The 63,120-nt window shown below is 44.6% G+C and overlaps 2 protein-coding genes across 2 annotated transcripts; one reads left to right on the top strand and one right to left on the bottom strand.

Annotated features, from left to right (window-relative positions):
* Positions 1–37,681: 37,681 nt before the first annotated feature.
* LOC121648975 (radial spoke head 14 homolog) lies at positions 37,682–43,566 on the top strand. The gene is made up of 6 exons (XM_041999503.1): positions 37,682–37,872; positions 39,621–39,723; positions 40,345–40,463; positions 41,150–41,375; positions 41,455–41,591; positions 43,027–43,566. Exons 1-6 carry the CDS (start codon positions 37,698–37,700, stop codon positions 43,290–43,292), a joined length of 1,026 nt encoding a protein of 341 aa, XP_041855437.1. The 5' UTR covers positions 37,682–37,697; the 3' UTR covers positions 43,293–43,566.
* A 14,500-nt stretch (positions 43,567–58,066) lies between these two features.
* On the bottom strand, positions 58,067–60,818 carry LOC121648981 (putative nuclease HARBI1). Its single transcript, XM_041999510.1, has 4 exons — positions 60,053–60,818; positions 59,578–59,972; positions 59,400–59,507; positions 58,067–58,482 (listed from the first exon to the last, which is right to left on the bottom strand). The coding sequence occupies exons 1-4, from the start codon at positions 60,340–60,342 to the stop codon at positions 58,358–58,360; spliced, it is 918 nt and encodes a 305-aa protein (XP_041855444.1). The 5' UTR covers positions 60,343–60,818; the 3' UTR covers positions 58,067–58,357.
* Positions 60,819–63,120: the final 2,302 nt, after the last annotated feature.

Raw genomic sequence — 63,120 nt, 5'->3', positions numbered from 1 at the left:
GTATATATAAAGAATGACTCGCAAATGAACGGCTCACAGCTGTGAATCGATTCCCATCGTTCATTTAAAAGAGTCGTTCAAAAGAATCGATTCGTTCATGAACGTCACATCTCTACTGTAAACTTCTGAGTGCAAAGTAAGGCTGCTGTGAGTGGGGGAAGGAGGGCTGTGATTAAAACCCACAGCCTCTGGCTACAAATAGGGATTATCTTTTAGTGATAATTCGTATCAACGCCAGTGAAGAAACCAACGGATCCCATTTCACCTTAAGCGGCACCTTTAACTCAGAAACCAGCACAAATGGAGGATCTGGAGCAGAGACGTAGACCAAGGCGTCACTGCTGCTGGACCTACGCGTGAGCTGTGACTGTAGCATGTCTCACCACCTTGTCCTTTGCATTATTCGTTTGCGTGATGATAAATACCACCTGCTGTATCTACATTCCTGATGAAGTTAATGGAGATGTGGCGCAGGCAATGGCTGGCCTGCGGAATCTCAGGGACAGTATGGCTGCAGATCGTGTGCCACCCCCTGAGTGGGGTTTCTGGTCATGGCTTACTAGTGGACCATGGTGGACTGTGATATTAAGGGTGTGTGCTCCATTCCTATCAGTATTGATTCTGTTTTGCATTCTGATTTCTTGTGTGATTCCATGTCTTAAATCCATGATTTCTCGAGCAATTTCACATGCTTATGCGCAGCAACTTATGTTGTCACGGGAGTATGCTCCACTCCCAGTTGATGCTACAGACATAGGTCTGTAATGTTCACTGTTATGATGCCTGTATTGAAAATGTGAAGACAAGAGATACAGTCTGATGCTTTGAAAAGTGGACTTCGTTTTATATTTGCATTTCTTCACATATTTTTGATTTATGTTTTGATTTATGTTTGGTTTATGAATGGAACTGATAACTTTAAATGTCAAACAGGAGGGAAATGTTAGAGTAAGCAAAGTTGACAGTTTAAAGTTAACAGTTTAAACTTTCTCCCTTAAGGATGGGTAATGATTTGTTGTCTCACCCACCCTGCAGAGGACAGGATGTGGTGGTCACAGGTCTGTGTGAAAAGGGTCATAAAGTGTTGTATGCTGATGTGTTTCCCTGTTTGAAGTTTGCGAGAACTTTGCTTGCTTTACTGAAGTGTGATAGCTGCTCAATAAAAAGGCTGCACTGGGGTTGAGACTTCGGAGTTGACACCAGACACTCTCTGAGTACTGAACCACCGTCTCTCCCCATCGCGATGAAGCTGACTTCACTCTGAGTTCTTTGTGTCTTATTTTATGATAGAAAAATACCCATCAGGACTAATGATTTGTCTTGATGTGATCAGCTCACGCTAGTTTATATAAACCAAACTCAAATGTATCTGTTCAGACTTGCACAGCCAAAACTTCTTTGACTGTGTGACTCTCATTGCTGATCGGCTCCTATTAAAATACTTTGTTTGATTCTCACTTAGTGTGTGATCTTTGATAAATAAAATTCCACAACAACATTTTGTTTGATGTCCATCAAGGTGGTCTACATTTCAGATTTTTCCATTACATCACAAACTGACAGTCACACCTACTAATGTTGTCAGACTGGCTTTTGGCCTTTTTTGGGGTCTTAATTATCAGCTGATGGTGGTTAGAACGTATGAAAATGAATACAGCATGTGGACAATAAGATAACGAGATTATCTTAAACTGCTTATAGCAGAACATACAATAGAATAAAAGTTAATGTCTGTGTATGGAGATCGTTTTGTTTGAACCAGCTGCAGATGACTGACGGTAAACTGAAGAACTTCAGCCTCGTTTAAATGTGATGATGGACCTGCTGCTGCTAGGTCAGAGACTGAGGACCATGTGGTTCATGATGTTAATCTTTGTCAGCACTGATGTTACCACGTTAAAGTGGTGCTGAAAGGTTCAGTATATATGATTGTTATGCACTCATAGTCAGACAGTTCCCAGTCAGACTGTTTCCAGTAAGGCAGCGGCTTCAATACAAAACATGACTGCATGAAATATAAATAAAGGCGAGTAAAGTCTGACTATATGACTTTTATTATGCTGGATTTTTAAAGCAAACCTCCAAATTCATGTAAGAAATCATAAGAAATCTATAATCTGATATTCAGATGAGAATGAGCTGAAATAGCATTCCCACAGCCTACTACTACTAGAGTAGTCTACTACTACTCTAGTAGTAGTCTACTACTACTAGAGTAGTAGTAGGCTGTGGGAATGAGCTAGAATAAGAGAAGTGGTGGTTTTTAAACAGAAGCGAAAGTGAGAAAAGGAGGAGAGGGAGGCGTTCTAATTATGAAGTGTATCTTCTATAATGTTGTAGAAGAAATTACCAGGAGTCTGGGATGAGTAAAAGTATATAAGGTTTATTACAGGAGACGTATAAAATACAGGCAATACTTGCAAGTTCCAGAGTTGTCTTGCTGACCCCAGAAGCCGACAAGAGGACTCTGCCTTGCTGCATTTTTTATCAGTTTTATTCAACCTGATCCAAGCTGAAGGCCAGTCTCTGAACCGATAAAAAGGAGAAGAGAGACCAGAAGGCGCCGCTCTCCTACTGTCTCGCCCAAACAGGCTATTTTCTAAACAACTGTTTGTATCTAGCAGCTGCCGATCAGTCTCAACTTTTCCCCACATCACGAGTCTGGAGGGAAAGTGGTCAGCCTGACCTCACACAAGAACACAACAGGAGGATAATAACTTCAATGTTCTATATGAGGAAAATACACATTATGAAATGTATTTGAGGGTAATAAATGAATAAATGTATTATATGAATAAAAGAATGATTACATTTGTGATTATTATATGAGTAAATATGATTGATTACCGTATGCATTAAAACAATAGACACTTTGTTTATCACATCGAGGGAGGAAAATGAGGATGAAGTAAAGAAGACGTGGAAGCTAAGCCGGCTGGTCTGGATCTGGAGGAGGGTTAGCCCTACAACAGAGTCTGAGGCTAGCTACAGCAACAGCGACGTCGACCCGCAGTAGTTTTATCAGGTCTGTGATTCGTGGGGGACAGTCAGTGAAAATGCTGCGCTATCCTTTCACAACAGTAAGCAAATATCCCGCTTCAACCCGTGGTGGGGCTTGGGCGGTAAAGTGTGCTCCTTCACAAATGATCTAATGTGCTGTCATCTTCCAAATGGGGATAAAGTCTCTTGAGACTGGATCACCTATTCACCATTTATAGGTAACAGTTTTTGCTTCCCTTGCATGTTATTTGCATCAAAGAAAAAAACAGTTCATTAGTGGTTTTTCTGACTGGAAACATCCCGAACATGTGCATGACCATAAGAACAGTTTAGAGTACTGCAGCAGTATGCTAGCTTTTCTTCAGCTATCATCAGCCACTGAGAGCGGGAATGTGAAGAAAAACTGGTGCAACAGCTGGAAGGAGAGAAGCGGTGTTGGCGGGAGGTGCTCAGACGGTTGTTACTGCAGAGCTGCCAACTCTCACGCATCGGCTGTGAGATTCACGCATTTGAGTGACTTCTCATGCTCTCACACTAAACCTCTGATTTGTCACACTGAAATACACATCAAGAGCAATGCCGGTGTCGTGTCAAGGCAGTTGTCCCCGGCAGAAATGGTATCCCCTGACATGGTAGCGCGCACTCGTTGCTTTTAGCGTTAATTTCTTTATTGTGCTGGATTTCACCATGTAAACTTGAAATGAACAGCGTTCTTGTTCCTCAAGTTATTGTTTGAGGGTTGTTGTTCTGCCAGCAAGGTTCTTCCCAACACCACATTGTAAAATGTTTGGCTAAGACTGAAAAGCCCTTCTATTAATTGTACGTATAAGGTACCAGGAAGTGGCCTGCATCTTAATGAACGGACAGTCTACCTTTTCCTCTCTATTTAAAGCTCAAACTTTGGTGTTTTATTCTGAATGCAGGGTTGATAATGAAATCAGAACTTTTTTTTCAATCCATAACATCCAAAAAATGTGTAGTTTCAAATTTTTATTCAGCATATATTAAGATAGAGTTTTGGTTCTTTTGTTATTAAAGCATCTTCTATGGTTCCTTTGTTTTCTTTTTACAAAACATAAAAAGTTTGTTTTTATGTTTTTATTGCTTAAAAATAAAATTCAGGTTCTATTAACACCACTTTGTATTTGGAAAACAATTTGTTTGTGTTTAATTTATTCACATGTGTCACATGATTTTTCTACACTGTAAAATCTGAAGATTAATCCGTCTTTTCCGCAGTCCACCAGGATCTGTGTCCCCAGCCAGTAGCACCTATGTCCTACCTGTATGTGTTTGCATCTGTATATTCCTTATATAAAACCTGATTACTGCAGCATACATGAGGAATTTATGTTTGCAATTACAAAAGTTAGACAGGCGATACAGATTCTGGCAGACGCCATTACTCCATAATCTGTATCCCCCACCATAACTGTATATTTATTCACCAGATGATTTTAACTATTTACACTTTAGATCATATCTGCAGTAAACACGAGGAAGTACAATATACTGGTATAAAAATAAATGGTGCCTGCCAGAATCTGTATCCCCTGCCTAACTTTTGTAAATAAAGGCCAAGCTTCCTCAACGCTGTTCCTACCAGGACTGTATGCTGTTTTTCCAACAATAAACCCTGGATTACTCCTGACATAAAGGCTTTCCTGAAGGAGAAAAAGAGGGTCTTTAGGTCAGGAAATAAAGAGGAGCTGAAGATTGTGCAGAGGGAAGCAGCTGCAGCAGAATAACATCAGTGGAGTCTGGTGGAGCCTTAAAACCATCTCTGGCCACAAGGAACCCAGCATGCGGGGGATCGACGATTGGCCAACAATCTCAATCTATTCTTCAATAGATTTGATCAGCCATCTGCCCCTCCCCCTGTCCAGGCCTCCCTCACCACAAACCTCAGTCCACAGCCACCCTGCACATCTCCTACACTTCCTGTCCGGTGTGCCACCCCTCCTCCTACAACGCGTCTGATGAAGACCTTGGAAAGGCTGGTTCTTGTCCATTTCCGGCCTCTGGTGAGCCCAATGGACCCGCTACCATTCAACTACCAGCCTGGTGTTGGGGTGGATGACGCGGTCATCTACCTCCTACAGAGATCCCTCTCTCACCTGGAGAAGGCTGGCAGCACTGTGAGAATCATGTTTTTTATTTCTCCACTGTCTTCAACACCATACAGCCTCGCTTCTGAGAGACAAGTTGGAAATCACAGAGGTAGACCTCCATCTCACAACGTGGATCCTGGACTACCTCACAAACCCACCACAGTATGTGAGGACACGAGACTGTGAGTCCAAGAGGGTGGTCTGCAGCATGGGGGCCCACAGGGACCAGTTCTGGCTCCCTTCCTCTTTACCATCTACACTGCAGACTTCACACACAATTCAGCAAACTGCACCTACAAAAGTTCCTTTTCTGACTCTGTGGTGGCATCAGCCATCTATGATGGTGTGGTCTTCTGGGGCAGCAGCATCTCGACTGCTGACAGGAAGAGACTGAAGAGACTGGAAGAAGGCCAGCTCTGTTCTGGGATGCCCCTCCATCTGGTGGAGGTGGTGACTCAGAGAAAAATGTTAAGCTTTTGTCTCTGATGGAGAAAACGTCCCACCCCATGCAGGACTTTTTAACAACACTGAGCAGCTCCTTCAGCGACAGGCTGCTTCACCGCTGTGTGAAGGAGAGATACGGCAGGTCCTTCCTTCCTGCTGCTGTCAGACTCTACAATCTGCTGCCAGTAGCCACAACGAGAACTAATAACACACACAGACGAGCAATATCAATACTGTGTAATACAGTAAACTCATTTTACTCATTAAACTGAACGACAGACTAAACTGGAATTGTAACACAGAGGAATCTAGAAGGAGAACAGGGCAGACTTTACTTCTGGAGGAAGCTATGATCCTTCAGTGTCTGAACCAAGATGTTTCTTATCTTCTATTAGTCTTTTGTTGAGAGTTTAATCTGCTCCACAGAACGTGTTGGGGCAGCAGAACCAGAAACAGAGACTTAAAGAATCTTATTCAAAAGCTCTAGTTCAGTTCTGAGGACTGATATAGAGCTTCTGGAGCTGATTGTCCAAAGAAGAATGCTGCACAAGCTGCTGGACATGATGGAGGATTCTTTAAATCAGATTCTACACATCATCATATCAGACATCATTCCACATCAGATTTTATTTTTAAAAACAGACTGTCACAGCTGGACCGATTCATTCTTTATAGAATTTTTCACTGAGACCAGGGTGAAAAATGAGAGACATTTCTTTCAGTATTGAATTGATTGTTTAATATGACCCAACAACAAAACATACTCCAAATTTAGAAGAAAAATATCTTTGTGATTAACTAGATTATTTTAACATTACACCATATTTATTAACCATACATGCAGTGTGAGTCCCACAAATAATAACTGAACATAAGTGAAGTTATTATCACTCATGATGTTGTAAGAGAAACAAAAATGAACAGCTGAAGTAACACAGTAGTCTACAATTCCTCAGTTGCCACGGGAACAGACTCTGCATCAACATTTGACTCTGCTTCTTTTTTCATCTGTTTTTTTCTGGACTTTCTGGTTGTTCTTTTATGTAAGAACAAAATAACAAAGAAAACATTAAGAATGAAAAGACCAATGCAGGAGACACAGATAATGATTAATGACAACTGTCTGATGATGAGTTTAAATTGTTTGAAATGACACTCTTCTAGCAGGCCATTCACTGACATCACTTTATCTCTGAAAACCAGCACCAAATGACCACATTCACCACCATCACTGGTCCAGCCTCTCAGTCCAACTTTTACAGCAGTCTGATTGGCTCCAGTGAAAGTCAGGAGGACTCTGTCTGATAAAAGCTGGCAGTCAAACAACGCTGATGACTCCAAGTCCAAGTACAGGACATCTGTGGCTTTGTCTTTAGCACAGTTATCAATGGTAGCTGAGCCGCAGTGGAAAGCCAACACGTAGACATCGTTTCCTTCACCACCAACCAGCTAATCTCCACCTGTGGACACCAAGATGTCGTTACCATCTGAGCCTTGGAGAAGAGCGCTTTCATTTCCGGACACCAAGATGTCAGAGTAGATGGTGCCGACCACAGTTTCCACGTCCTTCAGGCCCGGACTGGCCATAGGGAGAACCGGGAGTATTCCCGGAGCGCCGGTCTAGGATTGGCCTGCTGGCCTGCGTCTCTTTTTTTTTTTTTTTTTTTCCTTTTCTTTCTCTTCCCGCCCAGGAGACAGGCAAGGCCAATCAGAGGCCACTCAGGCCAGTAGAATGTAAGGAGGGCAAGACGATTGGTTTATTACAATTAACACCCGCCCTAATAGTCCGTAGCAACCACACAGACAGCGCGTGTCGAGGGATGAGACGTGTGTCTGGTGCTACGGTGTGGGGGTGTAGCTACTGCTAGCAAACGACGGGATGGACTCCTCCCAACGAGGAAAAAGGAAAGGCGGCGCCGAGAGGGAGAGAGAGAGAAAAAGAAAGGCGCTGGAGGATGATGCGGCGAAATGCCTTAAAGTCACAGACTTATTCAGGCTCCCCATACCATTAAAAAAAAAAGATGCGTCTACAAGTAAGTTATTTAAAAAAAACACACAAAACTTTGATACAAAATACTCTTTTAAACACAGTATGAGGTCCAAGGACCCAAGGGTCCTTGAGGCTGTACACTTTCAGGCTTCACAGTGTAAATATGTAGCCTGTGTAGCCCTTGCCTTGAAATGAAGATAAATAAGACATAGGTTACACCAGGGGTTCTTAACCTTTCATGCACTGGGGCCCAACTTTTCCAGTACAAACTGGTCCGGGGCCCATTCGAACACCGTACTGGTTTAATTGGTCTCATTTTTGGTATAATTTATATTGAATAACTAAACCAGCTCTGCTTCCAGTTTAACAGCTAAAACCTTTTAAAGTATGACATGATGCAATGACACCACCACAATGATACATATATCATTGTATATATGTGTTATATATATGATTGTATGTGACACTTCACATAAAACAAGAGGCCTGATATGTTGATAATTCATAGAATGTAATCAAATCAACTCCTACAAGAACACATTTAAAGGCTCAAGTCAGGCTGACAGACACAATATATGTAGTAGATTTAACTACAGCAAAAAAAGGGACTTGGAAAAATATGCTAATTTGATCAATAAAATGGTGAAGTGATTAAATATATTCGAACAATACTAGGTTTCGAATTAAATACATAAAAGTAAATTAATTTATCAAATATTTAAATGCATATAAAATATTTAATGACACTGATTTATGTATTTCATAAACTTTTCTTACAATTTTAAGTTTTAAGAGACTTACAATTGAAAGTTGATAACCATGACAGATGTTTTTTGCTCTCTAATTTTGATTCTTCTCTTTTTTTTGTTTGTTTGTTAAAACTTCCACCATCTTTCCCTCCAGTATTGATATTTGGTTACTAGATGCTGTTGAAGGCTTCAGTACTTCACTGCTAGTTAGCGTTACCTTTCCCTCTATGTTGGTGTTTGGTTTCTAGATGCTGATATTCTACATGACATGATTATGTTTAGCTCTAACCTTGGCACTACTTATTATGTAAAATATTTATTCTCTTAGTACTATCACAAATACAGCATTAAAGTTACTGTATATTTCAACCTTAAAAATTACAGTAGGTCCCATAGGTGGTCTTTTATCTGGAATTCACTATAAGTGTGAGTGTGTGAACATGCGTGTGTGGTCAAGACCAGGGTGGCCTGATGCATGAATGACTCTTGGCCTGAAAATGTTTCCCAGTCCGGCCCTATCAGCAGCACTTGGTAGGGCCCCTCCCACCGTGGGCTGGACCAGGTTTTGCGCTTAAAGACTTTAATGAAGATCCAGTCTCCTGGTTTCACCAGCTCAGGGAGGTCCTGTAAGGGCATACAATCGGAGGGCAGTAAACTTGCACTGATTACATCTCTTTGCTGCAGAACTTTCCTCATGTAGTCTGCTAAAGTGTTTTCATCATTAGCATGCTGTAAGTCTTTAGAAAACACTGGTAGTCTGTAAGGTCTGCCATGAATGATCTCAAAAGGAGTTAATCCTTTGTCAGAAGGGGTTATTCTCATGTATAGCTTTACTAAATCCAAACATTCTGGCCAAGGCTTTTTAGTTTCTTCCATACACTTTTTCAGTCTGGATTTAACTGTACCGTTTGTCCGTTCTATTAATCCGACACTTTGAGGATGGTATGCACAGTGGTTTTTCAAAGTCATTTTGAGGTGTTCTGCCATGTCTGAGATTAGTTTGTTCACAAAGTGTGGTCCATTGTCACTATAGATTATTTCTGGAATACCATGGTTAGGTATAATGTGTTTACAAATTGCTTTTGCCACAGTCAGTGCATCAGCATGTTTAGCTGGGACTATTTCAACCCATTTAGAATAAGCATCAATCATTACCAGACAGTATTTATGTGGTCCGCTCTGGTTTAGTTCAATAAAGTCCATGTGGAGTGTCTGAAAAGGATATTTTGGTTCAGGGAACCTGCCCCTCTGTGGTCTCATGTTGCCTTGTGGGTTATGTTTAATACAGATCACGCAGGATTTACAAAAGTTTTTTAAGTAAGATTTTAATCCAAAGGCTGTGAACTGCTTCTCTATAATGTCACTCATCCCCCCTGTTGACACATGACATACACCATGTGTCACCAATGCTGCTGCTTTAAATAAAGATTTTGGGAGAACAGGTTTACCATTAAGTTCATAAAGTCCTGTTATCTGATTTGTAGCTGCTCCTTTAGTAAGCCAGAGTTGTTTCTCTGTCTTAGACGCTGCTTCCTGCATGTCACCCAGCACCGTGTGGTCAATAAAGACCCCCTGCTGCTGCTCAGCAGAGTAGAGATCATTGACCCCAAATTGCCCTGCTGCTGCTTGCTTCGCAGTTGCATCTGCAAACCTGTTTCCTGTTGATACATCATCTTGTCGAACAGGGCTGTTTTAAGCTGTTACTGATACGGGCCTTTTTCATCAGTATCATATCAACAAACAAAAACCCACGGCGAGTCCTCCTTTTATTTCTACGGCCCTAGTATGTGGAACAGTCCGCCTGAGGACGTGAGGGGAGCACCTAGTGTGGATATTTTTAAAAACAGACTCAAGACCCACCTTTTTAGTTTAGCATTTTAATCATTACACTCTTCACTTCCGGCTCTCAACCGAGGCAGACGCTTTTTCTTCTCCCTCCCTCCCACTCTGCCCTGCTACTGTCCTGTCATCTATCTGAGCCTCTCTCTGCATCTCCTTCCAAAACTAAATCTTGGATATGGATTTGATCAGCTGGTCCCTAAATGCAATCGACCAAATTTATTCGAACCGGAAAACAGGCGTGGGGGAGCCTGCTTGCCCTGGCGGAACGTTTTCGGCTGGATATGTGATGGATTCCTGGGGAGCGTGGAAAGTCTTGTGTCTGTCGATTCTTTCTGTCGAGGACGTGGAGGACATCTATACATTCGGTTTCATGATAACTGGGTTTCTGCTGTTTGGAGCGGGCGGTTTCCTGGCATATCGCAAAATTCGGACACTGTCGGCAGTCACTGGCAAGCTGCCGGATTTCTGTGCTGGTGTGTGCCGAGCTATGAACAATCAGGCTGTGGCGGTACAGGAGCTGAATCGTAAACTGGAGGCTATTCCAGTTCTGGATGGCAAACTGGTTGCGCTTTCTGGGCTTGTACGTGAGGTGGTCACCAACTTGGAGAAGTTGTCAGCTCGGCTGGATGGAAATTGACCCTAAATTCGGATCATTGGGAGTCGCCAGTGGGACCACTGAGAGACTTAAGGCAGACGAAACAGCTCTGGCCTGAACCAAAACAAATGCTGTTATCAAATTTGGCTCCCTGTGCTGGCCTTGAATGGCTGGCTGAAAGCTCCCTGGAATGTTTTGTTGATGGACGCTCAGTCCCCCACCCTCCCCTCACCCTCTTCACGGGCGATGGACTTCAACCTGGATCAGCCCTCAAGGATGCCCCACTATCATCAGGTGGCAGAGACTGTGAGGGAGAACTGGGGCAAAGTTCATATGCTCTCTTCTACGCACACACACGCACCACACTCAAGTACACCACTACAGATACACCTCCCCGTTATTCACTGCCTTGCTGTCCTTCCACCTCCCTCCACTCCCGGGCAGTGGGTTCATTGGACGCGCTCTGAGAATGTAGCTGCGTCTGCACTTGCTGCGATGGGAGACCCCCCCTCCCCTCCCCGCCACGTGTTTCTGATGTTGTGATTGTCTGAGTTATGTTCTGTATGTACTGAGGAGTGTTTTTGTATCTCAATAATGGGCCCTTAGGCCCAGTGTGGAGATGCCTTTTTTATCCTCTCCAGCTACATCTTACTCCCCCTAATGTTACCTTTCACCTATATCTAAGACAAGGAGCGCTGTAGAAATGGCTGCTCCGTCAGTATGCCTGTTCTGTTTGTGTCATCATATGTTGTTTTGTCTAGTCTTGGATGGGTTGTACTGAAAACATGAATTTCCCTGCAAAGGGATTAATAAAGTATTTTTCATTTCATTTCATTTCATTACTTTTATTATTACTATTGTATTTATTCATTTCTTTATTCTTAACACACAGGCTGTATTCAGCTTCTATTTATCTTATTAATTCTCTTATTTCACGGGTTCTCTTATTTTATGGGTCTTAGCAATATTACTTTTATACCCAGGTTGGTTTTTAGATTGTTTTAGATTTGGTTTTACAGTGTTTTATCTCAGTGTTTCCCCACACCACTAGACCCCAGAATTTACGACAGCGTTTCCTTGGTCCTTTTAACTTGCTTTTACCCTCTGTGATGTTTGTGTGTGTTTGATGGGAAGGGGGGGGGGATGGGGCTTGTTGCTATTGGGTTGGGGTTCTGGGGGATTTTACTATCTGTAAAGCACCTTGAGTTGCTTTTTGTATGTATGAAAGGTGCTATATAAATAAAGTTTGATTTGATTTGATTTGATAGAGAATGCCTCTGTGTATTTTAAATTCTTTCTCAAACCGTATGCGGAAATCATCCACTTCTTCATTTGGCTTCTGTGTTACAGCTGCAAGGTGGCTGTAATTAGCCATTTTCTTGAAGGCAACACGCACACGGTCAACAAGTGCATCTAGCTGAGTTTTATAGGCTCCAGTTATCTCACCATCTGCTGGGTAGGGGCTAACTGCTCCTACCGCATCTCTGCCTGTATAATCTCCTCTCACTCTGCCCCAGTCTTTCCCCAAAGAGGACATCATAGCTTCTCCTGCCTCGTGAGCATTCAGTCTGTAGGAATGTATAATGTCAGTTATGTCCTGGACCCAGTCATCAGGATTCTCACGAGGAGGAGTCACACCTGCTACTGCTTTGGCAGCTTCTTCAAGAGTCCATGGTCTGAACACATACATGTGTCTGTCAGCTGCCTCAGGGTTAGGATTAGCAACCTGAATCATGGGGAAAGTCTCTGTGTATCTGGCTGGTGGGCGCACACTATCTGACGGTCTTAAGTCATATGCAGGTGGCAGCAACGGACATAACGGGGCTGTCGGACCTGGTTTAGGTGAATCTGTTACTGGTGGAGCAGTAAGAGATGCAAGCGGGGACGAGGTCGGGGTCAGAGTAGGTGGTAGTCTGCCTCTTCTGGGAGTACCCTTGGTGGCCGAAGCAGTTCCACCCGAGGGGCCTGGTGCGGGCTGAACAGGTTGGTCCCATCTCCTTGGGTAGATGGGACCGGTCTCGTTATCACCAGGTCTTACAAAAGCTGCCATAGCAGCCTCTTCGCCCTTCTTTCTTTCTTTAGACTTTCTAATATTATCCCTGCGAATCTTAGACTCCTCTAACCACCTGTGCGCACACTCCAGCTCCTTCTTTTTCTTATCTGCCTTCTTACCAGTCTTACCACTTACACTTGCTTCCAGCTTATCTACTACTGTCTGCCACTCATCTACCTTCAACTTCCCTGTCACCCCATATTTGGGGACCCATTTTTCCAGAAACTTGATGTTATCCGGATTCCTCCGATTCATGTACTTCACATCACCCTCTAAGGCGACTGAAGATTCACTGTTTCCCATATTGGGTCTGCGTTGTGTTATGAAATTATGACCTTAATCTCGAGAGGTAAATTGACCTATTTCACCAGACCACTGGCTTGTGTTATCACCGTCAGGTTTCCACCAGTGCGATGCTTCAGTCAAATCTACTTCGAGCACTCACTCTCACAGTCACTCACTCACACACACTTCTGCCTAGGCTCTGTCCCTGTGACTTCTTTCAGACGCTTTACCTTTAACACTGCTCCCAAGGGTTCTCTGGCGTGCGTATTTACACTGCTCCCAGAAAATTTCTGGCGTGTTCTATAGTGCTGCTCCCAGACTTAGTCTGGCGCACTAAGTGACTGCTCCCAAGAAAAAACTTGGCGTCTATAGCACTGCTCCCAGGAACCACTTGGCGTGTTTTACCAACACTGCCCCAGATTTAATCTGGCGTGTTATAACAAAGACTGCTCCCAGGTTAAACCTGGCGTCTATTATTTCTTTCCCTAGCGTCACTCTCTTGCTTATACTCACTCCGGGTTCGGTGTCCTCCTCAGTCACGGATCCCGTCAATCCACCGCTGGCAGGATGAGCATGAAGTAAATCACCGGCCTGTTGGACAATTCAGTCGTCAGGTCTTTCCTCTCAGCCGTCCTGATGATGGCTGCCCGCGCGGGTTTCGGTGTTCAGGCCTCCTCCTGTCAACGAATGGGTATGTTGGGATCCGGGTCACGGCACCAAAAATGATGGATATTTTTCTATCATAAAATAAGACACAAAGAACTCAGAGTGAAGTCAGCTTCATCGCGATGGGGAGAGACTGAGGTTCAGCACTCAGAGAGTGTCTGGTGTCAACTCCGAAGTCTCAACCCCAGTGCAGCCTCTTTATTGAGCAGCTATCACACTTCAGTAAAGCAAGCAAAGTTCTCGCAAACTTCAAACAGGGAAACACATCAGCATACAACACTTTATGACCCTTTTCACACAGAGCTGTGACCACCACATCCTGTCCTCTGCAGGGTGGGTGAGACAACAAATCATTACCCATCCTTAAGGGAGAAAGTTTAAACTGTTAACTTTAAACTGTCAACTTTGCTTACTCTAACAAGTCCTCTGTTTCAAAGGAATGTTACAAGAAGATTGGAAGGGGAGGTAAATGAAGCTCACTCAATTCTTATCTGGGTAGAAGTCATCCTCCTTCCTCAGTAAAACACAAGACAAGGTTTTGTAACAATACAAAGTGCATGTGTATAAAATTTTCCATTACAATGTACATAAGCCAGTGAGTTACACCACAATGTGTAGTGTGTTGCTATTGGCAAATGTTAGCTATGTAGTTTTATATTGTGTCATGCACTTTTAATCTGGCCCTTCAGGTCTCTGTGCAGTAGCTAAAGTCAGATGTGTAGAGGGTGAAAAGAAAGGGGGAGAGGTTAGTCCCTTGTGGAGCTCCAGTGTTGCTGACAACTGTGTCCGACACACAGTGCTGCAGGCGCACATACTGTGGTCTTCCGGTCAGGTAGTCCACAATTCAGAACACAAGAGAATCATCCACCTGCATCTCTGTCAGTTTCTCACCCAGGAGGGTCGGCCTGATGGTACTGAGTGCACTGGAAAAGTCAGAAACGTGACCCTCACTGTGCTCGCTGGCTGGTCCAGCTGGGTGTAGACATGATTGAGCAGGTAGATGATGGTGTCCTCAACTCCGAGACGAGGCTTGTATGCGAATTGAAGGGGGTCCATATGTGGTCTAACCATGGGCCTGAGTTGATCCAGTATGAGTCTCTCTAGGGTCTCAAGGGAGGGAGAGAGGGTGGTGTGGTAGGGGTTTTCAGGCTTGTTCCTGACCAGTTAGAAGGGTAGAGCAGTAGTCGCAGAGTCGAATCTGTTAAAAAAAAACAAACTCAGCTCGTTGGCCCTGTCCACATTGCCCTCAGCTCCTCCGCTGTTGGATGGCCTGAAACCAGTGATGGTCTTCATTCCACTTCAAACCTCTCATGTTGTTTTCTTGGAGTTTCCACTCTAGTTTTCTCCTGTAATTGTCCTTAGGCCTGGTGCACACATAATGATTTTTGGGCTGTTTTTGTCCCGATTTTGCCTCTTCCCGACCAGGACAGCAAACGCTCGATCATTGTGAGATTTCCCTGTACAATCATTGTTTGGTCTGAGGTTAAGAGTCAATTTGTCCTGATAATCCACTTCGAAACGGGTCATAGCCAACAACTGGGAATATTGAACATGTTCAATATTTCAGAGCCAATTTATGAGGAACGCCGACAACTCGGGCATTCATTTTTTTTTTTTTTTTAACTTGTCCTGTTCAGCATCATAGCAGCAAAATGATGATCTGGTTGCTGTATCGTGTTGAACAAATTTGCTCTACCAAGGGGAGGCCTATGGGTAAGGCTCCTCTTGATAATCTGATTCATTTATTTATTTATTTACTTTGAATCACGGAATCTATGTAATCTTGCTGGACCTGACCAGAGGGGACAGAAAAAGAAGAAAGGAGACAAAAAGATCACAGACAGAAGAAAACGACCCTTCAATCCACACCATCACCAGACAACAAACTGTTACACCTGTACATGAACACACCAGAAAATTTCCTACAACTTTTACAAAAGCAGAAACACACACACAGAAAAAACACTAGTCATTAAGAGTTTTTAAATAATAACCAAATCAAAAAGACATAACAGCAAAAAAAAAAAAATTAAAAAAAAATTATCGCTTAGTATTAAAACCCACTGGACAACTCAGTGACTGTGTCAGCATGCAGAACATGAGAAACAAGGAGTGATCAGTGATGAAGAGTGGCGAGTGAGATCATGCAAATGCGACCACGCCTCCACGGAGGTCAGAGGCAGACCAGGGACAGAGGCCCGGGCCCCCAGCAGCAGACCCAGAGCACCAACCCAAGCCACCCCACCACGAAGACGATTCCAGCCCCACCCGAAGGGCGGCAGAGGAGAGCCCCAGCAAGAGCCCCCCACGGTCCCGGGGCACAGCTCCCAGTGGGCCAAGATCAGCAGCCGCCGGCCCCATCAGGGACCGGCTACCCAGGGCAGCCCAAGCGAAGGGCCCAGGGCCCCAGGAGCCCAGAGGCGGCCGCCCCACCCCCCAAAGGCAGAGGGCCCGCAACATGCCTAGGAGGACCAGGCCCCCCCAGACAGCCACCCGGCGCAGGCCAGCACACACCCCGATGTTCCAGCCGCAAGCCCCGGGAACCAGGGTGCTATCGGCCCCCTCCCCCCACTCCCCACCTGCACCCTATATAACGCCACACTCACACCCTCCCCCACGCTGCACCCACAATCACTCACCACCACACAGTCACACCACACACAACCCACCCACCATGCCCCGTGGGGGACCAGAGGACAGCGAGCCCCAAGCACCCCCCACTTGACTAAACACCCACAGAGCCAGCAGCCCACCAGCACAGCCACAACGGGACCCGGCCCCAGGGCAACCACCTCCCCCCACCCGCCCCCGGCCACACAAGGGGAACAGGGGTGTGAGAGGTCCCCAATACCCTCTCCCTCCCCGCTCCTGACTGTTTAGGTAGTGTGTGTTGTGTGTATTTAAAATTGAGGGGCATTGACCGCAATGAGCCGGGAGCCGGGCCACCTAAGTGGCCCCGCCCGCCATGCACCGCATGCCATGCCCCCCAGGTGTTGTTTGTGTATTGTGTTTCTTGTGTTTTGGTGTCTTGGTGCAATTAAAACTGAGAGGCGAGTCGCCACGGGGTGCATCCAAGGAGACCACTGAATGGTCTCCTCCGTTCCACCCCGCATGGCTCCACACCTCCCAACTCCCTACGTGTGTGTGTGTGCGTGTGAGACAGAGAGAGCAGGAAGTAAGAGGGGTCCGGTGATGTACGCTTGCTTCCCTCATCATCCAGAAGGAAGTTTGCGTCCCTCTGGATGATGAGCCTCTAGTGGCATTAGGCACCCCCGCTCCCCAGGAGGACCCCCAGGGCAAGACAGGCCAGGAGAGGCCGCCCCCCACGACTGGGCCACCGAGGGACCACAGCCAGTGAGCCGTCACCAACCATAGAAAGTATCCACCCTCCCACACACCTAACGGGGAATGAGAGAATGGGGACAGCAGCAGACCCACGGCCCACCACCCCCAGGCCCACCCAGGCTGCCCCCCCCCCCCCACCCACACACACACACACACACACACACACAAGTGCACTTAACCCCGCCCAGACCACACACAGAAACACATGCACACACCTGTTCATCCTAACTCACAGTATGCCCTCTCGGCCCCACCCACACAATATAAACACTCACACATCCAACCCTCCCACTCTCACTCCCCAGACACACCCCCACTCATCCTATACCCCACACACCCCAGCACCTCCCCCTATAATCCCCCGAATCCCACTCAGCCCTCCTTCAAACCCCTGCACCCCTCTTGCCCCCGGGCCATACCCTGGGTCCCAGGGTGTCAACCAGACACCAGGGCATGCACCAACCCACACCACAGCAGCACAATCGGGCAGGCCCAGACCCCAGGCACATAAGGAGCCCACCACCCCGGAGGGAGGAGGACCACCACTGGGCACCAGAGCCCAGAACCCCTGGCCAGCCCGCCACGGAATAGCCCGGCCGCCTGGCCCAGGACCGACGCCCACCAACCCAGGCACCACCAGTGGCCCAACCGCTGGCCCCCACAGCCCCGACCAGGCCAGACCCAGAGCCACCCCCACCGCAGCGCAGCCCGGTCCCGCACCACAGGCAACCACAAAGAACCCGCAACCACCAATCACTCCCGGCCATTTCCCAAACCCCCATAGCAACGAGGTCTCAGTCCTCCACCTACACTAAGTGATGGAACTAAGCACAGGGGACCAGAGGGAATGAGATTCAGCTAAATAGTTCTTTGAGGAGGCAGACATTGTCTCACTACTGATGTGGTCAACTAAGAGATTCCTAAACTGCTGAATACACAGATTATTTTTGTTTTTCCAGTTCACATGGATAGTTTTCTTTGCAATGCATAATGCTGTGCATTCGGGCATTCGACTCGGGCATTCTGACTGGATGGTTACGTGGTACGGAATGCAGCCAATCAGAGACCGAGCTGGCTGGGGAACAAGGAAGTAAATAAAGTCTGTGTTCACGCCGCCTCCAGTCTGTTATTCTTTTTAGTTCTGGCTTTTTCTGTTTTTGATTTATTTACTTCTCCATGTCATTTTTGGTTCAATTTATTTATTTGATGTTATTTTTTTTAAAAAAATATATCTTTCATTATTTTTATGCCTGTAATAATTTCTGTATTATTTTCCTTTTGTAATCCCCCAAATGATTTATTTTTGTCTTTTATTTTCATCTAACATTTTATTTATTTATTTATTGATCCATCTAACTCAACTGAATTAAAATTACTCAGTTACTCTGTTAGGCAACTCACAACGTGTTAACCCTAACCCTGCATTTTTATGGTCTACATGGTCACTGAAACTATTTCTGTTCATTATTTTCAGGGAAGGTTCTTCGAATTTTAGTTGTGACCTTCAGCAATTGTGTGATTTTTCAGCTAAAAGAGAAGATCCTGTATGATCTGCTGTTGAAAGTCAGCCATTTCTGCTGAAGATGTACCAGCTTAAACCTTAATTTCCCTCCCAAGGCCACAGAGCCAGGCAGGCTGCACAGCTCTCCCTGCACAAACAACCTGTGACCTGCTCAGTGTTGACAGAACAAGAAGCCAGAATCTGCTCCAAGGACATGCCTTGAATGACCACCCCCTCATTTACATAATGACATCTGCTGACACCTGCTGACACTTACTGACACCAGCTGACACCTGCCGACACATACTGACACCAGCTGACACCTGCCGACACATACTGACACCTGCTGACACTTACTGACACCAGGTGACACCTGCTAACACCTGTTGACACCTACTGACACCTGCCAACAGCTGCTGACACCTATTAACACCGGCTGACACCTGCTGACACCTGCCGACACCAGGTGACACCTACTGACACCTACTGACACCTGCTGACACCGGGTGACACCTACTGACACCTGCTGACACCTACTGATACCTACTGACACCTGCTGACACCCACTAACACCTACTGACACCTCCCTACATCTACTGACACCTACTGACACCTACTGACACCTGCTGACACCCGCTGACACGGGGTAACCCCTGCTAACACTTGCTGACACCTGTTCACATCTTCTGACACCTACTGACATCTGCGGACACCTGCTGACATTAACTGAAACCAGCTGACATCTGCTGACACTTAATGACATCTGCGGACACCTGCTGACACTTACTGACACCAGCTGACATCTGCTGAGACTTAATGACATCTGCTGACACCTAGTGACACTTACTGACATCTGAGGACACCTGCTGACACTTACTGACATCAGCCAACACCTACTGACACCTGCTGACACTTACTGACACCTGCTGACACTTACTGACACCAGCTGACACATACTGACACCTGCAAACACCTGTTGACACCTACTGACACATGCTGACACCTATTAACACCTGCTGACACCGACTTACACCTGCTGACACCTGCCGACACCAGGTGACACCTACTAACACCTGCCGACACCTGCCGACACCAGGTGACGCCTACTGACACTTGCTGACACCTACCGATACCTACTGACACCTGCCTGAAACCGGGTGACAACTACTGACACCTACAGACACCTACTGATACCTACTGACACCTGCTGACACTTACTGACATCAGCCAACACCTACTGACACCTGTTGACACCTGCTGACACTTACTGACACCTGCTGACACTTACTGACACCAGCTGACACCTACTGACACCTGCTAACACCTGTTGACACCTACTGACACCTGCCAACACCTGCTGACACCTATTAACGCCTGCTGACACCTACTTACACCTGCTGACACCTGCCGACACCAGGTGACACCTACTAACACCTGCTGACACCTGCCGACACCAGGTGACACCTACTGACACTTGCTGGCACCTACCGATACCTACTGACACCTGCCGACACCGGGTGACAACTACTGACACCTGCTGACACCTACTGATACCTACTGACACCTGCTGACACCAGCTGACACCTACTGACACCTGCTAACACCTGTTGACACCTACTGACACCTGCCAACACCTGCTGACACCTATTAACGCCTGCTGACACCTACTTACACCTGCTGACACCTGCCGACACCAGGTGACACCTACTAACACCTGCTGACACCTGCCGACACCAGGTGACACCTACTGACACTTGCTGGCACCTACGGATACCTACTGACACCTGCCGACACCGGGTGACAACTACTGACACCTGCTGACACCTACTGATACCTACTGACACCTGCTGACACCCACTAACACCTACTGACACCTGCCAATATCTTCTGACACCTACTGACACCTACTGACATCTGAGGACACTTAATGACATCTGCAGACACCTGCTGACACTTAATGACATCTGCTGACACCTACCTACACCTGCCAACACCTGCTAACACCTACTGACATCTGCTGACACCTACTGACACCTGTTGACACCTGCTAACACCTGCTGACACCTGATAAGACCTACTGACACCTACTAACATCTGCTGACACCAGCTGACAACTTCCGACACCTACTGACACCTGCTGACACCTTCTGACATCTCCTGACAACTGCTGACACTTACTGACAACAGCTGACACCTACTGACAACTGCTAACGCCTGCTAACACCTACTGACACTTGCTGACACCTACCGATACCTACTGACACCTGCTGACACCCACTAACACCTACTGACACCTCCCAAAACCTACTAACACCTGCTATCACCTGCTGACACTTACCGACACCTGCTAACACCTACTGACACCTGCTGAAAATTGCTAACACCTACTGACATCTGCTGACACCTGCTGACACCGGGTGACACCTACTGACAGCAGCTGACACCTGCAGACACCTGCTGACACCTACTGACTCCTACTGACGCCAGCTGACACCTACTGACATCTGCGGACACCTGCTGACACCTACTGACATCTGCGGACACCTGCTGACACTTGCTCACACCAGCTGACATCTCCTGACACTTAATGACATCTACTGACACCTACTGACACCTGCCAACACCTGCTAACACCTACTGACATCTGATGACACCTGCTGACACTTACTGACACCAGCTGACACCTGCTGACAATTACTGACATCAGCCAACACCTACTGACACCTGTGTACACCTGCTAACACCTGCTAACACCTGCTGACACCTACTAACATCTGCTGACACCTTCGGACACCTACTGACACCTGCCGACACCTGCTGACACCTGCTCACACAAGCTAACACCTGCTGACATCTGAAGACACTTCCTGACACCAGTTGACACCTGCTGACACCTATTAACACCTGCTGACACCGACTTACACCTGCCGACACCAGGTGACACCTACTAACACCTACTGACACCTGCTGACACCTACTGACACCTGCTAACACCTGTTGACACCTACTGACACCTGCTGACACCTATTAACACCTGCTGACACCGACTTACACCTGCTGACACCTGCCGACACCAGGTGACACCTGCTGACACCTACTGACACCTGCTGACACCTGCTGACACCAGGTGACGCCTACTCACAACTGCTGACACTTACTGACAACAGCTGACACCTACTGACAACTGCTGACGCCTGCTAACACCTACTGACACCTGCTGACACTTGCTGACACCTGCTGACACCTACTGACACCTGCTGACAGCTGCCGACACCAGGTGACACCTACTGACACCTGCTCACACCTGCTGACACCTACTGACACTTGCTGACACCTACCGATACCTACTGACACCTGCTGACACCCACTAACACCTACTGACACCTCCCAAAACCTACTAACACCTGCTATCACCTGCTGACCCCTACCAACACCTACTGACATCTGCTGACACCTGCTGACACTTGCTCACACCAGCTGACATCTGCTGACACTTTATGACATCTACTGACACCTACTGACACCTGCCAACACCTGCTAACACCTACTGACATCTGTTGACACCTGCTGACACTTACTGACACCAGCTGACACCTGCTGACAATTACTGACATCAGCCAACACCTACTGATACCTGTGTACACCTGCTAACACCTGCTGACACGTGCTAACACCTGCTGACACCTACTAACATCTGCTGACACCTTCTGACTCTTACTGACACCAGCTGACACCTTCGGACACCTACCGACACCTGCCGACACCTGCTGACACCTGCTCACACAAGCTAACACCTGCTGACATCTGAAGACACTTCCTGACACCAGTTGACACCTACTGACACCTGCCGACACCTGCTGACAGCTGCCAACTCCTACTGACACCTGCTAACACCTACTGACACCTGCCAAAATCTTCTGACACTTACTGACACCAGCTGACACCTACTGACACCTGCTAACACCTGTTGACACCTACTGACACCTGCTGACACCTATTAACACCTGCTGACACCGACTTACACCTGCTGACACCTGCAGACACCAGGATGACACCTGCTAACACCTGCTGACACCTGCCGACACCTACTGACACCTGCTGACACCTATTAACACCTGCTGACACCGACTTACACCTGCTGACACCTGCCGACACCAGGTGACACCTACTAACACCTGCTGACACCTGCCGACACCAGGTGACACCTACTGACACTTGCTGGCACCTACCGATACCTACTGACACCTGCTGACACCTACTGATACCTACTGACACCAGGTGACACCCACTAACACCTGCTGACACCTGCCGACACCAGGTGACACCTACTGACACTTGCTGACACCTACCGATACCTACTGACACCTGCTGACACCCACTAACACCTACTGACACCTCCCAAAACCTACTAACACCTGCTATCACCTGCTGACCCCTACCGACACCTGCTAACACCTACTGACACCTGCTGAAAATTGCTAACACCTACTGACATCTGCGGACACCTGCTGACACTTGCTCACACCAGCTGACATCTGCTGACACTTAATGACATCTACTGACACCTACTGACACCTGCCAACACCTGCTAACACCTACTGACATCTGATGACACCTGCTGACACTTACTGACACCAGCTGACACCTGCTGACAATTACTGACATCAGCCAACACCTACTGACACCTGTGTACACCTGCTAACACCTGCTTACACGTGCTAACACCTGCTAACACCTGCTTACACGTGCTAACACCTGCTGACACCTACTAACATCTGCTGACACCTTCTGACTCTTACTGACACCAGCTGAAACCTTCCGACACCTACTGACACCTGCCGACACCTGCCAACACCTGCTAACACCTGCTCACACAAGCTAACACCTGCTGACATCTGAAGACACTTCCTGACACCAGTTGACACCTACTGACACCTGCTGACACCTGCCAACACCTGCTGACAGCTGCCAACTCCTACTGACACCTGCTAACACCTGCTAACACCAGCCAACATCTGCTGACAGCTACTGACATCTGCTGACACCTGCTGACACTTACTGACATCTGCTGACACTTACTGACACCAGCTGACACCTACTGACACCTGCTGACACCTATTAACACCTGCTGACACTGACTTACACCTGCTGACACCTATTAACACCTGCTGACACCGACTTACACCTGCTGACACCTGCCGGCACCAGGTGACACCTACTAACACCTGCTGACACCTGCCGACACCAGGTGACGCCCACTGACACTTGCTGACACCTACCGATACCTACTGACACCTGCCGACACCTGCTGACACCTGCCGACACCAGGTGACACCTACTGACACCTGCTCACACCTGCTGACACCTACTGACACCTACTGACACTTGCTGGCACCTTCCGATACCTACTGACACCTGCTGACACTCACTAACACCTACTGACACCTCCCAAAATCTACTAACACCTGCTATCACCTACTGACCCCTACCGACACCTGCTAACACCTACTGACACCTGCTGAAAATTGCTAACACCTACTGACATCTGCTGACACTTACTGACATCTACTGACACCTGCCGACACCGGGTGACACCTACTGACACCAGCTGACACCTGCAGACACCTGCTGACACCTACTGACTCCTACTGACACCAGCTGACACCTACTTACACCTGCTGACACCTGCTGACACTTGCTCACACCAGCTGACATCTGCTGACACTTAATGACATCTACTGACACCTACTGACACCTTCCAACACCTGCTAACACCTACTGACATCTGATGACACCTTCTGACTCTTACTGACACCAGCTGACACCTTCCGACGCCTACTGACACCTGCCGACACCTGCCGACACCTGCTGACACCTGCTGACACCTGCTCACACAAGCTAACACCTGCTAACATCTGCAGACACTTCCTGACACCAGTTGACACCTACTGACACCTGCTGACACCTGCCGACACCTGCTGACAGCTGCCAACTCCTACTGACACCTGCTAACACCTGCTAACACCAGCCAACATCTGCTGACACCTGCTAACATCTACTGACACCTGCTAACACCCACTGACTCCTGCTAAAAACCTGCTGACACTGGGTAACACCTGCCAACACCTGCTGACACCTGCTAACACCAACTGAAAGCTACTAACATCTGCTGAGACCTTCTGACCCTTACTGACACCAGCTGACACCTTCCGACTCCTGCTGACACCCACTAACACCTACTGACACCTGCCAAAATCTACTGACACCTACTGACACCTGCTGACACCAGGCAACACCTGCTGACACCTGCTGACACCGGGCAACCCTTGCCAACATTTGTTGACACCTGCTGACACCTGCCGACACCAGGTGACACCTACTGACACCTACTAACATCTGCTGACACCTTCTGACTCTCACTTACACCAGCTGACACCTTCCGACACCTACTGACACCTGCTGACACCTGCTGATAGCTACCAACACCTACTGACACCTGCTAATACCTGCTAACACCTGTTGACACTTTCCAACACCTACTGACACCTGCTGAAACCTGCCGACACCTGCTAACACCTGCTAACACCTCCTAACATCTGCTGACACCTGCTGACACTTCCCGACACCAGTTGACACCTACTGACACCTGCTGACACCTGCCGACACTTACTGACACCTGCTGACACTTACTGACACCTGCTAACACCTGTTGACACCTACTGACACATGCCAACACCTGCTGACACCTACTGACACCTGCTGACACCTGCCGACACCAGGTGACACCTACTGTCACCTGCTGACACCTGCCGACTCCAAGTAACACCTACTAACACCTGCCAAAACCTACTAACACCTGCTAACACCTGCTGACACCTACTGACACCTGCTAATGCCTGCTAACACCTGCTGACACCTGCTAACACCTACTGACACTTGCTGGCATCTACTGATACCTTCCGACACCGGGTGACACCTACTGATACCAGCTGACACCTACTGACACCTGCTGACACCTACTGACTCCTGCTAAAACCTACTGGCACCTGCCGACAATGGGTGACACATACTGACACCTACTGATACCTACTGACACCTGCTGACACCCACTAACACCTACTGACACCTACCAAAACCTACTGACACCTACTGACACCTGCTGACACCTGCCGACATCAGGTGATTCCTACTGACACCAGTTGACACCTACTGACACCTGCTGACACCTGCCGACACCTGCTGACAGCTGCCAACACCTACTGACACCTGCTAACACCAGCTAACATCTGCTGACACCTGCTAACATCTACTGACACCTCCTAACACCTACTGACTCCTGCTAAAAACCTGCTGACACTGGGTAACACCTGCTAACACCTACTGACACCTGCTGAAACTTACTGACACCAGCTGACATCTGCTGACACTTAATGACATCTGCTGACACCTACTGACATCTGCCAACACCTGCTAACACCTACTGATATCTGCTGACACCTGCTGACACTTACTGACATCAGCCAACACCTACTGACACCTGTTGACACCTGCTAACAACTGCTGACACCTGCTAACACCAACTGAAACCTACTAACATCTGCTTACACCTTCTGACTCTTACTGACACCAGCTGACACCTTCCGACACCTGCTGACACCCACTAACACCTACTGACACCTGCCAAAATCTACTGACACCTGCTGACACCAGGCAACACCTGCTGACACCGGGCAACCCTTGCTAACACTTGTTGACACCTGCTGACACCTGCTGACACCTGCTGACACCAGGTGACACCTACTGACACCTGCCAACACCTGCTAACACGTACTGACATCTGCGGACACCTGCTGACACTTACTGACACCAGCTGACATCTCCTGACACTTACTGACATCTGCTGACATCTACAGACATCTGCAGACACCTGCTGACACTTACTGACACCAGCTGACATCTGCTGACACCAGCTGACATCTGCTGACACTTAATGACATCTGCGGACACCTGCTGACACTTAATGACATCGGCTGACACGTACTGACACCTGCCAACACCTGCTAACACCTACTGACATCTGCTGACACCTGCTGACACTTACTGACACCAGCTGACACCTACTGACACTTACTGACATCAGCCAACACCTACTGACACATGCTAACACCTGCTGACACCTACTAACATCTGCTGACACCTTCTGACTCTTACTGACACCAGCTGACACCTTCTGACACCTACTGACACCTGCTGACACCTGCCGACACCTGCTGACACCTGCTAACACCTGCTAACACCTGCTAACACCTGCTAACACCTGCTAACATCTGCTGACACGTGCTGACACTTCCTGACACCAGTTGACGCCTACTGACACCTGCTGACACCTGCCGACACCTGCTGACACCTGCTGATAGCTGCCAACACCTGCCGACACCTGCTGACACCTGCTAACACCTGCTGACACCTGCTGACACTTAATGACATCTGCTGACGCCTACTAACACCTACTGACACTTGCCAACACCTGCTAACACCTGCTGACACCTGCTAACACCTGCTGACACCTACAAACATCTGCTGACACCTTCTGACTCTTACTGACACCAGCTGGCACCTTCCGACACCTACTGACACCTGCTGACACCTGCCGACGCCTGCTAACATCTGCTAACATCTGCTGACACCTGCTGACACTTCCTGACACCAGTTGACACCTACTGACACCTGCTGACACCTGCCGACACCTGCTGACACCTACTGACACCTACTGACTCCTGCTTACCCCAGCTGACACTTAATAACACCTGCTAACACCTGCCGACACCTGTTGACATCTACTGTCACCTGCTAACACCTGCTATCACCTGTTGACACCTGCTAACACCTCCTGAGAGTCTAAGCAGCATTCAGAATTTTCAGCTCAGCTTGACAACAATGGAAACACAACTGGGTGTTCATGCTCATTTTCACTGAGGATGATGCAGCTCCTTCTTTTTCTCTTGTGCTTTAAGAGAACCTGTTAGTTTTAGAGCCAGCTATGGTCTAATATATCTTTAATCTGAGTTTCATCCCAGTGGGCTCAATGGAAATGCTCTCCATGACAGGGTGGTGAAATTGGACAAACTTTCTGTCTGACTAATATCCTGTATTTCCATTCACACTCACAGACCACATATATATTTATGTGGCTGATGTGTATTGAATCCGATACTAACATGTGGCTCTCCATCCATCAGGTTGGTAGGTGACTATGTGAGTTTTCTGGGTGGATTTCAGGAATGTGGAAACTTCCCAGCTGGTGTGAAGAAGGAACAGGTTGGTGATTGAGATGTCTCATATATATTAGGGCTGGGCATGTTAACGCGTTAATCATGCGCTAACACAATGATTAATTAACGAACTAAAGAGCTGTAATTGGAGTAAGGTATAGGTGGATGATGTTAATGAAGCTTACCAGGCTTTTATAACAGTAATAATTGATCTTTATCATAAATGTAGAGGAACCGACGTTTCTCTTTGTCAAAATGCAGATGGCAGAACATCATGATTCTTGGACGGGAAACTGCTCCCAAAAGTCAACGAGAAACTTTTTATTATTATTTTTTAAATAAATGTGGTTTTAATTTATGCAAGACAGCAAAGGTAAGACATGTTTTTCCGACTTTTACAAACGTGCAGCATAAATCGGGTCTTCTTCTGTCTCTGGTTCGGTGAATCTTGGTCATAGCGAGATGAAACTTCCAGCTGTGGAATCTATGAGATGTGAGCTTTCAGTAGAGGAGTCGTTTGTTTGTGTTCATGGGGAGACATTATCTCTGTTTACATGTTTTTCAGACTTTGTGTACTTGGTCTTTGAATTATTTGTTGTCTTAACTGTGTTTGCTGGTGATAGAAATGGTTTTACTGAGCTGGTAGCTGAGATTCTGGACTTTCTGTGGATACCACACATGTTTAGAGTTACATCTACAAACCTGACGCTACATCTGGAAACGAGATGTTAACCCTTAACTCCTGGTAGCGGAGGCTGCAGGTGCAGAGGTGAAGCTAAACAGTCAAGCTAAGAATGAAAGTTTAGAGAATTTATATCCAGAAATCTGGATAATGAAGCAGTGAAGCTGCATGGATGGACGTTATTGTGCATATTGTGAATATTTCTCTCTCCTCACCATCTAGAAGCTGTGAGATTCTCATCCTGCTTTCTGTCTGTTCACCTGATGCTGATATTCATCACATATTGTTCCTTCTGTGTTTAGAAGGAAGCAGCTTCACAGCTTTAAATTCATCCTGCTGACTTTTTACCTTTTAGTTAGTAAATCCTGAACATTTCATCCTTCTTTCTCATAAATATTTGATTTTATATGAAGAAATATTTTAACTGTTGCTGTTTAAAGAGAAAATTGCTGTTAAACCTGTTTATGTGTTTAGTGCAGGGGTCTGCAGCCTTTCCAATCCAAAGAGACATTTTTCCCTCAGCCAGCTAAATAAAACTCCTTTAGAGACGCAAATGTTACGAGACTTTTCAAAAAGGAAACCTAATATAAATTTTAATGAAGAGCCACCATAGGATGTTTGTTCTTTTTGAAGAACCACATTTTTATTTCCATTTTTAGGTTTTAAAAGAAAGAAAAATATAAAACCTTTATATAAAGAGGATAGACAGACTTTCTTCTAAGGGATGTAGATATTTGTGGAAAAAAAGAAGTCCCTGGTTTCCAACCTAATGACAAGAAAGATAGATTTAAAAAATATTTTAGGCACGTATTTAGAGGCATTGTGGAAGGTCCAGAGAAAGACTTGCAGCTCCAGAGTCGCAGTTTGGAGACCTTTAAAGGAAAGAGACAAATCTTTCTAACTCATTCTGAGTAGAAGAGTTAAGCTAAATGTGGAAATGCTCCTTAAACAACTGAGTCTTTAGCTTGCTTTTAAAAGTGGATAAGGACTCTGTGGATCGGACGGAGTTTGGTAGATGGTTCCACCACCGGGGAACAACAGAGGAGAAGAGTCTAGCTACTGATGTGGCGCCACCTTGTGGTGGGAGCACTGGGTCTGCTGGCTCTGCTGCATGAACTGGGTCTGCTGCATGAACTGGCTCTGCTGCATGAACTAGGTCTGCTGGCTCTGCTGCATGAACTGGCTCTGCTGCATGAACTGGGTCTGCTGCATGAACTGGGTCTGCTGGCTCTGCTGCATGAACTGGGTCTGCTGCATGAACTGGCTCTGCTGCATGAACTGGGTCTGCTGCATGAACTGGGTCTGCTGGCTCTGCTGCATGAACTGGGTCTGCTGCATGAACTGGGTCTGCTGCATGAACTGGGTCTTCTGGCTCTGCTGCATGAACTGGATCTGCTGCATGAACTGGGTCTGCTGGCTCTGCTGCATGAACTGGGTCTGCTGCATGAACTGGGTCTGCTGCATGAACTGGCTCTGCTGCATGAACTGGGTCTGCTGCATGAACTGGGTCTGCTGCATGAACTGGGTCTGCTGGCTCTGCTGCATGAACTGGGTCTGCTGCATGAACTGGCTCTGCTGCATGAACTGGGTCTGCTGCATGAACTGGGTCTGCTGCATGAACTGGGTCTGCTGGCTCTGCTGCATGAACTGGGTCTGCTGCATGAACTGGCTCTGCTGCATGAACTGGGTCTGCTGCATGAACTGGGTCTGCTGGCTCTGCTGCATGAACTGGGTCTGCTGCATGAACTGGCTCTGCTGCATGAACTGGGTCTGCTGCATGAACTGGGTCTGCTGGCTCTGCTGCATGAACTGGGTCTGCTGCATGAACTGGGTCTGCTGCATGAACTGGGTCTGCTGGCTCTGCTGCATGAACTGGGTCTGCTGCATGAACTGGCTCTGCTGCATGAACTGGGTCTGCTGCATGAACTGGGTCTGCTGCATGAACTGGGTCTGCTGGCTCTGCTGCATGAACTGGCTCTGCTGCATGAACTGGGTCTGCTGCATGAACTGGGTCTGCTGGCTCTGCTGCATGAACTGGGTCTGCTGCATGAACTGGCTCTGCTGCATGAACTGGGTCTGCTGCATGAACTGGGTCTGCTGCATGAACTGGGTCTGCTGGCTCTGCTGCATGAACTGGCTCTGCTGCATGAACTGGGTCTGCTGGCTCTGCTGCATGAACTGGCTCTGCTGCATGAACTGGGTCTGCTGCATGAACTGGGTCTGCTTATGACGATCACGTTGTTGTCATGGTTACAAAATTAACCCAAACGTGCAGCCTGTAGGTCCTAGATCAGGGATCACAAGGGTCCTGCAGGTCCTAGATGCTTGCCTGCTGCAACACATGCTTCAAACTAAATGGTTCTGCAACAGCTTGTTGTCTCGTTGTTCCACAGGTAACTACGCTCAGTGGAAGCTCACTGGATTCTTCTGGGATTAAGAGAGACACTGAGACACTGCTGCCACTTCTGAACCCGATTTCTTGCTGCCCCGCTGGCGTCCACATGCTGCAACCATGTATGTTTGCTGAATGCTGAGCAGCCAGGACATACTTACAATGACAAAAGAAGGATGTTACACAATTTAACAACATGACAACTTAGTCCACAGATGGAAAGCCTCTGGGATCTTGGGGTCCTGCACTCTGGCCGCCCTGGATGGACGGTGCCTGGAAGAGTCGGCAGCTGCCCCGTGACCGTGGGGGGGCTCTGGCTGGGGCCTTCCCAGGTGTTTTACACACATTTTACTATCACTGAAGTTCATATGCAAGAGGCTACTGAAGAAATGATTCAGTGCTATATAAACATAAACAAAAGGATTTTTTCCCCTTTAAAGTGAGATTAAATTAAATTAAATTAAATTAAATTAACCTCTGCTCAACCTATGTTACAAACAAGGAACCTACGTGATGAATATTATCATCTGATGGACCTCAAGGCTGATCCAGATAAATCCAGGACCTACGTTCACCTGGCGCCACGCGGCTGCCTTTTATTTACATCTCTATAATCTCTACCTGAAGCATAGTAAAATCTGGGGAAGGTCAGACACAGCTAGAATGATCTGATCAGAGCCTTACATAAACTCAGAGCTGCGACACTCTCATTGACTCCTTGTACAAAAAATGGCGGCGAACTTCCTGGTTACTGTAGATGTTGAATAGCTCCAACCACCAGATCAGACTGCTTCTATCGCCAATGCTTCCGTTCGTTTTCAGAGGGAAGTCGATGCAACATCAGTCTTATAAGTCACGGAAATGTACATTCTGTCAGATGTCCTGTAATAAAATAATTATTTCTGTTCAGTGTGATAAGTTTTTGTTTAAATGTATTTTTCCTTTGTATGTTGTAGATATTGTCCAGCTTTCTTGTTTTAGTTTGAAAGAGTTCTTATATTATTTATTTCAGTGTTCTGATCAAGTGTTATCCATAGATTGATAGAATGTGATGCTCGGTGTGACTTCGGTTAGTGGAAACGTTTTATCTCTGTGTTCTCATAGTGCTGCTTATGTTTAGGTCGGAGCCGGTGACATTTCAGGGTCCTGTGTCGTATTTTAAGGTGAACAGTTGTTTCATGTGCTGGGGATTTTAACGTGTAGTAGCAGGAACAGCTCGGGAGTTTGTAATGCTTTTCATGATGTCTGTTTTTTTTTTTTTATTTAGTGGAAATACTTAAAATCGATTCTTTGTTGTTTTAAATAGTAAATGGCCTGTATTTATACAGCGCTTTACCTGGAATGATACCCAAATCACTTTACGTTATACATCACATTCATTCATTCACACACACACACACACACACACACACACACACTGATGGCAGAAGCTGCCATGCAGGGCGCTCACCCACGACCAATCAGGAGCAGTCTTAGAGTTCGTGTCTTGCTCAGGGACACGTCGACATGAGCTCAACAGGTGGAGGATCGAACCAGCAACCCTCAGACTACAAGACGACCACTCTACCCACTGAGCCACCCGGCCCAGAGTTCTATCCATTTTAAGAGTTTTATCCAATCTGTTATAACTCTGTTTTGATGATTATTTGAGAGATTTGTGTCATTTTACACAATGTGTATTATTATTACTCCTGAGTTGTTAACATTCATGTTGGTCAACGTTGAATCTGCTGCGTCACTAATGACGTTATTAACACGCGTTATCTGTTTACAACATGTGTTCAGTTTCATCAAACCAGAATGTGGTTTGCAGTATGAATGATCATCAGGTAGGTGATAAACCCTACGAGATGTGTCCTCCTTGCTGGGCTGTTCTTCCTCCTTGGCGCTGGACGATGCTGGAAGATGGTTGGAACGGCATCAGGTCTCAGCTTTGGTCCACCTCTGAACCGGTTACAGGAACAGGTGTTCCTGTTCAGAGGCTTATTGATTTGAGATGAAGCCCCTGGAGCTGATAACAAGTTATTGTTCTATCACCTCTGTAGACATAACAAACCTCACACAGTTTCTTATTGTTGCTCGTTTCTGCAGCTGTATTAAAATCCTTCCTGTCGACCGTTACAAGCCGCCTCTTCCTCCGTTCTGGGTTCCTCTGGAATCCATTCATTGGGAAGCTCCTCTCAGACCGGTTGCAGCATCCAAATTCTGCAGAGTTTTAGGTTTTCAAAGTGAGATTCTCACCATGAATACTGGATTCTGGTTGAATCCTGATCTTTGATAAAGCCAAAGTTAAAGGAACAACATACAGCCTCACTTTTATTCCTTAAAATAAGGACGATTTGCGGACATTAATCACAATGGCTCTATTGTTCAAAGCCTCAGGGACCCCCTGTGCTCTTTGGGGGACCCCTTTGAGGGGTCCCAGACCCCAGGTTGGGAATCACTCTGTTTGGTAATTATCCAGAGCCTACTCCATTAAATTTGATTTAAAGTGCTTGAATATTTATTAAAACTGCCTTGTCCCCTGTTCCATGCACCAATAACTGACTAATAATCACCTAAATTTGAGTCCTAATCAGGGACGAAGTTTTGATTTCAGAGGTGGGGACAGAAGTATTTTTATAAAACTAATCTTTCAGCTCGCTGTGTTTTCTACTAGTTCTTCTAGTTTCTGTTGCTACTTTTAAGCTTAATGTTCCTTTTTTGGTTTGACTGGTTGTAAAGCATGTAGTAAAACATCATCACCCAATTCTGTGTTTCACCTTGTTGGTCAACTTCACACCAACTCAGAACCTCCAGTTTTACTTATTTATAGAACACCATCATTTACAGAGCTCCACCCGACGGTGGGCAGGTCACACTGGCATCACAGGTGAGAAGAAACTGAATAAATGTTCATTATTCAGTGTAAGTAGTGAAGTATTACTATTTATTTTAAATAAGTAATAAATAATTTAACCCAGAACCACAGAAGGGTCAACATAATGACCTCAAGCAACGTTTCCAAACATGTTGTCTGCCATCATTGGCAGAAATAAATTCCTGGCAGGTTCTTCGTGTTCAAGGCGTCAGATTTCATGTCGGTGACAAACATGAAGGTGTTTCTGCTTCATGAAGGTGTGAAGCCAGAACTTTAACCTTCTCAGTGCTGGAGCTCCACCTGGTCAACAAGGACCTCCACCTGGTCAACAAGGACCTCCACCTGCTCAACAAGGACCTCCACCTGGTCAACAAGAACCTCCCCCCTGATCAACAAGAACCTCCACCTGGTCAACAAGAACCTCCCCCTGATCAACAAGGACCTCCACCTGGTCAACAAGGACCTCCACCGGCTCAACAAGGACCTCCACCTGGTCAACAAGGACCTCCACCTGATCAACAAGGACCTCCCCCTGATCAACAAGGACGTCCTCCTGGTCAACAAGAACCTCCACCTGGTCAACAAGAACCTCCCCCTGATCAACAAGGACTTCCACCTGGTCAACAAGAACCTCCACCTGGTCAACAAGAACCTCCACCTGATCAACAAGGACCTCCTCCTGAACAAGGACCTCCACCGGATCAACAAGGACCTCCTCCTGGTCAACAAGAACCTCCACCGGATCAACAAGGACCTCCTCCTGAACAAGGACCTCCACCTGATCAACAAGAACATCCACCTGATCAACAAGGACCTCCACCTGATCAACAAGGACCTCCACCTGGTCAACAAGGACCTCCACCTGATCAACAAGGACCTCCACCTGGTCAACAAGGACCTCCACCTGGTCAACAAGGACCTCCACCTGATCAACAAGGACCTCCACCTGGTCAACAAGGACCTCCACCTGATCAACAAGGACCTCCACCTGGTCAACAAGGACCTCCACCGGATCAACAAGGACCTCCACCTGGTCAACAAGGACCTCCTCCTGAACAAGGACCTCCACCTGGTCAACAAGAACATCCACCTGATCAACAAGGACCTCCACCTGATCAACAAGGACCTCCACCTGGTCAACAAGGACCTCCACCTGATCAACAAGGACCTCCACCTGGTCAACAAGGACCTCCACCTGGTCAACAAGGACCTCCACCTGATCATCTGATCACCTGACCTCTGACGTCAGGCAGCATGCCTCAGGATGTCTGGTGTTTGAACTTTAGAAGCTCTGATCCACATTATCATCACTAACACATGTCACAATGCTTCATGTCATGACTAACATGTTTATTCTTTCAACCTCACCTCTGAGCCTCCAGCCTCTTCTCCATCTCAAGCCTCTACTCCTCCATCTCCTCCAGATTCTCCTACTCTCCCTCCTCCATCTCCAGCTTCTTCTCCTCCATCTCCTCCAGCTTCTCCTACTCTCCCTCCTCCATCTCCAGCTTCTTCTCCTCCATCTCCTCCAGATTCTTCTACTCTCCCTCCTCCAGCGTTTCCTCCTGCATCTCTACTATCCGTCACCAGATAAAAATATATTGTTGCCTGATATGAACAGTGGGACAGTTTGGGGAGCAACAATCACCCATTTTGATGATACAGTTATAGAGGAAAAACCTCACAATTATCATTAGTTTGGACGTATAAAAACACATTTGTATATGTTGTGTTGTTCCCTTGGTCGCTGGTTGGAGGGGAGGTTTGAACCTGGTGGCCTTTCTGTGTGGAGTTTGCATGTTCTTTATGTGTGGGTTCTCTCCGGCTTCCTCCCACTGTCCAAAAGTCATGCATGTTAGTTTAACTGGTGACTCTAGATTCTCCTAGCAGTGAATGTGTGTGTGAATGGTTGTTTGTCTCATTCTGTGTTGGCCCTGCGATGGATTGGTGACCTGTCCATGTGTACCTGCCTCTCACCTGATAAAATGCTGGGATACGCTCCAGCTTCCCCGCGACCCATAATGGACTAAGCAGTAGATAATGAATGAATGAATGTTTAGCAGCACTTCCAATAAAAGAATATACTTCACAAGACTATTGTGAGCTTTGTAAATGATGAGGAGGATCTTAGAGTGGACCTGCTGCTTTAAGGAGCCAGTGAAGGTGTTGCATAATGGGTGTAACGCATTTCTCTGAGTAACTTATACTTTGACTTTTTCTTTTTTTAGACATCAAGGGTGCACATAATTACCAAACGCACATACGCACACAAGCACATGCGCACATGGACTCAGATTCAAACGTTAATGTAAACGAAACTAGAGATGTGACATTCATAAACGAATCGGTTCTTTTGAACGACTCTTTTAAATGAACGATGGGAACTGATTCACAACTGTGAGCCATTCATATGTGAGTCATTCTTTTTATATACAGTTTTTTTACACTGCCTTCATCAACTCAAATCAAATTAAACTTTATTTATAAAGCGCTTTTCATGCCATAGGCAACACAGAGTTCTTTACATGATTAAAAACATAAGAATAAAAACACTCAATGAAATCTTTCACACAGTCACACGCACACACGTATACACACACAAACCAAGCCCAACAACCCCCACCCTCCTTCCAGCTAAAAATGATTGAATGAATAAATAAGTAAATAAGAAGTAGTACAGTTGAGTAAAATGAAAATAAAATAAATAACATGTGTGACATCATAGAAGTCTGATGTCCAACACGCTCCATTCATGTGAAGCATCTATGGACAGAGAGTATTGTTTGGAAACAAATACTGTGAGTTCTATCCAAAACATTTACTAGAATTTGCACTGATTGGTCAGGTTTATCCTTTTTAATCTATTTTTTCCTATAGTTTTTTCTATCTTGTATAGTAGATTTTATGTAGGTACATATTTTTATTGTTTGTCATTCATATATTGTGAAATTTTGTAAGATATTGTGAGAACGAGTCAGTCTTTTGAATGGCTCTTTGAAAGGAACGGCTCCTTAAGATCCGGCTCCCTTCAAAGAGCCAAAAATCCCATCTCTAAACGAAACTTCTGATATTACAATCCTTCCAACTGACGTGACCCACGGCCAGCAGCGCATCAACAAGGACTCCTGACCACAGACTAGCTTACTGGCAAAGCAAGGTGGAGTGAGGGCGGGGACAGCCAATCACACAGAAACAGCAGAGCCAATAGAAGAGCTTGTGGGCGGTCTAAACTAAGCCGTTTTCTGCTTGGTCCTAGCGCTGGTCGGGTCTCTGTTCACTATAACAAAACATTGTTTTTGGAAAGTAACCCCCCCCCCCCCCCGTCCATGTTCCTAATTAACTTATATTTCACCAATTCCCCGTGCATCGCTATTCACTATCACTGTTTTATCTTCCCTCTTTACTCTTGCTTTACTTTTTCACACATACTTGTCGACTCATTTGGTAACACCCATTGATATTAGCTCATGTTACAGCTGCTCTACATTCATGTTCTGTAGCTAGTTTAACCATTACTGTCATTTAAAAAAAAATCGCTATTCAGGAGCAGCAGACAGGAACACTGACATCCATCAGTTTGTTATTTTTCTTTCCCCAAAGTTTTTATAATTTCATTATGCAAACTGAAACTGATTTATTTAGTTTATCGTCTTGCCCTGTTGTCTAATGTCAATAAAAAGTTTGTTTTTTTCAAAGGTTCTTGTGTCGCGTCGCAAGCCCCCGTGTGCACGTAAGGTCTGCCATGAGAAAAGCTCAGATGACTGGACGTAACTGATGAAGCAGGCTGGTTCTGTGGGGAAGTCCGATTTTCTTCCAGTTCTTGAACGCAGCAGTGATGTTTGCAGGTGGTTACTAGGCGACAGCAACGGACTTCAGTTAGATCCCGGATAAAAGTGGACTGAACTCTGTGATGGCAGCTGCAGTGACAGACCTGGACCGGGCTCCGGTGGCCTTCGGACGGTGGGCCGTCCCGCAGCTGTTCTCGGAGCTGCAGCAGCCGGAGGCCGCGCGCAGGCTGCCGGCTCTGGCCTCACTCTGCGACCTGATGCACGACCCGGAGCGGCTCTACGAGACCGTTAACGGAGGTAGGTCCACGAGAAAATACGGTTCACTGTCAGGTCTGAAGCTGATTCTGGGTTTGGGAATCAAACTGTCTGAAGCTGCTCGGAGCGCAAATGTGAAGGTCAGAAGTAAAATATATTTTTATTTATACAAACACAATATTATTATGGCAAATTAAAAGAAACCCCCAATTAAGACATATTCTAACCGTTAAATGCATAAAGACTAAAGACCATGAACGCCTCACCCCGTCCTGGCTTCACTACATCTGCTGCCTGGACTTTTTAGAATTCATTTCCAGGTTTTACTGTTTGTTTTTAAAGGGTTAAGTAGACCTGCTCTACCATCCAGGTCTGCAGATCAGATCCTCCTGGTCCTTCTTAAATCCAGACTGACCAGCTTTTTCAGTGCTGGCACCCAATCTTTAGAATGAGCTCACATAACTGGCCCCCTCCAGGCCAAACTGGCCCCCTCTTTATCCTGGATCTGTTTATATAGATATTGTAACTAATTTTTCTTTATTCTATTCTATTCTATTCTACAGTCATTTAGCAGACGCTTTTATCCAAAACAAGCGACTTACATTTGAGAGGAAGAACAACACAAGCATGAATTCAAACAAGATGGGACGTCATAATTAAGTGATAGTCAGACCGCTTTTGAGTCCAGTTGGACCAGGTGCTGTCATGTAGTGCTAGTGCAGTGCATATAATTGTTTTTTTTTTTTTTTTTTTTTAGTCATTTTATTTAAATACAGGATCACGATTTCATCACACAATATCAAGTAGGTCATAAGTGCATGATTTCATCACATAATATCAACTTGGGCATAAGTGCATGATTTCATCACACAATATCATCTTGGGCATAAGTGCACACAGCTTCTTCAGTACTTGGTTGAGCCAAAAAGCTGGACAAATCTTTCTGACTCATTTAGTTAAGCTAAATGTGGAAATGCTCCTTAAACAACTGAGTCTTTAGCTTGGTCTTAAAAGTGGATAAGGACTCTGCGGATCAGACGGAGTTTGGTAGATGGTTCCACCACCGGGGAACAACAGAGGAGAAGAGTCTAGCTACGGATGTGGCGCCACCTTGTGGTGGGAGCACTAGGCGTCTTTCACTGGTAGAGCGTAACTGTGGAGAGGGAGTGTAGCCCTGGATTAAGGAGTGGAGGTAGAGGGAGTGTAGCTCTGGATTAAGGAGTGGAGGTAGACCGGAGCCGTTTGGGTTATTGTTTTGTAAGCCAGAAGCAGAGCTTTGAATTTGATGCGTGCTGCAACTGGAAGCCAGTTCTTATTGAGATTTTTATCTTTAACTTATTCTTTATTTATGATCAACCTCTGTGTGGAAACACTGTTCCTACCAGGACTGTACGCTGTTTTTCCAACAATAAACCCTGGTTTGCTCCTGACATAAAGGCTCTCCTGAAGGAAAAAAACATGGCCTTTAGGTCAGGAAATAAGGAGGAGCTGAAGATTGTGCAGAGGGAACTTTTTTTCTGATTCTGATTCAAACTTGCAGTGAAGTTAGTGGAGCAGCATGTGGGACATGCCAAAATCACATAGACCCAAAGAAAACAGGGAAATTCATTTCAGCAATCCTGAATAAAATCAAATGGATCCAAACAGCTTCAACTTTTTCACAATAACCCATTAATTTCAGACAGGTGTGTTAGATCAGGGAAACAATGAAAACCTGCAGGATACCGGCCCTCAAGGACTGGACTGTGACACCCCTGCCTTACAGGGACTTCTTCACTTTTCTTCTGCAGGTTTTCTGGAGCAGCTGAAGGTTTTGTTACAGGATGAAGATCCATCAGTCAGACGAAAAACCTGCGAGCTGCTTCACCTGCTGACGGCCCACAGCATCGGCAGGTAAAGCTGTAGTTTTAACAGCCTGGCATTACTCTCTTTATCAACTTCACCGAGACACAGATGTTTCCAGGAAGGTAGAAGGTTGGAGGTACTCGGGACTGGGGGCCCCTGAACCTGCTTTCATAGGAGGGTTATTAAAATAACTTCAAAGATTAGGATGTTGGAAACTACATTCAGTCCAGCAAGGAACTTTAAGACCCTAGACTCAGACAAAGCCCATCCTCTGGACAACACAGTTAAAGATCTTTATAATTACATCAGCTGGACTCCAGCTGTGGACTGTTTCTGATAAAACATACAAAAACCTGTTAGTAGATCCATCTGACCCCTGGATGGAGAGATGTCAGTGAGATTTAGAGGTTTCCTGAAGCGGTGAGGTTTCTCTTGGCTGTACCTCAGACTGACCAGCAGGTGGCGGTGTGACAGAGCAGGAAGTCAAAGCTTTACCTCCTCTGGCAACAGCTGCAAATGACTGACAGCATGGAGGAGTTAAAAACTAAAAAACTAAACTGACTGACGATGATTTTAGTAGAAATGATCATTTTATTTATCTTCTGAGCACCAAATGGACGAGATGAAGCTGAAACTTCATCACTGTGAGTGTGTGGTCTCCTCCTGCAGACGGGCCCTGCTCGCCTCCTCCCTCCTCCCTCCTCTGTCTGAGCTTCTGGACGACTCCTCATCCTCCTGCAGGAGAAACGTCCTCCAGGTTCTGAACCGCCTCGCTGAGCTGCCTGCAGGTACTTTGACACATCTGAACCTGCTGCCAGGGCTGTTTCTAGAGTCTGCCACCCTGGTTTAGATGATCCATGAACTACATTTCACAAGAAGCAGGCTGAAGACATGATGAATTCATGTTTTTCTATATGATAAAATAATGAAATAGATGTTTGTCCTTTTATTAACTTTTATTTTGATAAAGGACAAATAGGACGAATAAAAATAATTTCTAAAATCATCACACCTCATCTCTAAATCTCCCACCTTCACATCACAAACAAAATGTCTTTTTATCCTTTGAGTGTCTTTCTGCCTGTTTTCTTCTTCCCACATTTTCCCGTCCCACTAGGAAAACTTCTTGATACCATAACGCTGTTTTTCATCCATATCCTCACTAACAGGAATGATGGCTACCTGTCAATCATTCCAGCCTATTCATGCATCTAACTGCGTTCCACTGGAGTCCAAACTTTAAAAACACCAGCCACAGCTGATCATCGCAACTTATTTTATTCTCATATCCCACATTTATTCTAAATATATAAAATATAAAGACAAGTCTTTTCAGTTCTCCTCAGATGGAGCTGGACATTCAGTCTTTGGCCTCCTGGTGGCTTGTAGGACCTCAGCAAGCAACGTGTCTGCTGCTGATGTCTGGATCTGCATCTTCTAACCTGAGCCGACGTCCTTCTGTGTCCTTCTGCAGGTGCAGCAGCTCTCCTCACGCTGGTTCCTAAACTGATGCTGACGCTCAGACAGGAGGAGGAAGATGAGGAGGAGGAGGAGCTGCTCCTCTCCACCCTCAGCTGCTGTTCAAAGCTCAACGCTCTGCCGGCTCTGGCCTCAGACGGAGTCTCACTGCTGGGCCACAAACTCTCCCACAGCTCCCCGAACATCCGCAGAGAGGCAGCGGCGGCCATGATGGAGCTCAGGTTGGAGCAGGCTGAGTTTGGCTGGTGTGTGTGTGTGTGTGTGTGTGTGTGCGTGTTTATGACGGCCATCTTGTTCCAGTGTTCCTTTGGACGGGAAGCGACAGGTCTGTGAGCTGCAGGTCCTTCCGGTCCTGGTGGGTCTGCTGCAGGACGAAGACGCTGAGGTTCAGACCAACGCTGCAGGAGTCATCATGAACACTGTGATCATCACCGCAGGTACAAACACACACTGACCTCTGCTTCCTCAGAAACTCAGAGCTTTACTGGTTTCTTCTGCAGCTGAGGAGCAGGAAGGAAAAATGTCCACTGATGGATGCAGTCCAGAAATCCACATAAAAAATATCTTCATTTCTTTGTAAATGAGGTGACGAACATTAGAGCTCCTCTCTGATCCATCAGTCTCTCTTCCTTGTTCTGCTGTTTTCCTCCAGTTTGAGGATGTAACCTGAAATTAACATAATCTGAAGCCCTCAGGTTCCCCTACAGATGCTGTCCTACCTCACTTATTTAAAGAGGATATTTCCACTCTGGGGCCACATGTTCTGGTCCCAACAGTATACAAACATGCTGCTAGTAGTAGCATTAATCAAAAAGCCTAGATCCAACTATACCGTCCAAGCTTTTATTTAGAGGTTTTTCAGTCTGGTTTTAAGTCCCTACAGAGTCTGAATCACTAAAGGTTTTTAAATTGTTGGTACAGGCGTCCAGCGGGCTGGACGTGATAAATAAATCATTCTCATTCTCTCTTCCAAGTAACTGTACATGCTGTAAACCACTGGAAAGCTCAGATTCTTTCCACACCAATCATCAGAGCTCAGGCTACATACCAGCTCCTTCACTGAGGTCGGTCCTCAGCATGAAAACAAAAGAAGCTCTTACTACTATATAACTTTTATTTTACAAAAAAAATCAACGTTTTAAACTCTTGTAAAATCCTCCAATATTATAATAACAATCTTTTCTATCATTAAATGTTAAATTTCCAAGTATTAAAAAGGTTAATGATATTAGCTACAGACAGCAGGGATCATGTGACCCGAGTTTTGTTAGATTTAACCGCTGATTTGAAACAATGGGTCATGAGACATGTAGGTATTCAAGGCTCTTCTCTGGTTCAAGTCCTGGCTGGCTGAGGACATTTTTTTTATCTCTCGTAATCATCTTCTGTCTTATGGCATCCCCCAGGGCTCAATCCAGGGCCGCTGCCTTTTTCTTTAAATCTGCTTCCCCTGGGTTCTGTGTTTGAAACCCGCTCTTTCCCATCTGCATGTCTGTGACGAGTACATGGAGGAGACAGAAGGTTTCTCCTGGTTTAGCTGCGTTTCAGGTTCATTTTAAAATAATTTACTTTGCTTTTAGGCCGTTGTTAAACACATGCCACCGCTCTGAGCGGCTGCATGCCGACTCATCTTCCCGGTGACCCCGGCTGAAAACTCCGAGCAGGTGGATCTTTAGTGGTGAAACTTCCTGCTGCTGCATGTTAACCAGGCTGGACGTCTTCACCGAGCGTTTTAAACCAGCCGCTTCTCACTGACCTTTGACCCAGCTTCGAGTTGATTTTATAGAATTTTTTTCATCACTTTGGTCAGTAGCTGCTGTTTTTAAAGTGCTTTAGAAATAAAGTTGCCTTGACTTGAAACTCCTCCTGCAGGTAAACTTCAGTGCCTGGACCTCCACGTCATCCCTGTTCTCCTCCAGCTGCTGTCTGAGAAGCAAGAGAAGGAGGAGGAGAGGAGGAGGAGGAAGGCTCTGGTCCTCTACTCCTTGCGGGCTCTGACTGCGCTGGCCGAAGCTCCGGTGGGCCGCCGCCTCCTGCTGGAGCAGCTCCCCGTGCTGGTGAGGAGGAGCGAGGAGGAGGACCAGGACATCCAGCAGGCCGCTCAGACTGCTATCGGGGTCATCACCTGGACCCCCTGAGACCTTCAGGACCTCTGACCTCCAGGGTTCATGTCAGAGTCAATAAATCTGTTTCCACAAAAAGCTTTGACGCTGAAATCTGAAAAACATTTGAACCTCAAACTTGAGAAATTTTCTCACCTTGACTTTGATGGAAGTTTCTTTGTCATTGGGACAGAATAAAGTTTTCAGCTCTCCCGGTGAGATCAGGGACTGAGACCAGCTGCTGTGGTCTCTGTTGTTCACTTTTAAGTTTCTTTTGTCATATTTTGTTGAAATAAACAGTAAAAAATCAGCCGTGAAAAAGTGGGAAAGAAAACAAAATCTCATGATTAATCTCATTAATCTGATCTGTGTGAACATTTTATCATATATGTTTAAAAAAGGAAAAATCTGTCTGTCTCAGTAGGTAACAAGCTGCCTTGGTGACAGCTGGAAGTCAGATCCGAGTCTGTTAACTAGTTCGGTTTAATCTCCTCCTCCTTCATCTCCTCCTGATGATGATGATGATGGTGTTAGCTTCTTCATAAACGAACATTTTCTCTTCCTTTTTTCTTCATGTGAACTTTAAAGTTTCACATAAAGAGTTTTCAGCAGCTGAAAATCCTGGTTTTTACTGCAGTTTTCCGTCTCAGGGAGTCAGAGAAAGAGGCCACGAGTTTCTCTTGGTTAGATTTCCACCACTAACATCCCCGTGATAGAGGACTGTGGGGTAAGAGACTCTGGGGAGGAGTCTGGCATGGATGTGGGACGGAAGCCTGGAAGGAACAAGTCGAGTTTGGGGATCAGACATGTTGGTGTGGTGAGGCCTGAGGGGGGTCACAGACCTGTCCTGATGACCGGAGCAGATGCAGAGGTTGATGAAGATGGGTCAGGAGGATGATCAGCACCAGAGGCTGAGGCAGGACAGGGATTCATGACTGCTGGGTTGGTGGGTGGAGGACAGAGCGGTGAGGAGGTGGGCAGGAAGCTGAGGTATCAGCAGCAGACGGGAACAGGAAGCATCGGTCATCCTCCTCCAGCCATCAGGCCTCCATTAAGCTCTGAAGAAAGGACCAACAGTCTGGCTTCAGTCCAGCTGTGACCCTTCATCACCTTTTAGGATGTAAAGTTAATATCTATGCTTCCCTGGCTTATAACAACGGTCTGATGATGAGGTCGTGTCACATGATATTCAAAGACAAAGTTAGCTGTGTCTCTCCACCTCCACTCTCCTCTCTGGTGGGAGGAACACGAAGAGACGACTATGAACCAAACAGGGTGAAGAAATACTTTCTCACAATCTTGGAACCTGTTGCAGCACTGGTACGTTTCCACGGAGACGGCATTTTTAAGATTTCGCTGATCTACTAAAGAAAGATGGAAGAATAGAAAAAGATTTTTAACTTAAAGGTCCCATATTATGCAAAATTCACTTTTTAATGGTTTTGGAACAGTCATACTGGTCCCCCCGCATGTGTAGGAGACCCGTAAGTGTGAAACTCTTTCAGGCGCTCTCTCTCCCCCCTGCTCCACCTCTAGGGAAGTAAGCGCTGAAATGAGCTTGTTTGAAAGCGTGTACGTTAAGACGTCATAAGGGACAATAACCACTCCCCACAGAGCGATGGACCCGTCGACCGGCTCTCAAAGCCCGCCCTCTAAAAATCACCTAGCGCCCAGTGTTTATCCTTTTCGGCAACCCTCGTTAGCGGACATGGCTAAGCGACAGAAGCACTGTTTTGTTTGTGGCTGCATAAATGAACACGAAAACGTTTTTTTACTTCCATCCACTGAACCCACGAGGACTGAGTGGATTAATTTTATTTTTGGAGGAAATGTACCCGGAAAACTTCCAAAGGTTTTGCATGTCTGTGGCCAGCATTTCAAAGAGGACTGTTTCCACAACATGGGGGCATGGAAAGCAGGCTTCGCCAACCGTTTGAAGCTGAAGCCAGGTTCAATACCAACTGTCCGTGACACAGCTGGAGAGGTAAGAGCTGGCAGTTATTTTATCGTTTCGGCCTTATTAGTCTGATAGCTTGAAAATATATTAACCTGTCAATCACCTCATGACGGGCGATGCGATGGGCGGAGCCAACAGCTGAGCTGCTCCACCAGGGTTCCGCCCACCATAAACGGCACATTTCTGAAGCTGCTAAAAAGAGGGAGGTGAAGAGAAGCCGCTGCACTCAAACTGAGGGTCGATTTGTCCATACCATGGCGGAAATATTTCATTTAGATATTAATGAATGGTCTCAGATTGGGAATAAAGTGTATAATATGGGACCTTTAATAGTTTTTATTAAACTTTACGACTTGACAGCAGCAGCATTTGATGTCTCATCTCCTCTGATTGGTTCTTCCGAGTCCATTTTAAGGATCGTTAAATCCTCAGTGACGCTACAGCTGCTTCAGTCTGATGGAGACACATGAAGTGGTTTAATAGAGAACATGTTCATTTCTCACAGCTCAACAATAATTAGTTGTCTCTATAGAAGCTGAGGTCCCACCAGCTCCTAGACAACATCTCAGAGTTAACAAATTCAATAAGTAAATGAAAAAATAGATGAAAAGAGAATACTTAAAAATGACCATAAAATGTCCTTTAGGACCTTTCAACCTGACCTTCAGGTGAAGGAGGACGATCAACATTAACTCTGATAAAAACGGGGTCTTAAATGTCTGCTGAGGTGAATCTAAACTAGTAGTTGGCACCATCAATCAGACCTGCTGTCGGTAAAATTAACCTCTATTTTCCTGTCTGACACACCTAAAATAAGTTTTCTTCAACCAGGGGCCTCATTTATAAAACGGGGCCTGAAAGTGGCGTACCTCACTTTCTGTGCCAAGGTTGTGATTTATAAGTAAGTTTACCTGGAATAACTCCATCTTTTCTCAGCAGTCCAGAGCTGACATGTAATGTGTGTGTGTGTGTGTGTGTGTGTGTGAACAGGTTAAAGAAGCTGCTACTGATCTTATCCGACCACAAGACCATTTCTATAAAACTGAGTTTGAGTCATTTTTGTTCTGAAAGAATAACCAACAACTGCTGGAGATGAAACAAATGTCTGTTAGCAGATAAAAATTTCACTAAGGAAGCAGGTGAACGTTATTACAAAATCTTGGAGACAAGTGTGTGTGTGTGTAAATGGGAATGCTGGACTTAGCTGGGAATGAATGAAATTTGAAATTAGGAATTTGGCTATACATAAAAATGAAACAAAAATATGAACTTGAAATATTCTGAACCTTTGTAAAAGGTCAGACCTTTTATCTCAGGAAATGACTGAATTATAAAAACTAAAGATACAATTAGACAATTTCTATGAAGACAAGCTGGAGGTGCTTCATAAGATCTGGAATAAAGAGGATGAAACACGGAGAAAAGAACTTTAAATACTTCTTCAGTCTAGAAAAAAGAAGAAATGTCAAAGATTAACAAACTAAACACAACAACCGATGATCCTTCAACTGTTTCTAAACACATGGTGGAATTTTATAAAAACTTGTACTCATCATTTAACCCAAATGTAGGAATATTCAAACTTTCCTTCACACAGTCTTTAATAAAATTCATAAAGTAGAAAACACATTTAAAAATACATGTGAAGACCCATTTAATGTTACTGGAGTTAAAAAATGTGTCGGAAATGTTAAAGACAACCAGGCTCACAAGTCAGTTTTATAAATGTTTTATCCATTTATTAGCACCATTCATCCTCCTTTTATTTGGAGAATCATTAAACAAACAGGAATTCCCTGCATCACTTAAGCAAGAAATAATTATACGTATTCCCAAACCCAACAAAAATAAGTCATATATCGACAGCTGGAGACCCATTACGTTATTAAATGATTATTGTAAAATATTTTCTTAAATATGTGCCAGAAGGTTAAAAACTGAACTAGACGATTTAATAGATGAAGAACAATCCAGCTTAATGCAAAGTAGGAATATCTGGACATGGTTGACTATAATCATTCAATGTTAGATGAAGCTTTATGTTATTCATTGATTTCTATAAAGCTTTTGACATGGTTGAACATCTTTATTTAAGTAATCGTGGTCTAAAACAAGGGTTTCGAGTAAAGGGTGTGTCACAGACAAAAGACCGAAGAAACCATCAGGTGTCCAGAAAGAGAAGGAGAAGAAGAAGAGAAACACTGAGAAGATAAATACGCAGGTAAAGAAAAGGTACGCAGGTAAAGAAAAGGTACGCAGGTAAAGAAAAGGTACACAGGTAAAGAAAAGGTACGCAGGTAAAGAAAAGGTACGCAGGTAAAGAAAAGGTACGCAGGTAAAGAAAAGGTACACAGGTAAAGAAAAGGTACGCAGGTAAAGAAAAGGTACCCAGGTAAAGAAAAGGTACACAGGTAAAGAAAAGGTACCCAGGTAAAGAAAAGGTACACAGGTAAAGAAAAGGTACGCAGGTAAAGAAAAGGTACCCAGGTAAAGAAAAGGTACGCAGGTAAAGAAAAGGTACACAGGTAAAGAAAAGGTACCCAGGTAAAGAAAAGGTACGCAGGTAAAGAAAAGGTACGCAGGTAAAGAAAAGGTACGCAGGTAAAGAAAAGGTACCCAGGTAAAGAAAAGGTACGCAGGTAAAGAAAAGGTACGCAGGTAAAGAAAAGGTACGCAGGTAAAGAAAAGGTACGCAGGTAAAGAAAAGGTACCCAGGTAAAGAAAAGGTACGCAGGTAAAGAAAAGGTACACAGGTAAAGAAAAGGTACGCAGGTAAAGAAAAGGTACCCAGGTAAAGAAAAGGTACGCAGGTCTCTATGAGTGACGTTGTAATGACACTATTTATCTGTAGACACAGAGAGACTGTGTTTGGTTTTTAGCTTTACTTAAGCAGCTATTAAACTTTGAGGCATGAAGTCATGTAGTTAATTTCACCAGTAGGTTAGTTTGTGTTTGTAACACGAGTACAAGTTGACACGGACCTGTTAGTCTGAGAGGATGGTAAACAACAGGACTGGAAGTTTTAACGCTGTACGTGGGTCTATGCTAACTTAATAACTTATATAACATTCATGTCAACATACACTGACATGACATTTTATAAGCTTTATGTAATAAAGTTTTTTTTAATAACTTTTAGTGTGTTATATTTAGTTAATAGGATGTTAACAAATGATAATCATTTGTACATTATTATGGTTTATTTTAATTGGGTAACTGATGCATGTTGAGTGGGATCTAACGTACGTTTTGTATCTTGATTGTAAATTCGGGCTCTTCTGGAATATTTTGGAGCAGCTCCCACTGGCCAGAATGAAGAACCACCTCCCTCTGCAGCCACACAGGCCTTTGAGATGCTCCCTTGTCAGGTGTGTGTGTGTGTGTGTGTGTGTGTGTATGTGTGTGTGTGTGTGTGTGTGTGTGTGTGTGCCAGGTGTAAACAGGGTGAAAGACCCAGGTTGAAAAATCTGCTACAGTCTGAGCACTGAATTCAGATTATGTTAAGTATTGTTACTATTTTTATTTATTTTATTTTATTCATTTCTATTTGTGTGATGAACTCTATTTATTTTATCTATCTGTTTGTTTTATCTATTCTTGTTAACTTTTGTATTTAATAATAAATAAATAATAATAATTTTCGGTCGGTCGGTGGGGGGTGGGTCGGGGCGTTGATGGGGTTAGTTAGTTGTGGTTGGTCGGGTGTGGGGGGCGCCGATGGGCGGTTCGCCCTGGGCTCAAAACTAGCCAGGACCGCCTCTGAGTGTTACTATCTAAGACTGAAGGTATATCTAGATCTGTATACACCTCACTGTCACTGGAGATGCCTACTCATATATCTAAGTCACTTAATTCACACTTATAGAACTTTATTTGGAGAAATAAACCCCATCAGGAAAGATATTTTACTAAACAGTAAACAAAATGGTGGATTAGAAGTTTTGGATTATGAGTCTTTAAACTATAGCTTTAAAGTCAATTGGCTTGTTAAACTTTTAAAACATAAGAAAAAAATTTCACCACACAGAAATTACATCTGGAATAACCAAGTTCTTCAGTTTAAACATAAAACTCTGTTCATTCAAAGGTGGTTTGATTGCATCATTTTTCTGGTAAAACAACTGATGAATGAAAATGGACTGTTATTATCTTCTGGTGAAGTTTGGACTACCTGTTACATCTACAGAGTATGAAGTGGTGTTCGATCTCTGCAGCTCCTGAAAAACTGTCCTGACGACATAAACATTCTTAACAAAAAATGCAGCAACAAGTTCAAACGGAACATCATCCTTGGAAACACAATCCTGGACGTCCGTATATGGCTTCACCAACAAGACAAAAGAGGTGTCATTTAAAATCCTTCACAGAATTTATCCTGCAAAACATGTTCTGGAACGATTTAAGCTGAATATCAACTATTCCTGTGACTTCTGAGCATCTTCTGAGTTTTTTGACGCATATATTGTAAATTATAAAACGGGTGTTTCTCATCCTTAATTGTGATTGGCTGAGCAGCGTTCCATGCCGTGATAAATTGAGTGTAACCCACACATAGACCCGGTAAGACCTCATCACAAAATATTCCTGCGCCAGTGTCAACGGGCGTAGCGTTGCCTAGCAACCAAGAGCTCTGAGCGCAACTTACCTGTTCCGTTGTAAATTGTTTTTACAATTGCTAAAAAAGAAAAGAAATGTCAGACTTTGTGGTAAATTTCGATTTGCTGGATGGCCTGAGCCTTGATGAGTGGTTGGAGGAAATGGACAAGGGAGAAAAAGAAGATAGGAGACACGCTGACATCACTGAAGAGGATATTGACTATTTGGAGAAGTCGAGAAATGAAAAAGCAACGGTAAAACAGACAATGTGGTCTGTTCGTTGCTTTCAGAGCTGGTGTGCGGAAAAGAAACAGACAATTGACTTTCAGTCAATCACAGAAACAGATTTTAATGTGATTCTCCGTCAGTTTTATGCGAGTGTAAAAAACGGAAAAGGTGAACTCTACGGTTTTAGCAGTTATGTCGGACTACGTGCGGGGCTGAACCGTTACATCAATGATCCACCGATCTCCCGATCCTGGTGTCTCTTAAAAGATGCTGAATTCACCACCAGCAACAATGTTTTCGCTGGTGTATATATATATATATATATATATATATAGATAGATAGATAGATAGATAGATAGATACAGTCAAGGTCAGTGGCTCAGATAAAGTATTCAGACACCTTCACTTTGTTCACAGTTTGTCCCATTTTGTTTCACAAACCAGAGTGATCATCTTGTATGTAGGTGAAAGAGATGTGTAGACTTGATGAACATATCACCTGACAGGATGTTTTAAAATAAGAGTATTTTGAACCATCCAATAGCTCCATGTAGATCCATGTGTGGAGGAATTGCTGTGAATATATGCATTTGTATTAACGTGATATTATTTTGTAAGCTGCCAAGGTGGGTTTGGGGTGAGGTGGTGAATGGTGTAAAAAGAAAATAATGGGATAGAGGTAATCTTAATCTGTATTCACGTTCCTTTATTAATTGTTTTTTTTTTTAAGTAGAATGTGCATCTCCTGATGGAGATGATGGATGCTGCTGTGTTCTTGCTCTCTGTAGAAGATGTTGCTAGCTGTTAAATGGTGGCTGTTAAAAAGAAAGCCAAATTGTCACATTTAATGAAGCCTAATAGACTTTAAATAAGCTGGGCCCAACTACAGAAGAGGATACAAAGTGGTCAAATATTTTAGTCCGCATGGCTAAATCATCTTTCATAGTTAGAGATAATATTTTGATAGACTAAATCAGTGTTTCCCACACTTTTTTCTTAGAACACACTTTTTAAAAGCGACAATCATCGCTACCCAATTCACTTTAATTCAGCTTTATTTATAAAGCGCATTTCAGGCAACATGATAAAAACTATCATGTCATCTTCAGTACATACACACTTACTAACACACCCACTCACTGCACCCACTCACACAACCACATATGGACACATGCACACACACAGAATGTTGTTGAGAAAAGATGGCTTCATTCTAAAGATGGCTACTAATGTGGCATGTCTGTGTCAGGCAAGGTGTTCCATTTTCATGGGACATATGGTGTAAGGAATTAGTAAGTTGCCTCTGCTTGTTGACCAAAGTGTTCTTGCTGGGGTGTAAGTGATGAGCATATTTATCATGTACTGAGGTGCAGGGCCATGTAGTGCTTTGTAAACCATGAATACTATTTTTAAATCGATTTGTGTACTGGTAACAGGTAACCAGTGCAAAGATTTAAGAACAATACTATACATAATGTATTGAATGTATTGTTATACATTCATGGATTCATTTTTCTGAGTCTGATTTTGACAGAAAACCCCTCAATTTGGAAATATTTTTGAGATGATAGATGATCTTTTAATGTGGATGATATGACTTCTGAAATTTAGATTGCTGTCCAACACTTATTCCTTGCTTCAGTTGTGCTGTCTTGAGAGAGAGAGAGAAAGTGAGAGAGAGATATGAGATATGATGACATATTAGATATGAGGAGATATGATATATGAGATATGATAAGATGAGATAAGATGAGATATGATGAAATATGGTGAGATATGATGATATATTATGAGATATGATGAGATATTAGATATGAGGAGATATGAGATATGAGATACGAGATATGAGATATGATGAGATATGATTAGATATGAGATATTATGAGATGAGCTGCAATTTTCTGTCTCTGAGCCTGTGCATCAAAGATGAGTATTTCTGTTATGTATTTGTTTAGTTGTAAAATCATGCAATCATGAAGGTAGGTTCTGAACCAATTTAGAACTGACAAGTCAACCCACCTTTCAAACCTTTCCAGTAAGATGTGGTCAACAATGGGCCTGATGTATAACTGTGAGAAGAATGAATTTGTCTGACCATTGTTTTTACTGCTATTTCTGGATCACCTTAACTTGAATAAATAAACCAGCCATTTCAAAGAAATATTGATGAATCATAACTATAATGCAGATGTTGAAAACAAACATTAAATACTTTATAAATGGATTTATGCAGATGTAACAGACTATCTCATTATTTTTTCCCCTCTCATCAGTAAAACAATATACACATTCTAAATACTTTATAAAACGTTTGAAATAATACTTGTTTAAAGCTGAAATTTTGATCTGGTGACACTTCATGAATCTGGTTTAGTTTTGAAAGGACTGAGCGCAACTGCCCCTCCCCCACCCATGCAGTGCAGTCTCCAGGTAAAGTCGTGAGGCAAACTCTTCATGAACTTCAGCTGCTTCAGCAAGAACGGACGGACGTGTCGAGTCGGCTTTGTGCATTGCTCAGCGTGGCGAAAACGGTGGGTAACGTAAAACCTTGCAGCTTATTATCATGTGGAATTGTATGTTTGGTGACTGAGTAAATATTGAAACACTGGTTTTACCACGCACACTTTGTGCTGGTCAGTAACTTTAAGGTTAGCATCCATTCAAACTAGCTAAAAACAGCGCGGCTACTCGTGGTGTCTGCATGTAAATTATATTTGACGCATACACAGTTGTTGGTGTAATGTAAAATGTCTAAGGTCTTTTCATGCCGCTTCTGTAGCCTTTCCTTAAAATCAGTCAAAGGTTATGTAGATCACCAAATACTACATAGACATGAAGCTAATGGCCAGTTCCCATGTTGTGTTGCTGACTGCAAATGTGTGTTTTTCAAGTACAGTGCTTTTAAAACACATTGTTACAGACACCATAAGAATCTTTCTGTGCTAGAATTGGAAATTATGCAAGGACCACATACATGTGAGAACACAAGTCCTTTTCTTTAATTTGAGATTGATTAGATTGTTGTGAATTTTTAGTTAATATTGTGTTGCTTTCTAACAGTGTTTGTATTTTTTACCACTCCTATTTGTCCAGGTGCATCTTTAAGATCAATCCTGACAAGGGCTCCAAAGTAGAGCGCCAGGAAAAGAAGAAGAGTGTTGCAGTGAACCCCAAAGTGCTGAGCCTTATCAACCGCATTGCAGAGTTTGAATGGAGTACTTAATGGGCAAGTTGCTTATGGTCACTTTGCATGTATTAAAGGTGTTGTGTGCAGACAGTGTGTTCTATGAGGGGCCGTATAGGCCATAATATATTCTCACACTCATACATGCATTCATTCTTTCTCTCACATACATATACACTTATTCTCACATACATATATTCTCACTCCCACATATATATATATATATTCTCTCTTTGACATACACATATTCTCACTCTCACATACATATATTCTTCCTCTCACATACATTCTCACTCTCACATACATTCTTTCTCTCACATACATTTATCCTTAAGCTTGTGTGAGGAAAAGTATAGTGGAAACAGAAGGAGTTGGGGGAATCGGAAGGCAGGGAATTTATCGTCCTGTGATTGGCTGAGAAGCAGGGACAGCGCTGTGTCTTGGTCCGCTCAAAATTATGAAGAAATGAGACAGAAGAAGGGTAGCAAGACATCGATACTTCTGTCAGTAACTAGTAATACTCAATCGCTTTACTCTTCAAATAAACTAACTCAGTTACCGTTACCAAATGGTGTTACTAGCTTAATTAATAAATTTTAGCAAGCAGCTGTGCGCTCCTTCCTGTTTACAGTGGCGATGCATTAAGGGCGGTATCATGTCGTCCGCTTGTCAAAAACCATGTTGGGTTTGCTTTCCTGTGAAGTCGCTAATATCGTCATTTGCGGGTGGCAGGTTTTTTGGCTCATTTTATTAGAGTGTAGTTTCTTATTTCCTCTGCTCCCGCTGTGAAACCCTCCTGATTTTGTCACTACTGTCCACAATAAAGCCCCAATCTCTGGATGCAGAATAGGAAACGTGAACGCATCAGTCTTTTCCCCCACTACGAACTAGTGTGTGCAGAATGAGACATGCATGGGAGGGGTTTTTAGTTCCAGTTCTCATCCAAGAATATATCTATTTGAGAGTAAGAATGTATGTATGTGAGAGTGAGAATATATATATGTGAGAGTAAGAATGTATGTGTGTATATATGAGTGTGTGAATATATTATGGCCTGTACGGCCCCTCATAGTGCCGTGCCTGCATTGCTGAAAGTCTCTGTTTTTATTACAGCGTTGTGTTGGGGTGAGAGCAGTCACACAGCCAGTGTGAGCAGAACGTCATGTAGAGATTCGGAGTTTCGCCTTCTTTTTCCACAAGTCCACTGTTCTCAGTGGAAATCTACATAGTTCTACTTTTTCAGTTTTTTAATATGTAGAATAGGTCAGATATGAAAAATAACACCTGCTGTTTCACATGAATAAGGATGGGAATCAAGAAATTGTTTCAAAAGTGTGAGCAGAATGTCATCTAGAGATTCAGAGTTTAATCTTTTTCCACGAGTGCACTGTTCTCAGCAGAAATGGTCAGTTCTACTGTTTCAGCATTTTTAATATGCACAATATGTCAGACAAGAAAAAATAACACCTGCTGTATGATGTTAAAGTTATTTCAGATTTAATAATAAAAATGCTATAAAAGTGCAGCTTGTCTCATTTTTCCTGTTCTGTTGTTGCAGATGATATCTTCTGAAGAAACACGGTGTCACAGTAGTGCAGCTCACCTCACAGCTAGAAGGTCCTGGGTTCAATTCCTGCCGGGGACGCTATGGGTGCTGGGGTGTGTTTGCTCCTCCACATCATCAGCATCCACAGCCTGGGTGGGGTTGGCTAAAGGGCCTTCTCTGTGGAGTTTGCATGTTCTCCCTGTGTTCCTTTGTGTAAGTGAACTCCTCTCAAAAAAAACATGCACCAGTACACTGCCTCCTCCTGGCCGTCCGGGGCACCTGAGGGGGTGAGTGGAGTCTGGCTGCATAATGTAATCCTTCCACCGCCCCATCGAGTGAAAAGAAGGGCCTACTCACTCCTCAAGCAAAGAAGGAGACTTGAGCTCCAGTGCAGGGCCCTCCCCGGATTGGCAGAGGGAGAGCAATGCCCAGTACTGTAACTTAGTAGGAGCACAGGGTGATGAAAAATGGGGAAATACTTGAAATTGCACCTTATCAGAGTACTTAGCGGGGGCTTTTAATTTGAAAGTAGCAACCGTTAGTTTGCACCATGATCATCTCCTGTCCTGATGTCCGCGGATGAAGTGATGGACTGACTGCTGTGATCAGCTGTTTCCTGGTTTTAAAAGTCCTCGGCTGTGGGTCACACAACAGTGCAGGTCATCCATCCAGCAGTGGAGGCGGAAATAAGTGTTCCCTCTGAGGCGGCAAATCGGCGGACCAAAACAGAGCTCCAATTTGCCGCCTTCTGTCTAAAACCACGGACTGAGCCGCCAAAAGGACGGGCAGATTGGAGGCTTGGTGCTCAGTGTAAAAACGGCAAGTGCTCTCAGAATTAATGAATGAAGAATTTTTTATTAGTGTCCTGTCCAGTCCCCATAGGCTCACATGACAACAGAGAATAAAAAAATCCAAGACCAAGAGGGTTTTTCCAAATACTTTCCAGCGACAAGTCCAGATTTATGAAGAAAAAAGGAAACTTGTATGTTAAATCTTAAGGTTTTCACTAGTAATGGCGGCTTCAAAAATAATCTCATACTTTTTGGAAAATATATTTTTTTTACAGTCGTTTTCAGTCAATTACTATTATGTATGTTTACCCTTCAAAAAAACATGATTCCCTGAAACTTTAAGACAACAATTTGAATGACTGCTTATTTCTGTAATGAAAATTTGAATATGAACATGTTAAATTGACTATGATAATATATTAATAATGTAATCATATATTATGGTTACTTTTATGGGTAAATCTTAAAAATACTGCTAATATCTTCTAATACATGTAATGTCTTATTGAAAACGGTAATGAACCTGTAAAAAAAAATGCAACATTACATTGGAATGTACTAATACCAGGTAACAATTGAAATTCTCCCAATATCTCCAAATCTACAGGCATTTTATGTTATGAAAAATACATGTAAGAATTTATTCTGTAAAATGACATTACTTAAAGTGCACTTTTTGTAAATTGATGTTTTGAATGGTCTTTATACAGTAATGTGTAGTAAATTACTTTTTTGTCTGTACAAATACTACGTATTGCCTCTAAAAATACATAAAATCACGTTAATGATGCATACTTAATGACCTGTAATTTTGTCGAAAACCCCGAAGATTTCTGGAATTTTACATATTTCTTCATTATTATTATTAGGAAAGATCTGTGAAATTACATCACATTTTATGTAAAATTACATTTGAATATGAAAAATATATTGAATTACCTTTAAAAAACATAATAAAAATGTAATATCATATTATGGTTAATTACTTGTAATTCTAAAGGTACATCTTTAAATTACTGCAGTATCTGTTAATTTACAGTTATTACATTGTCTTATGGAAAATGGTAATATACCTGTAAAAAAAAAAAATACAGAATCTTTATGTAAAAGTACAGGTAAAGATGTACAAATACAACAAATCGTCATTAAAAAACATAATATTAATGTAATCTTACATTATGGTTGATTAACTGTAATTTTAAATCTAAAATCTAAAATTACTGAAAATATCTGTAAATCTACTAGCATTCCATTGTTTTATTGGAAAACAGGAAAAATCTGTTAAAATTTACAGAACATTTCCTGTAAAATTACATTTTTTTTTACAGTGTAGATTTGTCCTGACTCTCTGCTCTTTCTATATATTTTTACGAGTACATCTGAGCCTTTTATATTTGGAAACAGGTTAGATTTTCCTGCATGAGATGTTAACAACTAAACAATAAATTCAGATGATTCAGGAGTTTTTTGTTTTAATAGATTTAATAATGAAGTTGTATTAACAGAGTTCAAGCGTCAACAGCAACAAAACCTTTACAATGATACAAGTTACTAAATAAGTTTCATATTGACTTTAGGATTTGATGTTTAGGGACGTGGATGTTCTTCCCAACATCTGACTAAATGCCTCTCTGTCTTATGAAAATGCCTCACTATGCTCCCCATCATGTTTGTTGGTTGTATAGTTTCTTTTTCCAGGTTCCCCTCTTTTTTTTGTTTCTGTAGCTCCTCTATAAAGGCTCAACTCCTTAAAATTATCAAACACTTTACATATTTGAATCCACAAGCCTGAGAAACCATGTCTTTGGTGCGTTCACAGAGCAACTGGTGATTGGTGAAGGAGCCGCTCATATGCCTCAGACTGGGCCGTTTTACTCTGACTTCCAACATCTATCTACAGCTTAAAAATTAAGCTTGAAATTAGTGTGTTAGATTTAAAATCTGTCCGGAATATTTCCCACTTTTGAAACTCTAAAAGTAGAAAGATGGACCCCAGGAGAGTTTGGGAATTACCATTTAAATTTTCCCAGATTAATGAACAGCAACACTACTTCTCTAAAATCACTGATGTCTGTCCTCTTTGGCATCATGTTAACAACACAACAGATAGAAAAAAACAATTTAAAAGGTGAAAAGGAAAAGAGCAGATGCCTTAAAATAGACGCCACACTGGCCCTCCTGTCCCCTCGTTTGTGGCATTTTACGTGATTGGATGTGACCTTCTTCGTGTTCAAGAAATGTGTAGTTTGTCCTGATTCATAAAACCTTCTAATATTTTCATGACTTTATTTAACTGAGTAAGAAAAAGACCAAAGTTCAGATAAACAGCTGAAGCTCTGAGTGATGGTCAGAACATTTGATCAGCTTTCTTAAACAGAGGGAAAAACTCATTTTAACAGGGAGAGAAGAAAAAGGTATTCATTTGATTTTCCAGCCCAAAGGATGGTTTTCCCCCCAGCAATAACCACTCAATGTAGTCGGGTTGAGAAATCCCCCTTCCCCCCAGACCAGGGTGCTCATTTATAAAACTCTGCGTAGGATTCCTACTAAAAGTGGACGTCCGCCAAGAATCCAGAGTTTGCGTAAGCAACAAAATATTCTGATTTATAAAACCGTGCGTGCGCACAGGTGCAAGCAATCTTCCCTTTATAAATCACACTCTGCCTGAAAGCTTGCGCAAGTGAATTCTGCTGCTAGCCCGCCCCCTACACGCCCACATTCTACCATAAATGGTCAATGCAAAGCACCTCATGGACATTTCTGCATATAAATGAACCAGCTGATCTCTGCTATTTAAACCTAAATCATGGCAACCGAAAAGACGAGGAAGCGTAATTTTACGGAGACGGAGGTGGAGGTACTTGTTGGTGAGGTGGAGGCTCGCAAAAACATATTATTTGGCGGCCTCGGTAGTGGCATCAGCAACAAACGGAAAACAGAAGAGTGGCAACACGTTGTTGCAGCTGTCAATAGTGTGGGGGTGACGGAGAGGTCCGTGCCAGACATTAAGAAAAAGTGGTCGGATCTCAAGGTGGAGGCAAAGAGGAGGATGCCACGCCACCGCCAGGGAATGTGTGCCACAGGCGGGGGTCCTGCCACACCAAACCCCACGCCGCTGGAGCGGAAAATAGCCTCCATTCTTGGGCCCGCAAGCATCTACGGCATAGTGCCAGAGAATGAGGGGGACACAGACCAGGCGGACGCCACAGCAGAGACCGGTAAATTATTGTTTATTTAATTTAACAGCCATGTAAAAAGCAGCGAATAACATTTCTTATTTATCTCCAGTCACTCTACAGATGGAGGCAGTGGGTGAGGAGATCCCCGGTACATCCACAGAGGAGATGGTCAGACCCACCACGAGTGCGCCCCGGGCGCACGGCACAGCTGGAGGTGGCCGCGTGCTGACAGATGCGGTCCTCCAAACACAAAGGGACACCATCGACGCTGTGAAGGAAATTCGTGATGAATTACATCAAATCCGTCATGTAATTAGCGGAATGTGTGCTGTACTGTCTGAAATTTCCACGTCATTAAAAGAACTTGTTAAAAAATGAGATTTGCCTACTGTATTCCTTTCACAAACGCTGCATGACTTGCTGACGTAGCCTGGCTCCCCGTTGGTGGTCTTCATGCCGGGGAGGGGGCTGTGCGTCAGGATCCTCATGGTGAATGGGAGGGAGGCCAGGTGGGAGGGGAACACCATTCCTCAGTGCCACGTTGTGCAGGACACCACACGACATGATGATCCTGCACACCTTATTGGGCTGGTAGAGAAGTCTCCCCCCCGACGCATCAAGACACCGCCACCGGTTTTTAAGGAGGCCGATGGCTCGCTCCACAACAGAGCGCGCACGAACGTGGACGGAATTGAAGCGCGCCTCCTCTGCGCTTTGCGGGTTCGCAAAAGGCGTGAGGAGCCAGCGTCTCAGGGGATAGCCACTGTCACCTGCAGGTTATGGAGATTAATTCAGAACAGAGACTTTGTTGAGATTTCCACAGTGTATGTTGATACTTACCGAGAAGCCACCCATCCCGCGAAGCACCTGCCTGCAGTCTATTCCCTACACTGCTGTGTGCCAGGATGAATGAATCATGGGTTGACCCAGGCCACCGTGCCACTAAATTTGTCAGAAGCAAGTTTGAGTCGGAAATGACTTGCACGTTAACTGAATGCACATTTTTTCGGTTAACGTAGACAAACTCATTCTGACTTGGAGCCCTTATAGCAACGTGAGTGCAGTCAATCGCGCCGATTACATTTGGGAAACCGGTTGATGCTGCAAATTGCCTTTTAATGTTGGCCTGTTCCCCTACAGTGTATGGAAACTTTATGTATCGACTGCTCATTTTTATAATGCCATCCAAAACGGCAGGCATTACATTACTCAGCGATGGCTGAGATATTCCAGACCTAAAATGGAATGTAACAACTTATTGAAACCCACTGAGTGTTGGGCTGGAACATGTCAGCTTAGATTAAATTAAAATTACCTGTCGGCTAATTCCCGCTGGAAAGAGCCGGTTGCCAGAATCCCGAGAGTTGTCAGCACCTGCATATGCGCGGGTATGGCATGGTTCCGGCGGGTTGATCGCTCCAACACTGGGCCCAACTCAGCACATAGATTTAAGAGCACTGCTCTAGGAAATCTAAATCGGCATATCAGCCAGTCATCATCGTTGGCCAGGAAATCTTGATGGTCTCTAAAAACTCTCTCCATCCTGATCCTGCCGTTTGCGTAATCTTCAAGGAGTGCCAGCGCATCCATTGTGAAGTTCTGCATTACGCACGGTCGTAATTCACCTATTTATGTTTACTCAGTAATTACACTCATTACTACACACCTTGTCACAATTCGGCTTCTGTGAACAAATGAGTGCATTTGCTTTACGATCAAAACAAGTAAGACCATACTGCACTGACAACATTAAATTCCTATGGGGTGCCTATAAGTCGGCTACAGGTATGATTTCAGGAACGCATCTATATTTCAGGCTTCTGTGTTTATGATTCTATGGCACTAGTGTCGGATATGATGGCATGATGGCATGCATGAATGAAGGTGAAGTTCATCACCTCACCAGCAGCACCGCCAGTTTCCCGTCTCCAAAATGTTCGTAAGCAAGTTTCAGAGTTTACGTACCGGTACGCACATTTTCCCGCCACGTTAGTTTTTATAAATCAGAAACTTTCCGTAGAAAGTCACTTACGCCGCTTTTTGTGCGTAAGCAAGCTTTATAAATGAGCACCCAGGGCATTATTCTCTTTTTTCCTGTTAGTTTTGAAGGTGTGGTTCTTAAGATAACTGGAATCATTTCATGCTGCTTGCTGACTGTACATACTGATTTTATCACACAGACCAGGGCTTAATGCAAACCAGGAATAAACTAGTTTTATAATCTATGAGATTTCTTGGTCTTTTACATGTTAAGTTTATATCTTGGTTATTTGAATCAAGTCTGAGAAATTATTTGCAGGACAAAACATGGTGTTACCATGACAGGTCACCAGCCCATGAGAGAAAAATAAGAGGAACATTTTTGACAATAAATCACCCCATAGTCCCACAAATGTCAGTAATGCTGCTGTTTTGCTAAATCTTGTGGTCTGAAAGGTCTCCTTTGGCATCGCTGCCCTAAAACTTTTCTGTGGCAAAATTAGACACTGAACTGAACCTAAAACAGCAGTATGAGACACTGTCGCCCACATAGAGAACAAGGACTGTTATGTGGGCCTGCTCTTCATGGATTTCATGTTTGCATTCAACACAATTATCTCACAGAGCCTGATTCAAAACTAAATACATTCGGACTGCGCTCCAGCCTTTTCAACTATGTCCTGGATTTCCTAACAGAAAGGCAACAGTCTGTGAGGATCCACAATGTCTCCTCCTCCCCCATTACCCTCAGCACTGGCTGCCCCCAGGGCTGTGTACTGAGCCCCCACCTGTTCACCCTGCTCACATACGATAGCTCAGCGAAACTTCGAGCTGTCTGATTGTGAGGTTTGCAGATGGCACAGCTGTGGTTGGACACATCGTGGACAACGAGTCTGACTACAAGCAGGAGGTGGAACATCTGGAGGGTTGATGCAACATGAAAAAGACCAAGGAGATGATCATGGACTTCAGAAGGGGAGACACCTTCTCCCTCCCCTGCACAGCAGAGGGACAGCGGTGGAAGTGGTCTCCACCTACAGGTTCTTGGGCGTACACATCATGGAGGATCTCACCTGGAGCAACAACACTGCCTGACTGGTTAGGAAAGCACACCAGTGCCTATACTTCCTCAGGAGGTTGAGGCGTGTTGGACTTGGGAGCTCAGTCCTGACTTCACTCTACAGATGCATGGAGGAGAGCGCCCTCCGTATCACCATGTGGCACGGCAGCTGCTCTGCCGCAGAGAAGAAGACGCAGCACAGAGGACTATGGGATGCAGCCTGTCCACCACCACGGACATTTATACCTCCAGGTACCTCCACAATGAAGGACCCCACTCGCCCCATACACACATTGTTTGTCCCCCTCCCCTCAGGCAGGAGACTGCGGAGTATTAAGAGCAGGACCACCAGACTGATGAACAGCTTCTACCCGGCAGCTGTGAGAGTGGTGAACGCAGGAGGACCTCTGTAGCTTGTTTTTTATAGTTAGATAACTATACTGATTCTGTTTTATACTTATTTTTCTACTTGTTTGTTATCGGGCTTGACTGGACCAGAAAAACAAATTTGTGTGAAAATGTGTGAAATGACAATAAAAAAATCCTTGAATCCTTGTCAGGGAGACTGGGTTTACCTCAAACTCAGGTCAAGAACAACACATCTTTGATGCTGGTCAGACTGACATTAAGTTAAACACTAGTTCCGCTTCCGCTTCACGCGACGTGACGCTGCTGCTCGTCGGTCGCATTTTATTATTTTTAACTCTCATGAAGGAAACACCAAGGCTCTTTTTCTTTTTACAACACCATTCTTAGGTCCCCTGATTCCCTTCCCACCACTTCTATTCTACAGCTTACTGTAACTCTCTTATGTTGTTTTTCAATACATAAATTCACTCCATCCACCAGTCTCAGCCCCTCTCTGCTCCTCCAATGATCTTCCTCTGCCAGCTCATCTACTCTTTGTTTTTGAACTCCCTACTTCCTCTATCTGAACTCATCCACAATTCCAAATCCTCTTCCTGCCAACTTGACCCTCTCCCTACAGCCCTGGTTAAAGCTTGCCTCCCCTTCCTCCTTCCCCTTATCACTGCTATCATTCCCACTGGTTCCCTTTCACAACTGCAGCCATCACACCAATATTAAAAAAAACGTTCAGATCTAAAAAATTGAAAAATCTCCAACCTGTCTCCAACTTGCTCTTCTTTCACAAAATCCTAGAGAAAAGAGTTGCCTCTCAACTCCATACTCAAAACAACCCAAAACAATCTGTGTGAACAAGTTCAGTCTGGTCCACAGCACTGAATCCACACTGTTAAAAATCACCAACGACCTCCTTATCACAGCTGATTCTGGTCTTCTCTCCATCCTCATCTTTCTTGATCTGAGTGTGGCTTTTGATA

Source organism: Melanotaenia boesemani, chromosome 11, assembly GCF_017639745.1.
Source record: "Melanotaenia boesemani isolate fMelBoe1 chromosome 11, fMelBoe1.pri, whole genome shotgun sequence".
In the NCBI taxonomy this organism is placed as follows: Eukaryota; Metazoa; Chordata; class Actinopteri; order Atheriniformes; family Melanotaeniidae; genus Melanotaenia; species Melanotaenia boesemani.
This window is presented reverse-complemented; position numbering and strand designations above follow the sequence as displayed.

Bases quoted from the DNA above. Each gene is read 5' to 3' on its own strand.
- LOC121648975 (XM_041999503.1), top strand. From the start codon at position 37,698: ATGGCAGCTGCAGTGACAGACCTGGACCGGGCTCCGGTGGCCTTCGGA. The intron at 37,873-39,620 runs GTAGGTCCACGA...TTTCTTCTGCAG, and splicing joins CTACGAGACCGTTAACGGAG to GTTTTCTGGAGCAGCTGAAG. The intron at 40,464-41,149 runs GTACTTTGACAC...GTCCTTCTGCAG, and splicing joins CCTCGCTGAGCTGCCTGCAG to GTGCAGCAGCTCTCCTCACG.
- LOC121648981 (XM_041999510.1), bottom strand. From the start codon at position 60,342: ATGCAGAACTTCACAATGGATGCGCTGGCACTCCTTGAAGATTACGCA. The intron at 59,508-59,577 runs GTAAGTATCAAC...CATAACCTGCAG, and splicing joins GCGGGATGGGTGGCTTCTCG to GTGACAGTGGCTATCCCCTG. The intron at 58,483-59,399 runs TGGAGCGAGCCA...TTTTCCGTTTGT, and splicing joins CGTTCGTGCGCGCTCTGTTG to TGCTGATGCCACTACCGAGG.